General features: G+C 37.4%; 1 protein-coding gene across 1 annotated transcript; it reads left to right on the top strand.

Annotated features, from left to right (window-relative positions):
• The first annotated feature begins 246 nt into the window (after positions 1-246).
• Positions 247-32341, top strand: sirt6 (sirtuin 6). Its single transcript, XM_067363234.1, has 8 exons — positions 247-410; positions 868-995; positions 14691-14873; positions 15590-15649; positions 17279-17374; positions 18316-18396; positions 25536-25659; positions 28370-32341. The coding sequence occupies exons 1-8, from the start codon at positions 345-347 to the stop codon at positions 28727-28729; spliced, it is 1098 nt and encodes a 365-aa protein (XP_067219335.1). The 5' UTR covers positions 247-344; the 3' UTR covers positions 28730-32341.
• The last annotated feature ends 28607 nt before the right edge of the window (positions 32342-60948 follow it).

The raw sequence follows: 60948 nt of genomic DNA, 5'->3' as shown, positions 1-60948 counted from the left end.
AGTTAAAAACTAAATCCAACTGAATCCATTTAATTGTAAAGATTACTTAGAAATGATTAGAAACTTTTTTATTACAAACTAAAGATTATTAGAAACTTCTTGCATTTAAAAACCATGCTTTTGGTAACAATATTCTACCAGTCAAAGACAGATCTCTAATTTCCACCACCTGCGCGCAACCTCACTGACGTAATCCAGGATGTGCACAGCAGAACTCCACGCAGTACACACATTCGTGACGTCACACAGAGGACCAGCAGCACACAGAAGCGATTGCACGGAGCAATAGAAATTCTTGCTTTTACTGACACATTTTACCTTACCTTTTTATAAGGAAGTTAGCCATGTCGGTGAATTACGCCGCGGGACTGTCTCCATATGCGGATAAAGGCATTTGCGGCCTCCCGGAGGTGATGTTTACATTGTTGATGTTAGCCGGCTAGCTAGAATTAGCTTAATTTCGTGCACATTAGCGTCATATTTGCGGTTTGCTTTGTGAAATGTACTACTATTATGTATTGTAAGATGTTGCAGTCTCTGTAGACACACGCAGGTATGACCATTGTATGCAGTTCATAACTTAATGGCTACCAAACAAACATTAAACAGTTACTGAATTAACATAGTAATAATTAAGACATGAGAGATCGTGTGTTACTTAGATTTTACCACAGTGAAGGGGAAACGGTATTAATGTGATAAAAGTTACCGCAAATCTAACGCCATGTAACAGTTCACTAGCCCAAATGTACAGCTGTTTATGGTTGCCAAGCAACGTAGCACGTTGATTATATCATTTATATCACGTTAAACAGGCTCCGACAGTAACACTTTTGTATTTATATGCTTGCGTGTGTACGTTTGCAGGTGTTTGACAGCCCAGAGGAGTTGAAGACTAAAGTGGAGACACTGGCCCAGTGGATCAAGGAGTCGCAGTACATGGTGGTGCATTCAGGAGCTGGAATCAGCACATCCACAGGGATCCCGGACTTCAGGTACTCCTCACAACTTGCAGAAGAGGGTGAAAAACATGCTTGCATTAATGTTATTTTCAAAAGTCTAAAAACAATATATTTTAATGGGATCATAGAGTTGTTTTTTTTTTTGTGGGAAATAGTATAGAATATTATTGCTGTTCATCTGTGTTATGATAGGGGGCGCTCTAACTGCTCTTTTGAATTCATGCATGCTGACTAGCTGTCAAGCACCAAAATTGACAAAAAGCATCACAAAAGTTGTCAGCGTCATCTTGTTTTTCCATTATATTGTCATATTAAGCTATACAATAGTTTTCTTGTATAATTTTCAGCTATTCACTGAAAATTTTGACTTCTTTATTAGCTTTCAAGTCTTGTTTTATGTACATAATTCACATAAGAATTCTTAAAAGATTAGCTTTCTTCTTTCAGCCGAACACAATCTGAGTTATATTAAATAATATCCTGGCTTTTCCCAGCTGTGTATTGGCATTGAATGCTCATCGTGATTTTGCCAAGCAAGACATGTTCCTGGATCAACATATATTGTTGATCTTGGAACAAAATTCCTATCCGAAGATTTAGTCCTAACCTTTTCCCAACCCCTAAACCTAACCTTACCCATAACTTATCCCTAAAATCAGAGGAAAATGGTAGTTGAATAACACTGTTGTGGAAGCACCTAACCCAGGTTGTAAACCTAAACTTGATATAAATGGTAAACTTGTCCCTCAAATCTGATTGGTTGATTGGAATGTTGTTCCAGGATCAACAAAGATGTTGATCCAGGAACACGTACTTGGTGAAATCACGTTTACCGCATTGAATATTGCCCAGGTTTTTGAATCCAAAAAGTGCATCCATCCATCATGCACAACGAGGATGGCTTGGAGGTGAGTAAATTATGGGATAATTTTTGGGTTAACTATTCCTTTAAAGCAGGGGTCTCCAGTTTTGGTCCTGGAAGGACCACTGTCCTGTAGAGTTTAGCTCCAACTGCAATTAAACAGACCTGAACTAGCTAATCAAGGTCTTAATTAGGCATACTAGAAACTTCCATGCAGGTGTGTTGAGGCAAGTTGGAGCTAAACTGCAGAACAGTGGCCCTCCAGGACCGAGTTTGGAGACCCCTGCTTTAAAGGGATAGTTCAACCAAAAATAAAAATTCTGTCATCAGTTACTCGCCCTCACCGTTCCAAACCCATAAGATTTCCATTCATCTTTGAAATACAAATACAGATATTTTTAATAAAATCTGAGAGATTTCTGTCCCTCAGTTGAAAGTCAATTTACTCAAAACTTTGAACAAAATTATTTAGGTTTTTATTCACATTTAAGCATTGATCGGCAGACATAAGCTCAACCATATTTGCTTGGTGTGCTAGAATAAAGCACACTGGTTCTTGCGGAAGCTCAAGCGGGCTTGTGTGACACTTAAAAATAAACCTCATTGGTTCATGCTTGAGCATCTGTTTAACCAAAATCAACATTTATATGTGAATAAAAGCCTAAATAAAATCTGTTAAGTGATCATGTCTCTTCAGAAGACTTGGATTAAACTGCTCATTTCATATGGTTTTATTTTACAATTTCTTTATGAACGTTTTGAACCATCAGACTTTTTCAGTGGAGGGACAGAAATCTCTTAGATTTCATGAAAAAAATGTCTTCATTTGTGTTCTGAAGATGAATGGAAGTCTTACGGATTTGTAATGTTCATTTTTGGGTGAATTAAACCCTTTAAGAGCAGTGCACTTTTCTTCATAGAGGAGTCGTGTAAACCTAAACGTGTTCACTGTCTCTTTAAAATCAGGACTAAAATATTTATAGGTATTCTCATTGTAATGCCATCAACTGAGCTAAAGCCAATGGGCAGTGATGCATTTATGTTTTCCACCCACATTCCTAATCTTCTGGCAGCCCAGTAGAAGGAAATAAAGATAATCCTGTGGATTTAATCCTTCAGAGATGACTAAAACCATGGCTTTCTTAGCCAGGAATAAAGCTTTTGTTTGTTTCCATATTTCTTTGCATGCTGGTTCAGTTTGTGTGTTTGCTCTTTTTCTTTTTTTTTTTTTACTGTACAGATACAACTTGCTTGTGCAATAGTAATGAAAAATATCAATGAACTTCCACATTAATATGTCCTCAAAGATGATTAAATTGGCATGTGTTAAGAAAGAATGACGTTATACTTGTCTGCCATATTCACAGTAATCCACTAGAGGGAGATATGAAGTTTTATTACAAACAACATCTGAAACTCTTATTCATCTTAGGCTGTGTCTAGCATATTTGCATACTGCACAGTATAAACTGCATACAGCTCAGTTTTTAAGAATGTGAAGCAGTAATATCTAGCAATGAATGTTTCAATCGTTTTTATACTCCACATTTAGTCAAATGTAGTGGGTCATCCAGGTATTCAGTATTGCGGGAAATAAAATAAAATTTACATTTTATCAGACAAACATTTTAAAGATTGATTGAACTATCGAATGTGGAAAAGGATGACATTAAATAAGGAATTAAAGTAACCTTTTAGGCCATTAAGGATGGGAAACTTAAAATATTAAACGGCAAGAACTTAATGTGAGGTTTGCTCTGAGGGTCGAACTAGTGCTTACAACATGACAACCCCTGACGTTTTACACTGAGTGGATTTATGCGTTTCTATGGCAACATTATCCATGTTTTTTGATCTTGGAGTTATTTTGGATCTGCGCATCACCAGAAGTTTTGTGTACGAGTATTCGTTTGAACTGTAATCTAGCGCTACCCTTTTCCAGTTTCCCAACACTATCCATGATAAAATGCATCTGCAGCAATCAGGTGGTACAAGTTGGAGCTCTTAAGTTGTTTTTGTTCATAATTATTCTAATGTTTGCGACATAAAATAATTTACCGCCATCTCTCGTGACACTTTGCAGACTCTGGCTGTGCACGTTCATGTGTTTTGGAGGAGGCGTGGCTTTGGAGAAGGGAAGGGTGGGATCTTATGCTTTCAAAGCTAGCTTGCCTTTGCTAGCCTCTCCAAAATTGCCTACCCTTCTTTTAATAGATTGTTTAGCTCTATGTAGTGTTTTTTTATTTTATTTTGTTGTAAAAGTGCAAGTCACATTAAAGTAAGTATGTTCACTTCTGTTAAGTTTCATCCATTTTCAGTGAGTATTTCGGTTTTGGTGTATACACTAAAATCAACAGGTCATAGAACTTAAATTAAATTTTTCAGTCGAGGGCACCTTTAAACTTTTATCTTGGCATAGTTAAATAACAAGAGTTCAGTACATGGAAATGACATACAGTGAGTCTCAAACTCCATTGTTTCTTATGTAAATCTCATTTGTTTAAAAGACCTCCGAAGAGCAGGCGAATCTCAGCATAACACATATGCATATAGCATATGCATAAGCATATGCCAGCCCATGTTCAAGGCATTACACAAGGGCAGCCAGTATTAATGTCTGGATGTGCACAGCTGAATCATCAGACTAGGTAAGCAAGCAAGAACAATAGCGAAATATTGCAGATGGAGCAATAATAACTTACATGATCCATGATATGATATTTTTAGTGATGTTTGTAAATTGTCTTTCTAAATGTTTCGTTAGCATGTTGCTAATGTACTGTTAAATGTGGTTAAAGTTACCATCGTTTCTTACTGTATTCACGGAGACGAGAGCCGTCGCTATTTTCATTTTTAAACACTTGCAGTCTCTATAATTCATAAACACAACTTCATTCTTTATAAATCTCTCCAACAGTGTAGCATTAGCTGTTAGCCACGGAGCACAGCCTCAAATTCATTCAGAATCAAATGTAAACAATATAACAGTATGCAGTACTCACATAATCTGACGCATGCATGACGAACACTTTGTAAAGATCCATTTGAGGGTTATATTAGCTGTGTAAACTTTGTTTAGGCACTGTTTAAGGCAAGCGTGAGCTCCGTGGGCGGAGAGTGTGAGCATTTAAAGGGGCCGCACAGCATAAATCGGCTCATATTTAATGATGCCCCAAAATAGGCAGTTAAAAAAAAAAATCTATGGGGTATTTTGAGCTGAAACTTCACAGACACATTCAGGGGACACCTTAGACTTATTTTACATCTTGTAAAAAAATGTTCGATGGCACCTTTAAGGCAACAAACTTCAGCGGATATTTGAGTTTTCTCATCTTTTTGTTATATAAACTGAATACAACAAGTTGAGAACTCAAAAATCTGCTGAAGTTTGTTGCCTTAAACTTTTGTTTTCTCAACTTTTGATTTTTTTTTTTTTTTTACAGTGTAGATGTAACTTACCTTTTCAGTCTGCTTAACAAACTGATACAAAAGTTAGACAAATTAAGAAATTTCTGTGTCACTATTATGTATAATGTTAATGCTCAGCTTAATACTTATTGAACTTGGATCCGCAAGTTTGAGTTTTTAGAACTTATATCAGTTATGTTTGACGAAAGGATAGACAAACTTTTCAGTTGACGCAACAATATTTTCAAAGAGTTGAATATAGTCAAAAGTCATGAAACTGGTTGCCTCAAGTTATTGAGTTTTTTCAACTTCTGTATAGTATATCCTGACTGTCCAGTCAGCGAGATGCATGCTTTGATTCTGCTCTCATGATGGCTTCAGCATCACAATGCCAAATTAAAAAAAGTAGAAATCATTAATTTTAATGAACGCTGTGATAACCTATTACCTGTCTTGATAAAAATTCATGGGAGAATAACTGAGAAAATTTTTCTGATCTCAGTATTTTAATAGAAAGCTCTTGGGCAGTTTCTAAATGAAGCCTGCCGCTGTACTCTAGTGCTTCTTTCTATCTAATATTAAAACTTCCAATTTCACACCACATAATTGATCAGCTCTGACTGATGCAAAGATGAGCACTTTTTCTTTATTGATCTACTTGTATAGTTGGGAGCATATGAAAGCATTGACTTGCTTAGAACTATTTAAGTACTAAGTACTTCTATAAATCAGTATAAAAGACATGATCCTTATTGAGTTTATTTAATTTGTATGGTCAAGCTGCCATATTATGCATTGTTTCTTTTGCAATATATTCTGTACTCATATTTGGGGGACTTTCAATAAGAACATCTGCCTTATATTATACCCCGGAATCAACAAAGAAATAATAAGAAACTGCTTTATGAACCATGAACCAGATTTTATTGCACTGTGACATTTGGGACCCTAGTTGTCAGTTGCTGTCTCATTTCAAAGGCTGCGTTCTCCGGAGGTCTCATTTATCAGCTGTATGTGTCATTGAAGTCACCTCATTTCAAAAGTAACCATTACATTCATAAATCATAAAGAAATCATAAAGAATCATAAATAAATTACAACAATTTCCGCTTGATTCACAAGGAATAATGGAAAATTTTATATTGGTTCTGAAATGAGACCTCCTTGATGACGTAAATGCGAGCTCCAAATGACTCAGCTTTCAATATTAGATGCAGCTATTGTCATTATGTGTCAGAATTTTTCTTATTTGGTTATTAGTAATTCTAATTATTCTCAATAATAATTCTTATTAGATACTCATGACTTTTTAGATGAATGTAAAATTGTGTCTGTCCAGCCACAGTTGCTTTATCAATTAAAACCCTTTTGTGTTTAAAATAACCGACTTTTTAAAAATTGCTTGTAAGTTGCTTATGCTATATTATATAATGACCAAATATTGGATTCAATTTTTTTGTCGACTTGTTTTCTTTTAATTACGACAGGTTTTGTATTTCTTTTTGGAACTGATTTTTCATGGGCCTCATTGATCTGAGCTCATGCACCTCCTTTTTTTGAGTGAATTTGTGTAAATTTGACCGTATTCAACAAAATATGGAAACAATTTGCACTGTTCATCACACAAGTGTGCTTTAATTTTTAAGCACAAAGTTAGTTTTGAAATGCTTTTATTTTGTACAAAATAGAACAAAGTCATACTTGTGGTGTTCCCGTTTAAAGATGACCGGACTACAAAATTTTGTATTTATATTTGATACTGGCTGATTGTACACCTCATTGATCTAAGCTTATTTTGGCCAAAAATGACCATCCATTGAAAATGATTGTGTGAGATTGAAAATAAGAGAAACATTTAGTTAAAGAAATTACAAAAATTCTCAAACTTTTGGGCAAGTAGTTATACCCTGGGTGAGTAAAGTCAGTAAGTTTGTAATAACATTAACTAGAGGTGTGTCCCATTTCGTGTACTTATGCACTATTCTATGACATTTTTAAGTACAAATAGCACGAGTAGTGCACTATTTGAAAATTCCAAAAACAAAAAGAGCGCTTTAAATACCTGGATGGTTCACTAAATTAATGGAACAAAAGAAGTGTGGAATTTTGGACACTTCATGCACTCAACTGTCGCAGCTTTAATTATGTAGCGTAGGGGTATCGGACTCCGTTGTTAAATGATAAAATAACTTTATACAATTCACGCACTACATGGATGAGTAAATAGTGCATAAGTACATAGTGTATAAGTGCATAGTGTATAGTGCGTCATGTGCAATGCAATTTTCATTTTTCTGTCAAAATGACCTGAACACAACCTGAGGGTTAACATGTCATGTTAATTTAGACGTTGTTTTTGTTTTTTACATTGCGATAATGAGGATGAGGAGTTGTGCTTAAATGTCACAATGCAAAAAAATCTTAATGGTTATAAAGTAGCATTCATTTTGTATGCAAAACATGTATTTATTAGTTTGTATACTTGCGCAAAAAATTTAAATGTGCAATTTGGGGTGAAATATGGCAGGTTTTTTTCGTCCAAACAAAAGGGGAAAAAAACGTATTTAAAGACGGTGGCTTTAGGTGTAATTCAATTCAATTCACATTTATTTGTATAGTGCTTTTCACAATACATATAATTTCAAAGTAGCTTTGAAAAGGGCGTCCTGAGCTAAAACAGAAAAGCAAATAGAGAATAATTAGCGTAGCTGCTGTTCATAACAGTAAGCAAAGATAGTCATGTGCAACTGATCTGATATGAGATGCATTATGTGAATGCTTTGTTAAAGAGATGCGTCTTTAATCTAGATTTAAACTGGGTGTAGTACTGCAGTCTCATCTCATGTTCATTATGAGTGCGTGTGTGCGTGTGTGCGTGTGTGTGTGTGTGTGTGTGTGTTTGCACTGCTTTTTTACGCTGCTGATCCAAGATGACCTCAATTCACTATACTTTTTAGATTTGTGTTTGATGTACAAATTTTTAATGTTCCATGAATTTAAGGGTGATTTAATTGGATTCACCTTCATCTAGTTTGTCATTATAATTTGCTAACACTGTGCAGGGGTTTTAATTTTAGAGGGTGCTGACGTCATGTTGAATGATGCCTCTTACATTTATTCTCCTTTCATCTGGTTGGTTTTCCTTTCTCTCCTCTTTGTTATTCCATCGGCTTGTTATCAGAGGGAACGTATGTGATGCGTTGAGCAACTGCACATTTTTCCTCCTGTGTTCTCATAAGAACACCTGTCTATCAAATCTTGATTGACAGACTATTTTCAGAGGCGATGCTTCTATAGGTGCAAATAGGGCTCTGCCTGACTGTCAAGATCGCATATAACACGCAAAGAAATTCACTTAAAAAAAAAAGACAATTTTGTCACCATTTATTCACCTCATGCCATCTGAACTAAATTAGATTTGTCTGTGGAATGCCAAAGGAGTTTAATTCCCAAGGGGCAGTCCTACTGATGAAATGTGTAGTTTGAATGCAATGCAAGTTATGGACAAACCTATCTGCCAATTGCAGAAATGTTACTTATTTAGAGTTATTTAGCAGAATGTCCCTGCCTTTTTTTCTCATCAACTATATATATATATATATATATATATAATATATATATTACACAGTTGTGGCGACCAGGGCGGGCGAGAGTCGTGAGGGAACGGCGCGAGGCCGGTGACGCAAGTGATAACAAGCATCACCTGGGAGGCGCACCGGCCTTGAGTCTCTCACGGAGGAGCTCCGGGAGCATAAAAGGAGGAGCGACGACCGTGGGGGACGAGAGAGGACCAGGCCTGGATTTTATTTTATGTTTTGTTATGTTTGTGTGGCCGGCAGACGTCCGCGAGGGTCTGCTGGCATTACTTTCGTTTTGTTCTTTGTTTATTTTATATTAAAGTTTTGTGGAATGTTCGCCGGTTCCCGCCTCCTTCTTCCCACATTTACAAACTGTGTTACATTGGTGCTGAAACCCGGGAGGAAGGAGGGACATGCTGTCGAAGAGCCCTCGCTGCTGAGGGGGATCGCGGTGCTGCGGAGTTCGGGCAGCGCGGGAGTGTGTGTAGACCGCAAGAGGCTGCCCGAGGCGGTGGTGCTGGAGCCTTGTGAAAGGTGGGACGGAGACCCGGATGCCGTGCTCCTGGGACGAGGTGGGGTGGCTGCCGTCCTGGACCAGGAGGGAGCGGAGGAGTCGCCGCCGTTCGCCAAGGGCCGGAGCCTGCTGCCGTCCGCCATGAAGGGGAGGAGCAGGGGACGGGGGACTCGCTGCCGGCTGCCCTCAGTCGGAGGAGCCATCGCCGGCCGCCAGGAGGCGGTCGAGGATCGGGCCGTCCACCGAGCGTCCAGTGCCACCGCATGGCACCCATGGCACCGCGAGAAAGAGCCTCTTTGCAGGCTGAGGACCGCGCGGCAGTGTGTCGGGGAACCGGACCAAGAATTTTTTTTTTTTCTCTTTTTCCTCTCTCCCCTCTCTCGTCCTGTCGCTCCCCTTACTTCCGTCTCCTTTCTGTCGTCTCGTCTGTCCTTACCCCAGGTGCTGCGGCCGCCGAGACAGGCTCCGGGGGGGAGTAGAGCGCAGTCTCGGAGGTACCCCCCGGCCTGCGAGGGGCAATGGGGGTATGTGGCGACCAGGGCGGGCGAGAGCCGTGAGGGAACGGTGCGAGGCCGGTGACACAAGTGATAACAAGCATCACCTGGGAGGCGCACCGGCCTTGAGTCTCTCACGGAGGTGCTCCGGGAGCATAAAAGGAGGAGCGACGACCGTGGAGGACGAGAGACCACCAGGCCTGGATTTTATTTTATGTTTTATTATGTTTGTGTGGCCGGCAGACGTCCGCAAGGGTCTGCCGGCATTACTTTCGTTTTGTTCTTTGTTTATTTTATATTAAAGTTTTGTGGAATGTTCGCCGGTTCCCGCCTCCTTCTTCCCACATTTACGAACTGTGTTACCAAAAGTTTGGAACCACTAAGATTTTTAATGTTTTTGGTTTGGTCTGCTCACCAAGGCTACATTTATTTAATTAAAAATACAGTAAAAAACAGTAGTATTGTGAAATATTATTACAGTTTAAAATAACTGTGTACTATTTAAATATATTTGACAAAGTAATTTATTCATATGATGCATCATTACTTCTTCAGTGTCACATGATCCTTCAGAAATCATTCTAATATGATGATTTGCTGCTCAATAAACATTTATGATTATTTTCAATGTTGAAAACATTCAGGATTCATTGATGAATAGAAAGTTCAAAAGAACAGCATTTATCTGAAATACAAAGCTTCTGTAGCATTATATACTACCGTTCAAAAGTTTGGGGTCAGTAAGAATTTTTATTTTTTTTAAAAGAAATTAAAGAAATGAATACTTTTATTCAGCAAGGATGCATTAAATCAATCAAAAGTGGCAGTAAAGACATTTATAATATTACAAAAGATTAGATTATAGATAAACACTGTTCTTTTGAACTTTCTATTCATCAAATAATCCTGAAAACAAAATTGTACACAAATATTTTGTACAATTGTACACATTAAATGTTTATTGAGCAGCAGATCATCATATTAGAATGATTTCTGAAGGATCATGTGACACTGAAGACTGGAGTAATGATGCTGAAAATTCAGCTTTGCATCACAGGAATAAATTACTTTGTGAAATATATTCAAATAGAAAACCGTTATTTTAAATTGTAATAATATTTCACAATATTACTGTTTTTACTGTATTTTTAATTAAAGAAATGTAGCCTTGGTGAGCAGACGAAACTTCTTTTAAAAACATTAAAAATCTTAGTGGTTCCAAACTTTTGGACTGTACTATATATATATATATATATATATATATATATATATGTGTGTGTGTGTTTTTGAAAGAGTCTCTTATGCTTACCGAAGCTGCACATATTTAATCAAAAATAATATTTTGTAGTAATATTTTGAAATATTATCACAATTTAAAATAACAGATTTCTATTTTAATATATTTTAAAATGTAATTTTATTCCTGTGGTCAAAGCTGAATTTTCAGCATCATTATTCCAGTCTTCAGTGTCACATGATCCTTCAGAAATCATTCTAATATGCTGATTTGCTGCTCAAGAAACATTTAATATTGTTATTGGAAACTGTTGTGCTGCATAATATTTACTTCATATTGTGAAAACAGTGATACGTTTTTTTTTTCAGGTTTCTTTGATGAATAGAAAGTTTAAAAGAACAGCATTTATTTGAAATACATTTTTTTTTTTGTAACAGTGTAAAAGTATTCTGTCACTTTTTATCAATTTAATGCATCTTTGCTAAATAAAAGTATTAATTTCTTAAAAAAAAAAAAAAAAATGTACAGACCCCAGACTGTTGAATGGTAGTGTAAATACAAATGTTTGCAACATAAAATGCATCTAGTTTAAAATAATCAAGAGATGTTTTATACAATACTTGTCACTTAGTACAAATGTAATGAAATGATTAAACCTTTTCTTCTGAAGAAAGAAATGAACTTTGGAATGATGTGAGGGTAAGAAAATGAAGACAAAACAAAGTCGCACTGGTATTGCTTCAGGAGAACAGGCTAACATAATTTCTGCAAGCATTTAAACAGCAGTGCACTGCAATCTCATTCCAATTTCCCAAATTGCACAACTGTACTGCCTCCTGTTCTTAACACCGGCCTGTTTGGTCAGCTTTGTTGGTGTGCCATGCAGTATTTCATAAGTGGAGATCTTAGTGGGGACATATAGTCTGAGGCTCAGACGGCAAGCTCACAGACTGTTTACTGACCTTTTGCGTATAGTGCACATTCTGAGCTCAATTCTGATTGCCTGGCTTTATGCAGTTTTAAGAGTCAAGGTGCTCAGGTTTAAATGCACAAACTTGAGTCTGCTTTGGGAAGAACTTAACACTGCATTTGTTAAAGTTTGTGATATTGAATCATTGCAAGACAGTCAAAAGTTTCATTTGAGATACTTAGTTCACAAGAAATCCTTGAACAGACATGTATCTTCCACTTTGTTTTTATCCGATTTCAGATTTACCCACCCCTAAATGTCACATTAAGCAAAAGCTAACTGTGTTTGACGGTTTACATGTCAGTCAGACGCCCTCTTTCTGTCTAAGCGGGTGATTCTTGGCCAGAATATGCTTCAGTGTGCACAAGACTTTGATCAATAGCCTAAAGTCTGACTAGGACTTATTTAGGGGTTTATGCAGTACTTGAAAGAGCTTATCCAAGTTTAAGAACAGAAAACTTTTGATAAGTCAGGCAGGGAAAGCTGCTGTATGCGTCTAACTAGGAAGGCATGAAAAAAGCAAACTGGATTTCAGAAGGATTGGCTGTTGTGTGTGTGTGTGTGTGTGTGTGTGTGTGTGTGTGTGTGTGTGTGTGTGTGTGTGTGTGTGTGTGTGTGTGTGTGTGTGTGTGTGTGTGTGTGTGTGTGTGTGTGTGTGTGTGTGTGTGTGTGTGTGTGTGTGTGTGTTAATGCAAATTCCCAAGTGTACAAGAGCAAGATGTCTGCTCGTTTAAGTGAACTTTTGAGTCTTCCCTCTTAGTAACCGCATCTGCAGTCGTTGGAAAGCACAGTAACCTCCTGCTGTTCTTCATGATAACTAAAACCCCATCTTTGTCATCTGAGATTCCCAGCAGCTCAGCTCAGCAGTGCTTACTGAATCACAGAGGGAGAGGAGGATCAGACCGGAGAACAAGGGTTGTGGAAATCCATGATCATTTAGTTTTTTCCCTCTCAAGTTCACTTATAATGTTAGCCAAGGTTTTTTGCACAGACGGAATGTAGTTTTATATAACGGTTTTCAAACCTTACACCAAAAAAACAAAACATGCATAGCACTGTAATTCTGGAATAATTTACATTTATGCATTTGGAAGATGCTTTTATGCAAATTACATTGCATTTCTCAAATTATGGTATTTTATCGGTTTGTTTAATTGATTCTCTGGGATTCGAACCCATGACTTTGGTGTTGCTATTACTATACGCAGTAGCGTTCAAAAGTTTAGAGTTTTTAGGATTTTTAGCTAGGTTGCATTTTATTTGAACAAAAATACAGTAAAAACTGTGATATTTTGAAATATTATTGTTATTTAAAATAACTGTTCTATTTGAATATATTTTAAAATGTAATTTTTAATTATTCCATTGATCAAAGCTGAATTTTCAGTTTCATTACTCCAGTCTTCAGTGCCACATGATCTTTCAGAAATCATTCTAATTCGCAGATTTGCTGCTCAAGAAACATTTGTTTAAAACAGTTATGCTGCTTAATAAACCAATAAACACTTTTTATCAATTTAATGCATCCTTGCTAAAAAAAAAAAAAGTATAAATTTTTTTAAACAAAACTTACAAATGCCAAACTTTTGAATGGTAGCATAAATGCACTTCATATAGATGCATGTTTGTATGTTAAAGGGTGCCTATTATGCCTCTTTTCATAAGATGTAATATAAGTCTCTGGTGTCCCCAGAATGTGTCTGTGAAGTTCAGCTCAAAATCCCCCACAGATCATTTATTATAGCTTGACAAATTTGCCCCTATTTGGGTGTGAGCAAAAACACAGTTTTTCTGTGTCCCTTTAAATGCAAATGAGCTGCTGCTCCCGGCACCCTTTCCAGAAGAGGCCGGAGCTTTAACAGCTCGACAACAACAAAGCTGGAGAATCTCACGCAGCCAAAATGAGGATTGTCAGTAACGGTGTTCAGCCTTACATTGTTCAAACTGGAGTCGACACTGATGGAGAGACTCAGGAAGAAGTTTTAGAAAGCAAATGGTTGTTTCTTAATGGTTTGTGAAGCAGTCCGGCGTAAAATGACGGCATGACAACAACACTACTACAACAACTCTTCCTCTTCTGTAAAGCAGCTCAACATGGCCTCACCCCCTTTGTGGTGTGTTCCCAGGGGCGGGGTTTATGTAAATTTTGGGGTTTGTGATGTCACGAACCCAGGAAGAAGCTTGTTGTAGTCCCTACCAGCAGTTTGTTGTAGTCCTTAAAAAGCGATTTCTGTAAAAGAAAATATCTCCCTTTGCATTGAACTTTGAGCATCATAACTTTGCAGATGTGGTTTGTCTCAAACAGTAACATTACACACTAACTAAAGTTAAAAAAGTGAAATTATAATCAAGTACACCATTAATATGTTTGTCATTGTGCACAGATTTCAAAACTAAATCTGTTGGCAGTAAATTATTATTTTATTTTTTTTCCACACATACGTTTTAAGTTTGAAAGTAACAGTATGTTTTCAAAGTTCATTAAGGTCTATGTTTCAAAAGATCAAAGAACATTCAGTTTTTTATAATTTCAGTGAGCAGTACAGTCTTTCTGAACATTAAATGCTTAGACAGAATGTACTCCTCACTGACATTGAGGCCAACTGGCTGTATTTCATCAAAGGCATGTTTGTGATCACTGTGCTCTGATGTCTGTGATTATCAGAGGACCTAAAGGAGTGTGGACAATGGAAGAGAGAGGTGAGACGCCTCACTTTAACACCACGTTTGAGGATGCGCGTCCTAGCTTGACTCACATGGCTCTGCTACAGCTGCAGAGGGCGGGACACCTTAAATACCTCATCAGCCAGAATGTAGACGGCCTTCACCTGCGCTCCGGCTTCCCCAGGTAATGCTGGATATTGCACACAAAAATAGCAAAAGCTTTCTCAAACAGTTGCAGTCTGATTGGCTGGCTTCATGCAGATCCCACGTCTCTCATACGGTTTTGATTAAAGGTTTGACCTCTGTCCCGCACGTGATGTCAGATGTGTCATGCTGATTAGCTCTTCTAATTTTCCCCTCCTGTAAGCAAATGCAATCAGCATGTCTTATTCTGGTCAGATGAGTTGAATATGTTAATATTAAATGTAGCATATTGACATGATGAATTGCCTATTATATTCAGGCAGACCTAATTAAAAGCCCTTAGTCTTCATATATTGTCTTTTTTATTAATGTTTTGTATTTAAATCAGGGTATTTTTTTTCTTAAACTAAAACTACCATTAAAAAAAGTATCTCTATTTGGTATAAAATAAACGTTTACTGAAATAAAATTAAATGTTAAAAAATCCAACTTGTTTTATTGCAGTATTTAGATATAGACACATTAGAATAGAACTGAAAAATAGAAATGACAGCAAATTATTAAAACGTTAAATTAATTAAAATGAAATGAAAATAGAAAATAGAAAAATTAAAACTATTACCAAATATTTATAAAAACTAATGGCATATGAATGATTGTCATCTTTTCTTTAATAGCTCTATTCTTTCATTATGAATTTTGATTAATTTCTCATTCTCCTAGTCTTATTGGTTTATTTTTCTCTGTATCTGCTAGGGATCGATTATCGGAGCTTCACGGGAACATGTTTGTTGAAGAGTGTGAGAAGTGTGGCAAGTATGTAATCGATCTCTCTGAACATGTTAATGAAGTCTGTCTGCACACGTCAAGACCAAGAATAATTGCATTTTCTGTTGTAGTTTAATAAATCATTTACAGGCAGAAGACATTCAGAATGGTTTTAAACTTGTTGCTGTGTTACTGGTTGCTAAGGGCAGATAATAATATAAAAAGACAGACTTTAATTTATTTGACCAGCAGCATATATTACGGCTTTCACATGGTTTCTGCAGGTTTTATGAAAGTACATTTAAGATATTTTTTAAGACCAATTAAAGAAAATTTAAAGAATAAATTGAAATTAACACATGTCAGTGTTCTCTAAATGTAAATGTCTAGGGAGAAACACAATGAGTTGTATTAACAAAACAAAATACAACTTCCAACAGATATCCATTAATTTCTCATTCATTTTACAAAATAAAAGTAGCTTGAATGGTAGATATATTAGATATTTGCATTGGAAAACAGGACAAAAATACTGAGCAAGGTGTCCATTTTTTTTTTTGCACAGCATGCAACATTTAATGCCATAACTTTAAAATGTAAGACCTTCTGCTCTGATTCAAGATTTTAAGACCAGCAGAAACCCGGTTTCATATGAACTTCAGCTATTTTTTAACAAATAGTTTTAAATGGCTTTAAAGTGTGTACTATTGTATGTTAAAATACTTTCTCTTATCCCAGTTTAAAGCAATATTCCTGCTTCATTACAAGTTAAGTTCAATCAACAGCATTTGTTGTTCATTACCACAATTTTTTTTTTCCATTTGTCCCTCCTTAAAAAAAAAAAATAAAAAAAATAAAAATCTGACTTGCAATGAAAGTCAATGGGCCAATCTGTAAACATTAAAATACTCTTTCATTAGAACAGCAACCAGATAAACAATGTGTTAACATGATTTTAGTGTGGGAAAAAAAACATACTAACCTTTATATCCCAACTTTGTTGTCATTAACCCCTAAAAAGATTATTTAAACAGCTTTACATAGCTTAGTTCAAAGAATGTACACATTTTAATAGAAGAATTTATGTAAGTGATTTTATTATACATTTTACATTTCTGCTTCTAACTCCTCCAGAATTGGCCCCATTCACTTTCATTGTAAGCATCTCATTGTAGCTGATTTTTTGCTCCTTATTTAGTTATTGTTTTTGTGGTAATCAACTTTATGCCATAATGCTGTTGTTGTTAATTGAAATTAAATTGTGCTGAATCCAGAATATTCCTGTGTAAGTGCTTTCAAAGCATTTTTTGTTTGTGAAATTCTGTCTTAAAATCACTAAATGCTATAGAGTGTATACACAATAAATCCTGCATTGTATCCTAAAATATATAATTCCACCAGTTTTGGACAGAAAAAATAGAACATTTTATAAAAAACATTTTATTTACAGAAAAGTTTTTGGTGCTCAGCCCTAAAGCTGCCAAATTTACAGTCTCCAAACACATTGATTTCAGGTTTATTTTTCTAGTGCACACTGTATGTTTGACAATGAATAGGTGCAGTATTGATGCTGTGCTATTGATCACAGACACAAATCTTTATCAAAGGCGGCAACGGGTCTTGTGCAGGTTCTGTCACTGCCACAGCGATAAGCACTTGTGCCCTGGGCTGTTTCAGGCAGTATGTTCGGGACACGGTAATTGGAGTGATGGGTCTGAAGCCAACCGGACGCTACTGCGATGTCACCCGTTCCAGAGGACTCCGATCTTGCAGGTGATTGCACCATTTTAGAGGAGTAGACCATAATCAGGTCCATCATGATTTCCCATGATGGTGGGAATTTCACAACTATGTACACACAAATCATTTCTACGTGTTTATTGCTGTGAACTACCATAATTGAAACCCTGGGAATATCAGTCATTTTTAAACTGTTGTTTCCAGGCCCAAAAACTTATGATTTTTAATTATGATAAAAATAATTGGCATTTCTTTAGTGAATATACTGTATGTCCAGCATAGGGAAATTGACATCTTCATCCTTTTAGATGTTATTAAAAATGTGTTAAAGATTTTGTAAAAATATTATGTTGCTGTGCTTGGACTTGGAGACAATTGTTTCATTTTCAATAATGCAATGAAACATGCCAGATTGTGCAGACATAATTATGAACACGTGCAAAAACATGAGAATCAATGAAATATTAATAAATGATAATGTTGTAGTCAGTGTATGATTTTTCTTTTGCGTAGTAAAATAAAACCTGTAGCTGTAGGTTTTTTTGTTTGTTTGTTTGTTTGTTTTTTTTGCTAAATAATTTTGTCAGATAAATGCCAAGTTTAGTGTTTTGTTCTTCCATCATATTTAAAATATTTAAAAATGTATAAAATATTTGCCTCATATTTTGATGGTTTAATCTATTTTATTTCAAGTAACAAAAAAAAAAGTTTTTAGTTTAACGATAATAACCTTGGTAATCCCAAAAGACTGCGAGTCACTAGTTAAAAAATGTAAACAAGAGTAAAAGTAAGAGTTTGATATTGACATTGATGCGCTGCTTTCTTAACTTGACATAAAGCACTCAAAGACATCCATCTGACACATATAAACATAAAACAATTGCATCCTGCCTATGCACCCCCTCAGATTTCTGTGCTTGTCATGAGCTATTTGTTCTGTCTCATCACTGTGTGTGTGTGTGTTTTCTCTGCAGAGGGAAGCTCATCAGCACTATATTGGACTGGGAGGACTCGCTGCCTGACAGAGACCTGAACAGAGCTGATGAGGCGTGTAGGTAAGGAAGATGAATATCCCGAGACTGAGACTGAATGAGGAAGGTGTGTTCTAACAATACAGAGAGAAGGACATTACATTTAGGGAATCAACAACGGTGCTCATTGAGAACAAGGCAAGCAGATTGAGCACATTCGTTTGGTTATTGACAGGTGAATTTAGGAAATGCAATTCAAAGGCAGTTACTAGGTTTACTATTATGTATACTTTATAAGTATCTTTTGACCAGTTGGTGGCTGGGTTATTATAGTTAACTGGAACTATACTAACGGAAATAAACTAAAATATTTTATTTTAGCTAGTTGCCAAGGTAGCCTTTCATATCTTCATTTAGTTAAACTTGCTATACTAACATAACTAAAACAAAACTTAAGTAAATGGTATATAAACATAAAAAACCCCTAATAAAACTGACAAAACACAACAAAATAGCTAAAAACGTATATTAAATGAAAATGGAAAATATAAATAAAGTATTTCAAACTATTAATAAAAACAGTAGTAATAGTAATAGTATCTCAATGACACTAAAATAACACTGGTTTGTGGAGCTGTAACCCAATTTATGTGGTATTCTCAGGGAATTGTGACGGTGATAATTGCAATGATTTGTGAAGATTAAAAAGTAAAAAATAAATAAATTGCAGTAATGTATGCAAATTGTTTCACATGACAGACATTAAAATTGACTTTGAAAACAGGACAATTCTTTTTTCTTTTTTTTTTTTCTTTTTTTGTTATGGAACGTTGTTTATTATAAATGATTTATCCAATTTTTGCCAACATGCCAATTTTAAAGAATCCCTATGAATGTGCAGAGAGAGAAATCATGATTTAGGTTAAAGTATTGCAAAAGTAAAATGAATTCTGTTCTTCATTCATACATTTATTTATATAGCCAAATTGCTACAGTGTGTTCTGGCAGTGATGCATTGTAAATTTGACCTCCTTTCCTGTACAACATCCTCAAAATTTCCCTTACAAAAAAAGAACTGCAGTATATTGAAGTACAGCTGCAGTAAAACCTTCAGGGTTGTTGAAGTGTTGCATGCAAATGGTTTATGTTTGTAATTACTTATAGCCATTTTAATTTCAGTTACACTTATTTGATTAAATGTATCTGAAAGTGCTCCCTTACAAGTATTAAAATAACTTGGAATTAGAACTAGAAATCCTTGATTCTCAATGCCATGATACTCAATCTTTATCAACAGCATCAGATCCAACTTAATTATAATGCGGTGAACGTACTGCAGTCTCACAAAACTCGACACACACACACATACAAAACAATCACACAAAACCAGCTGCACAGCTGACCCGTGAGTCGTGACTGTCCTCTGGGCTTACACATGCTATTTAAACACACTGGAGTTTGAAGGAAAATAAATGTGAATTTGGAAGTAGACATTGCTTGAATATGTTTTTTTCCCTTTCTTTTTTGTAATTCACAATAGTTACAATTTGAGTTCCTCCAGTGATTTATTGATTCATTTCTTTAGGCTGTCAAGAGTTTGCTTTAAGGCATAAGCTGCATGTGCCTTCCTGTAATATAACTTATAGGGCTTTCCACACTTTAAATAGTTAACCCTGGGTCATTCTAATCCCCGGGTAAGTGGAATCCTGGGCTATCTTGCTTCACGTTTCACACTGCTCATAATTTACCCAGGGTTAACAATTAATTCTGGGTAATCATGAATCGTTTACACTGTACATTCTTAAACCCTGAGTTAACGTTCTTATTTGCATATTTGTGGTGTCATTGTCATTGCTCCGGAGCAGGGTTTCAAAACCCTGGGTAAAAAGCAGTGCTAACCCTGCTTCTAAATTCTAACATTCCTTTATCTGGTGTTAAAAGCGGTGTTTAGAACGAAGAAAACCCAGGGGTTAAGTGCACTGTGAAAAGCCCTTTTGTTTCCTAGTTTACAAGATCACTCGATATTACATGAATTAAGAATGAGTTTCTTCATATAAAAACATTGGGATGTGTGTTATTAATGGTGCTTCCTACAATAAGTAGTGCATACTATTGGTCATACTTGGGATTAGTGACATTTTGAAGTTTTAGGTAAACATTACTCTGAAGTCTAGTTTTTAGTAAAATTTGATAGTTTTTGTTGCTCGATTGGTTCGTCTTTGTTTTTGTATTTCATAATGTGATGCAGCTTGTAGTTCATTGCTTATAAACCATGGTGTCATTTTTGTATTACATTTTGTTAAAGGGGACCTATTATGCCGCCATGTACAAGATGTAAAATAAGTCTCTGATGTCCCCAGAGTGTGTATGTGAAATTTTAGCTCAAAATACCCCCAGTGCTTCCCACACATTGGGTCTCATTCATGAAACATTCGTAAATATACGAGTAAATATGTGAGTGATTTGCACGTAAAGAGACCTTCCCGAAAACTCTGCTCCTGATTCACAAATACTTTGTAAATGTGTGAGTGTGTTAATGAATTCCAATCAGTCGTAAATGGGACGCGCGTGCACGCTCATTCTCAATTACCATAAATCCGGCCCATTAAATCCGACTGACAACTATATATGGGCATCATATTATGACACCAAATGAAGGATTTTGGCCATTTTTTAGGAAACAATTTCCATAACAATTAAGGGGCCATTAGTTTGCCCAGCCCTATTGAAATCAATTAATTATTTGATTAAAGTGCTCCGTTTGCAGACGCTATTACTGGCTCTCACAATAAAAGTAAAAAGAAAAAATGTATGTAATTACTATATATAATATTTTTTTCAAAATGCTGTGTAAATATGTACCTTATTAAGGTGAATTAAAATGCAGCCTTATTAATGAGCAAAACGTTCGGATGTTAAACGCACTATTTACGCGTGGCTGGGAGCAGGTGTAGATTTCTTTCGTACCAACTAACATTTGGAAAATACGAACATTTTAATGAATCCAAAAATTTATGCCAGAACCACTTTACACACGATTTAAACAAAAATTCGTTCTGCTCGTGTTTCATGAATGAGACCCATAGACTTTACTTGGGCGGGCCGCCCACGTATAATAACAGCCGCCCAAGTATATTTGGAGACACATTTTTGCTTTTATTATTTTTATCCTCTTATACTTTTATATCCACGCAAGATAATGAAACCATCCGCAATCGAATAACTAGTCGTTTCGTACCTGCTCGTTATGTGGTGTGCGTCAGAACTGTTTACTCCTGCTAACATTCCCACGGGCGCTGCATTTTGCAAAGTCACAAGGGGGCGGTGTTGCACGTTCTACAAGCTCGTGCAACAGCGCTTCAGACTCTATGTTCAGATTGCTTCAGTGTGATTCTCAATCAATGAAAAGCAAATATTTATGCCAAGTGATTGCTAATGAACTCAAGTTAATGAATTATTCCGAAGTCTACTTCATGGCCTTTATATAAAATGTTTTAGATGATTGTAATAATCTGAAGGATCCGCCTGCAATTGTACAGACATTTCAAAATAAGAGTACCTGTGTATTTCGGGCTTGTTTATAATTAAAAGTCACACGCTAAGTTTTTTCTTTTTATTTTGGGCATTATTGGTATATTGGTTACACAATAAATTGTATTTAATTTGATTTCCATTTAATTCATAGTAAATTATTGTAGTCTCCCCCACAGGAAGAAAAAAACTAAGAACATTATTTGACACATCAATTATTCATTTTTTAAATTTTACTAGTAAAATCTGTGTCCCATTCACTGAGAGAGACACTATATGACAGCAAGGAGAACATAGGAAAAGGAGAACCATTTAAATGCTGTAATTTTGCATAATTGACAATGCATAATAATGCATAATATTAGTGTGTAATTAAATGTAATATGCTATGTAATTAAAATTAATTTCAATAAATAAAAATACTGTTAAAAATCACACATTATTTGTTTGTCACATGTAGTAGACCATTTTTGTGCCGTGGGTAATAGGAGGATTTTTTGCCCGGCTACCACCGCAAGTATATTTCAAAAGACAATTTTTTTTTATAGCATGTTAAAATTGCCACTTTTTGGGGTTGAGCAAAAATGCGCCATTTCAGTGTGTGCCCTTTAAATGCAAATGAGCTGCCGTGCTGATCTAAGAGGGCGGAGCTTCAGGGGCTTGTTTTTCCCTGTCAAGTTTCAGTCAGGATGCACTATAATGTCAGAAACTGTGAATATATGCTGCATGGAGATAGAACAGGTATATTTTAGTTCAATTACAGTTATAGCTTTTATTGTCTTCTTTTTATCCACTATATTAGTTTATCGATGAGTTTTATGACTGTTATTGTACTTCACACAAAATATGAAGCGTCTGTCTTCACACTAGAAAATCACTGTAAGAGCTTAATAAAACAGTGCAAATGTGCATTAAAATATTATCCATAAACTCCCTCTCTCTCTCTTTCTCCTTTGCATTATCATCAAGATACACAGTGAAGTACACAGAAACACTCATTAGAACTAACAGTAAACAAATATATACATTATGCCTTTTTGGGTGGTGCTTAATAAAATGGTAAACTTTATCCATGAATCAACTCGGATGAACTGTGATAAAGTCCCCTCATCTTTATTACTCTGGAGACTGTATGTTTCGTATTGTCCCTTTGTATTGACATTCTTCACAAAGCAATGATTTGCACAGACGTAAACAAATTTCGGAGCATTTTCTTCAAAAACAAAATGAATGTACCTCGTCTTCAGCGGCTCAGATTTAGGGAGTAAATGGAGAGAGCTATATGGATTAATCCATCCAGCTACAGAACACCTAAAACACCTGGGAGACATTCTCATCAGTGCAGCAATGGTGGACTGTGGACTTGCTGTGAACTCAGGGCAGTTCTATGTTAAAACGGCAGTGTGGCTTTTGTGACTTCATACTGCCAGGCATCTGGAAACGGCTTGTTTTGAGACACTGCTTATGATTTATGGGGATTTAAAAAAAAAAAAAGAAAAAAAGGAGTGGTTGGATTTTTATCAACATAGGTTGGTTGTGTACACACACTGCCAACACACATTTATGTCCAAACACCATGCAAAAGTGAATTTTGCATAATAGGTCCCCTTTAACAGATGATGTTTTCAACTGCAGGTCAGGTAGATACAGATTCGATGGTAATTCAGGCACACAGGAATTTCGCATGAGGGCAAAAGATTACCCCTAGCAGGGTTTAGAGTTGGTAATGTGAATTCACTGTATTGACCAACAGAAAGCTGCTTGGTTTGAAATTGAGTAATGTGTGAGCTGTGCTTCATACATCACTATTGACAATAGACAATGACCTTTTTTGCTTGCAAAATGTATTTGAAATGTGACCACACCTTTATAGATATGTCTTTCAAATGTGTTTTAGGCAAAAGCATGTCTAAGCATGTAGTTTTCACAGTGGAGTATTCTGGGATTGATGGTGTATTCAGGTGAAATCAGGACATGCCGAAATCACATGAGAAGACCAATCAAACTCCTGCAAGCTCCTGTTCAGGCTTAAAGGAGATTCGTAATTCTCACTTTCACTGTTTTTCACTCTTTCAATTTTCTCTCTCATGGTCTGAGGTCACTTGTGGTTTCTTTAGAAGAAAACTTGCATTTTCTTAGCCTTCTGCAATAATTCATTTTGAAAGATGTCTGGATTTTTTTTTTTTTTCAACCAATCTCTCTTTTACACATGCATTCAGAAAGTTCGTCTTCATCTAAGTCATAATAGTTAATGGAAATTTAATGGAGCTTTTAGTGAACCAGCATTCTTTATCTTGTAAGCAGCTCTTTTATTAATATTTAATCAAATATAAGTATTGTGCGGTTTCTTTTGAATCTTGTACTTTATAAAGTTAATGACATTCAGATGAAAAGAGATTTCAGGAGTGATTAAAGGTACAAGGTCATTGCGCTATTACAGCTTTGCTCATTTTACAGTTCAGGTCTGTGAAAATCTTACAGCTTTTTCCCCACTACTGTTGCATTTTGTGTTCATAATTAAATATTTTCTAAAATGTCAGGATAGCAATGACATTTGCTTAGGAGCCAAAATGGTCCATCCAACAACTGACTAGTCAGACATTTTGACCCATTCTGCTTGATTCAGAATTTTCTTTATTATTTTTTTAAATACTGTATTTCAGCTTAAAATCTAAAAAAAAAATTTAAAATGATTTAGTTGATAATTAATTGTTGTTTTGGGTTTTTTTGCATAAAGAAAATGCTGCTTTATACTTATTTTAAGTCAATTTTTTTTTTTTTTTTTTTGCATTGTGACATTGTGTTGATTCGCACGTGCCCTCATCTCATTACCGTAAAGTGTTTCATTTAAAGTAATATGTGTTTTACTGTTTATATACACTGTATTTATATACTGTTTTTTATATTACATTTTTTTTTTTTTTTCATACAAAACAGCTTAAAGGCAGTAGTGATGTTATTTTTAACTAAAACCATTAAAATGTGTTTTCATTAATTGGAATTAAACTGAAAGAAAATTAAATATAAATATTAGATGAAGCTTAACATTATTAACAGTACCATAATTATTAATACTAAACTAAAAAAAATTGAATATTAAAAAAAAAAAAAGAATTATAGAACCACATTTTAAAAATGACTTGCATTTAAATTAATGTATGTTTTTTTGTTTTTGTTTTTTGTTTTTTTTAACCATTACAATAATGAGAATTTGGTTCTTAAGATCTGAATTCTTTCTTTATGTGAAATATAATTTCTTATTTTTTTTCTTTTGTCTTTGAGCCGAAATATGACTGAAACATGTTCTTTAAGGGTTTTGCATATTAATGATGCAAATTTGCATTAATAAATGATGCTGAATGGAATCCGAGAAGAAACTGGGTAGAAACAGCAAAAGGTTTGGTTTAATAGTTTATTTGCAGTATATAATGAGCACAGGTTATAGAGTTGTTAAGCCTTTTATTGGTCTTAATGGAGCAGAAACGGATCATTAAAAGGATAAGCACACTTCCACAATGTGATTGCTGAAGCTGTTCAGACTGAATCGTGACATTTGTGTGTGTTCATTATGATTCAGATGGCCTGTGGGTGTACCGACCGAGGCTGAGACTATTGTGAATAGTACCTATTCACCAATTCTGAGAAGAGAACAACAAACCCTAGCAGGTGATATTGTGTGTGTGTTTCCACAGGCGAGCCGACTTGGCCTTGACGTTGGGTACATCTCTTCAGATAAAACCTAGTGGAGATCTTCCTCTTCTAACCAAACGTACAGGAGGGAAGGTGGTTATAGTCAACCTTCAGCCTACAAAACATGTATGTCTCACCAACACTCAAAATGCACGTTTTGACGTATGCACGTTTTTAGCATATGATGTCTTTTGAAATTCATTGTCAAATCTCACTTGATGAGCACTGTTTGTATAACAGTCTTTAATAGTTACTTGCATTACTGTTCAAAAGTTTGAGATCAGTAAGATTTTTAAAGAAATTACTACATTTATTCAGCAAGGACGCATTAAATTAATCAAAAGTGACCGTAAAGACATTTATAATTTTAGAAAAGATTTTTATTTCAAATAAATGCTGTTCTTTTGAACCTAGTATTCATCAAAGATGAAACATGTATCATTGTTTCCACAAAAATATTAATCAGTACTGCTGTTTTTAACATTGATGATAATCAGAAATGTTTCTTGAGCAGCAAATCATCATATTAGAATGATTTCTGAAGGATCATGTGACACTGAAGACTGGAGTAATGATGCTGAAAATGTTGCTTTAAACACAGGAATAAGTTACATTTTAAAATTGAAAACGATTATTTTAAATTGTAATAATATTTCACAGTATAATTGTTTTTACTGTATTTGTTTGTACTGTATCTTACCAACTCCACACTTTTGAGCAGTAGTGTATTAGAATCAATTTCAGTTAGTATTCTGACTATGCAGACAGCAGAGTCTTTATCTTAGTCCTCACCCACACTAAAATGCATACACTTACACAAACACATTTTAGTTTGAAAGTTTGAAATCTGTCAGCATGTGCGAGCTTGAACACACAGCATCACACGCTCAGATTAGTGTCCTTCAAAAGCACAGCTGCGCTAAACCCTTTCTGACCATTCATTCTCATTATTAAATCAATTTTGATTAAGAAGCTTTGCAGCTTTGTCAGAGTCGAGATGGGTTTTCTCTTAAGCTCATATCATCAGTCTTTCGTTTCCTTTCTGATCTCATCATGTGGCTTGAATGTTTTTATTGGATTAATCCTATTAATTTTAAGACGTGTTATCGGCCCATGTTTGAGTCATGTTTCATCTGAAGGTTATTTTTGCAGACTTGCCTCATTGATTCCACTTCCTGTCAACATCTCATTTCCCAAATTGGATTTGATTTTTATAAATCTTGTTTAAAATTCAAAGCCTGACATGTATACGTTTTATTCCACATGTCAGACTTTGGGTGGGGGTGTTTATGGTATTATAGCTGCTTAACATGTAAAGAAATAGAATTTGACATTTCTTGGGCAGTTTTGTAATGTTGGTAATCTGGCTGTGCTGTGTTTGATTAAAGTGTGCATTTCACACAGACCGGCTAGAGAATGCAAAAAAAGAATGAAAGAAACAGGCGAATAATTTTCAAGGAGCACATATACACTACGGTTCAAAAATTTGGGCATGTTAAGATATTTAAAATATTATATTATATTATATTATATTATATTATATTATATTATATTATATTATATTATATTATATTATATTATATTATATTATATTATATTATATTATATTATATTATATTAAAAACATCTGTAATATTTTGAAATATTATTACAATTTAAAATGGCTGTTTTCTAATTGAATATATTTTAGAAAGTTATTTATTTCTTTGATCAAAGCTGAATTTTCAGCATCATTACTCCAGTCTTCAGTGTCACGTGATCCTTCAGAAATCATTCTAATATGATGATTTGCTGCCCAAGAAACATTTCTTGTTGAAAACAGTTGTGCTGCTTCGTATTTTTGTGTAAACATGATACATGTTTTTTCAGGATTCATTGACGAATACGAAGTTCAAAAGAACAGCATTTTTATTTTAAACAAATCTTTTGATCAATTTGATGAGTCCCTGCTGAATGAAAATATGAATTTCTTTTTTTTTTTAAATCTTAGTGAACCTAAACTTTTGAACAGTAATGTATATGATTTTTCAGAAAAACAATTCTGTTTATTCAGGGAATTTTGCATCTCAGTCGCACTCTTAAAAGTGCAGTAAGAGATTTCCGAGAAACTCTGTTGAAAGTGGATCAGACTGAACAGCACAACACACTTGTAGCCAGTCAGCAGTAGGGGGCGTGTCCACTCGTGATGGGGGAGGAGAGTGAGCTAATCAGCAATAGGAGCATGTCCACACATGATGTGGGAGGAGACAGAGTGAGCCAATCAGCAGTAGGGGGCGTGTCCACACATGAGGTGGGAGGAGACAGAGTGAGCAAGAGGGAGATTTGAAGAAAGACTGTAGAAAGAGAGATGGCTGAGAGACATTACAAAAGAGAAAGGGTCAGAGGAATATCACTGGAAAAAGAAGAGTTATGATCAAGCAAGAGCTTTAGGATTTGCATTAATATTAGAGAAGCTTTCCAGCACTGGAGAGACCTAAGTAGGAAGGCCTGAAAATGGATTTTGTGCATTTTGGGGGCGGAGCAATGAAGGGAGGGGTGTGTTTGTTTGGGTTGTACTTCTAGTAGTCAGACAATAGCTATGTGTGATGGTTTTCTGTGAATAATGGCTTAAATTGTCATTCACAAAAGCTATTGTATGAGATCATAAGTCATAATGACTATTATGTTTATGGAACCTTTTTGTTTATGACATTGTTCATCATCATTTATCTTCATTGTAAGAAAAAGAAAGTCATGGGATTTGAATAAATAATGACACAATTTGAAATTTTAGTGAACAATCCCTTTAAAATCTGTCTGGTTGTTTTTGCTTAACAGTGCTACTTGGTTTTTGTAGGACAAGCACGCCCAACTGCTTATCCACGGCTATGTAGATGAGGTCATGGGCCAGTTGATGAAGCTGCTGGGATTGGAGGTTCCAGAGTGGGCGGGGCCGACGCTGTGTGAAAGCTCAGGTGGAGACCTGGACATCCTCCCCTTTGGAGCCTGGAAAAAGGAAGTAAAGATCGAGCTGAAGATAGAGGAAAATAAAGATGCTGTCCCAAAGAAACGAAAGAGGAAAGAGCAGGGTGGCGAGATAAACTGCAAGAAAGATGTTAAAGTAGAAGAAGAGACAAAAGAAGAGGGAAAGGAAGCTGCGTTTAGTGACTCTCGACCAATCAAAGCACAGACGGACATTGAACAGCCCTCTTCTTAGAGCCGTATCGCAATCAGACAGAAACTGAATGACACATCTCAGGAAGTGTGGTCACCATATGCCCCGTGTTTACATCGTCATGAGGAAAACCTAGACTCAAACCTGTTAGATGCTGAGTTCTTGAAGGCACACTGAGCAGAAGGAAGTGATGTCATAGAGTGTGTGCTATTACAGCTAGTTAGTGGATAATTTAGTTTGGTATGATTTCTATTTGCCGGCCGATCTCTGCAGTTATTCAGTTTTGGTGAATCATGGTTTTGTACTGTAAAATAATGTGATCTTTTTTTAACCTCTAATAAATCAGGTTTGTAAAAGTAAGGTTCACTGCATGAAACACGTCTGATACAGCTGAAGACAAAATTTCAAACATTTCCCAAGTGATGTTTAACAGAGCAAGGGAATTTCTTATTATATTTTCCTCTGGAGAAAGCCCTTTGATTTGCCTGGAATAAAAGAATTATTAAAAAAAAAAGGTCAATATTATTCACCCCTTAAGAAATGATCTGTTTTATTAGCTACGGAACAAACCACTGTTATCTAATGACTTGCCTAATTAACCTAATTAATCCTGTAAGCCTTTAAATTGCACTTTAAGCTGAGGATTAATATCTCGCCAAACAACTAGTAAAATAATATGTACTGTTATCATGGCAAAGACAAAAGAAATTAGTTTAGACTTGAGAAAAAGAATTGTTTATGCTCACAAGGGAAGAAGAGTATATACACGTTTATAAAAGCGTTTTCAAGTTTCCAACTTTTGAACCGTAATGAATGTGATTTTTCAGATTTATTAAAAACATTTGTTTTTTTAGGGAATTTTGCATTTCAGTTGAATCACACTCTTAAAAATGCAGTAAGCGATTTGTGAGAAACACTGCTGAAAGTAGATCGGACCAAGCGACAACAAACTTGTAGCTAATCGGCAGTAGGGGGCGTGTCCACTCTTGATGACAGAGGAGAGAGTTAGCCAATCAGCAGTAGGGCGTGTCCACTCATGATGAGGGAGGAGACAAAGTGAGCCGATCAGCTGAAAGGGGTGTGTCCATGCATGATGGGGGAAGAGTCAGAGTGAGCCAATCAGCAGTAGGGGGTGTGTCCATTGAAGCTGAGGATTAGTATCTTGCAAAACAACTAGTAAATTAATATGTGCTGATGAGATACTATCCTGATATGTACTCGTGGCAAAGACAAAAGAAATTTTTTAGACTTGAGAAAAAGTATTGTTAATGCTCACAAGGGAGGGGAAGGATATACACGTTTATCAAAGCATTTTTAAGTGTCAAGAACTACCGTGAGAAGTTGTATCAAGAAGTTTGAAGAGACCCACACAAGACTGGCAGAGGCAGGAAGCGAAAGATTTCAAAAACTTTGGAAAGAAAACTAGTGAGAGAGGTTTCTAAAGACCCAAGAACAACTGCCAAGACACTAGTGAATGATTTATCCAAGTCTGGGATTGATGTCTCAACGAAGATGGTCACTAAAGCCCTGCACAGGAATGGACTGCGAGATTGCAGACCAAGAAAAACTTCTGAAGAAGAGACACCTCCAAGCTAGACTTAAGTTTGCCAAGGATAACCTGGAGAAAAATGATGCATACTGAAAATGTGTCCTTTGGTCAGATGAGACAAAACTAGAGCTCTTTGGCCATAGAGATGTTGCATAAGTTTGGAGAAAGAAGGGGGAAGACGCTCAACCCAAAGAACACCATTCCCACAGTGAAACATGGCAGTGGGAGTATAATGCTGTGGGGATGTTTCAGTGCGTTTGGGACTGGGAATCCTGAAAAGGAAGATGATGAGAAGATTTTGAAAGACAACCTCAGGCAATCTGCAACAAAACTTGGTTTGGGACGATATTTTGTCTTCCAGCATAATAACGACCCAAAACATACCTCACATCTGGTGAAGAACTACTTCCAAATGAGCACAAAGCCTAGAATTGAGTCCAATAGAAATATCTGTGGGGCACAACGAAGACCAGAGTCCATGCCAGTTGATCAACAAATCTGGATGAGCTTGAGAGATTTGCTAAGGAGGAATGGGCTGTGGCGACTCAGAAGACATGCCTGAAACTTGAACTAAACAACAACAAACAACGATACATTATTGACTATTAAAGGGGTCCTTGATTATGATTTCATAATATAGATTTTTTTTTTTTAACCTTTAGTTAGTGTTTAATGTTGCTGTTTGAGCATAAACAACATCTGCAAAGTTATGACGCTCAAAGTTCAAAGCAAAGGGAGATATTTTCTTTTACTGAAATCGCTTTTTAAGGACTACAACAAAGGACTGGTAGGGACTACAACGAGGTTCTTTCTGGGTTAGTGACATCACAAATCCCAAAATGTACATAAACCCCGCCCCTGAGAACATACAACAAAGTGGGTGAGGCCATGTTGGGCTGCTTTAGAGAAGAGGAAGAGTTGTTGTAGTAGAGTGTTGTTGTCATGCCGTCATTTTACGCCGGACTGCTTCACAAACGAGGGTCAATTCAACGCTGGATTTGAACAAAAGATGAACATGACGGCACATGCTAGTGGATGCATTGAATCAACTCCACAGCAACTACACAAATTTATCCTGGCAATCCTCATTTTGGCTGCGTGAGATTCTCCAACTTTGTTGTTGTTGAGCTGTTAAAGCTCCGCCCTCTTCTGGAAAGGGGGCGGGGAGCAGCAGCTCATTTGCATTTAAAGGGACACACACACAAATGTTGTGTTTTTGCTCACACCCAAATAGGGGCAAATTTGACAAGCTATAATAAATGATCTGTGGGGGATTTTGAGCTGAAACTTCACAGACACATTCTGGGGACACCAGAGACTTACATTACATCTTGTGAAAAAGGGCAAAATAGGTCCCCTTTAACATCAGAGGGCTAATAATTTTGACCTGTAGACTTTTTTAATTCTTGGTTATAATTTAGTTTCTATTTGTATTTATAAACACGTTTCCTAAATAAACTATAAACTGTTTAGAAATGCTGTTTTGAAAAAAGTCTTTGCTCCATTAAACAGCACTTGGGAATTATTTGAAAATTAATTAAATTCATAGGCGGCTAATAATTTTGTCGTCAACTGTATTTCTGCCCAATATCAACAGAAATAAATACGAGATTATAAAATGACAATTAAGCACATTTTCCCACAGTGTAGCCTTATTTTTCTTTTTTCTTTTTTTTATATATAATTCTCTGTATTCTCAATGGTTTTTATTAGGTTCTCAAAATAGAATGTAGTTATGATTGTACAACAAGTACTACTATAATCTGTGAGTATGTATATGTAATTATTTTAAAAATGAGAATGACACATTTGGCACATGGGGAATATGCTTAATTGTCATGCTACACTACAAAAAACAACTTAATAATAGGCTTTGTCTTCATGCAACATTTTTGTTTTGTTTTTATTTTGAGGTGAAAAATAACTCAGACAAGCTTCAAAACTTAAAAGAAAAAAAAAGTCAAATGCTTTAGCATGAGATTTAATAAGTTTGTTAAACACATTTTTGTGTGTGTGTGGAGGCTGGAGAGAATGAGTGTTTTCTTGATCTATTCATATTAGTTGTGTAACGTGTAATGCTTCATAACGTCATCTTCTTTACTAATTTCCCCACGTTGATAAGATGTTTATTGATTATTTTGTTTCTGTCTTCAGTGACATACTGTGTAAGTTCATTGTTTTTGTACTTTTACAATAAAGTTGTATAAAAAAGATGATGAAACTGTCACTGTCACCGCATTTAGGACCCCCTTTTGCCTTCAAAACTGACTTAATTCTTCATGGCATAGATTCAACAAGGTGCTGGAAACATTCCTCAGAGATTTTGGTCCATATTAATATAAAAGCTTCACACAATTGCTGCAGATTTGTCAGCTGCACATCCATGATGAAAATCTCCAGCATCTCAAAGCTGCTCTACTGAATTGAAATCTGGTGACTGTGGAGGCCGTTTGAGTTTAGTGAACTCACTGTCATGTTCAAGAAACCAGTTTGAGATGATTTGAGCTTTGTGACATGGCATGTTATCCTGCTGGAAGAAGCCATCAGAAAATGGGTACACCGTGGTCATAAAGGGGTGGACATTTTCAATGCATGTGGCATTTAAACGATGCTCAAATGGATATAAGGGGCCCAAAGTGTGCCAAGATTGTCCAATTTTGGTGAGTCTGTGAACTGTAGCCTCAGTTTGCTGTTCTCAGCTGACAGGAGTGGCACCGGTGTGTCTTCTGCTGCTGTAGCTCATCTGATTCAAGGTTGGATGTGTTCAGAGATGCTCTTCTGTAGACCTCGTTGTAATGCGTGCTTATTTGAGTTATTGTTGCCTTTCTATCAGTTCAAACCAGTCCGGTCATTCTCCTCTGGCATCAACAAGGCATTTTCTCCCACAGAACTGCAGCTCTCTGGATGTTTTCTCTTTTTCAGACCATTCTCTGTAAACCCTAGAGATGATTGTGTTTGAAAATCCCAGTAGATCAGCAGTTTTTGAAATACGCAGACCAGCCGGACTGGCACCAACAACCATGTCACGTTCAAAGTCATTTAAATCATCTTCTCCCCCATTCTGATGCTCAGTTTGAAGTTATAACAGCAGATGATCTTGAATCATGAATCATGTCTACATGCCTAAATGCATTGCTGCCATCTGATGCAAAAAAACAAAAAAAAAAAACATATATATATATATATATATATATATATATATATATATAATAATTTCATTTAATACCAGAGACTATTGATAACTAATTGTGTAAGCTATTTAATCTAATTAAAAAGGATTACTTTAGTCAAAATGTGCATGCTATGTATTTATCGAGTTGTTAGCTTAAACTCCATTGGAATCAACTTAGAAATTTGTGTAGCATACCTATTCAGGGCATTCCAACATGTAAACATTTGATAGATGCTTTTGCACACAAGGCAGTCACTTGTGGTGTTTCATTCTGATAACGACTCTCCCTTAGAAGGGAGCTATTTGCAAACATGTTATCTCACTGAACAGAGCAATGTAGAAAATACCAGCAGCAAACCACTGAATTCTCCAGACGAACCTTTCAAAGTGCTGTATTAAACTGAGGGTATTCGTGTTCGATGGTGAGCGTCCGGCTGATGAGCGGGGACAGTAGAAGTCAACCATCCATCTAGCTGCCGCAGAGACTATTAACATATCCCCGAGGTGCCATCAAGACTGCTTTGACAGTCCTCTAGTGATCCAGCCACTTCTGAAAGAAAATTGAAAGCCTTTCTAACCCTCTTGTGTCATTCCCTGTTCAAAAGGCCCTCATGCAGAAACCCCAAATGAAACAACAGAGGCATGGGGAAAGTGTGCTTCAGCTCATGTTGTGATCGCTCTAGGGACCAGAGCTGTTCTGGTAAAGTCAGCAGAAGCTTCTCTTATGATCAAAGATCTATAAAAAACAGACAAAAAACTTTGACAATGCAAAGAACAAAGTCTTCGTTTATGCTGCATTGCCCTGGATTCCTTCCAGAAATCCATGTTGTACATTCACCGCATGAACCCTTAAAAGTCTGCAGAGATACTTTCAACAGCACAAAGCCTTTAGTCAACAATAGCTCTGACAAAATCCCTGCAGAGACAGGGATGTCTTAGAAGAAGCGTCCTCTATTTTATCCACTTCAGATTGCCTAAATGAGTTCATTTTCCAGGCATGGCAACAGTTGAGTCATTGAAGTGATTGTTAACAGATCGATCTTTGTGTATAGAACCATTTGGATTCTGCTGTGTTGCAGGAAGCAAATTATAGTTCATACTAGACTGAAGCACAAATGTTTTTGGAGGTGTTTAATGGTGCTCCGGTCCAGTCACCAGAAGGCTGCTGGTTTTATCTGGTTCCTGACTGACATGAAATGCCCAGCGTGACCTAGAAATCCATCTAATTTTCTCCTCCAACTTCAAAATTGTCCAACATCGTTGTTTTACCTTTTTTTGTAAAGGTCGTTTGACTTACTCTTTGCATGTTCTCTTTTTAGACACTGGATCGGTACTTTTGCACACGTCATGCGTGACCTTTCCAACGTGATTAGGTAATGTGTGGTGCATCGCAGAGCAGTGCAAGATGAGCATTTGTGGTTAAAAAGTATATAAATTATAAATTATAATCTTATTCCTCATCTGGGATTATGCATGCAATTGACAGGCGACTCCTCACAAGTCCTGGAGCCTTGGTTAAAACTGCAATTTTCTCACAATTTACAAATAGTTGCAAACATTTGGGATATTGTGAGTACTCAAGTGAACAAAATATATAACACTGTCCTAGTGGTTTTGGGATATTTTACTGCAAAAATTTTATATATTGCACCTTTAAAACAAAAATAAATGGATATATGTCATAACAGAGAAGAAAAGACTATCACAACTTCTTTAAGGGTAAAACACCAGCTTAATCATCTCTTTTGCAGAATTTTGTACAGTCTGCCAGAAAATGACACTACAGAAATTGCTGTAATGGCAGGCAAGTATTCTGTGTTGCCAGACACCTGGATTGCCATGTTGCAAGCTCAGACCACCTGCTGTTGAACGTTTAGACAGCTTGGATCATTTTCCAATCCAATCATTCCTGGTCTTGACATCCAGCCCATCTCAGTATGGACATCTCAGCACCCCCTCCAGGCTGTTCAACAGTCCTGTTGCCTCCGCAGCATACTAACACCTTCCTGCTTTGTTACCCAACCACCTTGTCATGACAATCAGCAGAAAACTTTTCATATAGACTTCTACCTCTCGCTCTCACACACAGAAATTCACATCTCTGGGGAAGATGTTTTGGCAGCACCAAATTACATAATTGTGCTCAGTTTGACACTGCATAAATGACTGTGTTTATGTGAACTTTTATGTGTTTTTGACATAACCTTGTGTGTATTTCACAGTTTAAGTGCAACAAAACGTAAGAGAAATCAGTTTAATACTCAGGCTGTGCTGTCTGACAGCCAGCTTTCTGCTTTGGATAGTGAGCTCAGAAAATCATGTATCAGAAGTTTAACCTGTTATGCTTTAAAACGCCTGCAGATAATTACCTTCATGATAAAGAACTGCAAATTATTGTGTGTGAGTGTGGCCGTGATAGAGATGATCATCAAAACCAAACCGATGTTTTGTTCGTTTTTGGCAGAGTATCCAAGGCACGAACTGTATGGGCTCACCCTCTTCTGGAAACGGGGCGGGGAGCAGCAACTCATTTGCATTTAAAGATACACACACGAAAACAGCGTGTTTTTGCTTTCACTTGAAAATGGGCATTTAAAATATGGTATAATAAATGATCTGTTGGGTATTTTAAGCTGAAACTTCACAGACACATTCTGAGGACACCTGAGACTTATATTACATCTTGTAAAAAGGGGCATTGGGTCTCCTTTAAATAATTGTATAGTTTTATATGACCAGGCATTCCTGAGTAGCCTAGTTGTTAACACAGGGTTGGACTAATCTAATGTAATATAAAAATATATACATATCTATGTGTCATCAGGTGGCATTTTGAAACTGCAGCACCGCCAGCATGTGACACACAATGGACACTGCACTGTTTAAATGGATTTCTTGCAGAAGATAAGCTGCTCTCTGTCTTTTTAAATGTCATTGAGTGTAAAAGTCAACATCTAAAGGACTGAAGTCTGTCAGGTAAAACATGAACTCATTTATCAATGATTTATCACTATTGATCTGCATTAGTTTAAACGTGGGGTTACGTTTTAACTGATTTAGTGCTAACTAATGCTGCTCTCATCACAGAACATTGGAATGTCCAACTTGTTTTGTAAAACACAAAATCACTCATTGTGCATTTCTGCAAATGGATTTTATATATAGTGCTCAAAAATTAAATTAGCCTACCATTTCTGTTAACAAGGTCCATTGTCAATAGCATAGCAATAGTGAAGCAATTATCTTGATCTTGGAGTACAAAACAGGCTAGTTGAAATGACTCCAAACAAATAATTTATTTTCATATTAAAACCAACATATATTTGTCATTAAAAGATTACTTCACTTCAGAATTAAAATTTCATGATAATTTACTCACTGCCATGTCATCCAAGATGTTCATGTCTTTCTTTCTTCAGTCAAAAAGAAATGGTTTTTGAGGAAAACATTCCAGGGTTTTTCTCCATGCTTTCCTGTAGCTCAGTGGTTAGAGCATGGCACTAGCAATGCCAAGGTCATGGGTTCGATCCCAGGGATTGCACATACTCGGATACAAATGTATAGTATAATGCAATGTAAGTCGCTTTGGATAAAAGCGTCTGCCAAATGCATAAATGTAAATATAAATGTAGTGGACTTCAACAGTTACCATCGGGTTGAAGGTCCAAACTGCAGTTTCAGTGCAGCTTCAAAGAGCTCTACATGATCCCAGACGAGGAATAAGGGGCTTATAGCGAAACAGCCATTATCTAAAGTAAAAATGTATATACTTTTTAACCACAAATGCCCGTCTTGCACTGCTCTGCGATCCGCCAGAAATGTCACACATGACGTAGGCAGAAGTACTGCAGTTGGGTGAAAACGTACTCGGTTACTAACGTAACCTCGGTTCCCTGAGATACGGAACGAGTACTGCGTATGGGGAAAGGTCTCCTTTTTCCCCGTTACTGTAGCCTTTTTCAATAATGCAGTGTAACTGCATCGTCATTGGTTCACTCATAGACAAGTTGTTGAACCAATGACGGCACGGCATAGCTGCGCGACCTATGGCGACAGAGCGCGCGAATATTCCCGCCGAAATGGGCGGGGTTTAGGGCTATATAAGCAGGCGTTTCGCCATAGGATTTCAGGTCATTCGACTGAAGCAACGACACTGAAGCCGCAGCCTCGTGGCACGGCATGTAACGCAGTACTCGTTCCGTATCTCAGGGAACCGAGGTTACGTTAGTAAACGAGTACGTTCCCTTTCGATACTTCACTCGTACTGTGTATGGGGAACGAATTCAACCGTGCCGTGCCACGGCAGGGAACAACTGGACTTGTCTTGGGCACCGTGAGGGAACCAGAGGACAAGTGAGAAGGCCAGAGCCGTCGAACCCTCGTTACACTACAAAAAGGGAGTTAACTCCCAGAGTGGCATGAAGCGGAGCTCGATAGAGGCCGCTGGATCATACCGAGAGGACCCGAGCTTGTAAGGTCGGGATATCCAAATGATAAAATCTGACAAAAGTGGACGGCGAGGACTAGCCGGCCGCCTCACAGATGTCTTTAATCGAAACTCCTCTAGACCAGGCCCATGAGGAAGCCATTCCTCTAGTAGAGGGAGCTCTAACTCCTATGGGGCAGTCGAGGCCCATAGAGGAGTAACAAAGAGCAATAGCGTCGACTAACCAACGTGAAAGACGTTGCTTTGAGACTGAAAACCCCTTGGTGCGGCCACAAAAGCAGATAAAGAGCTGATCAGATTGCCGAAAAGGCTGTGATCGATCAACGTAGGTCCTTAATGCCCTGACAGGGCAGAGTAGTTCCAACTCTCGCTCGTCCGACGAGGGAGGAAGCGCTGAGAGGGAAATAACCTGTGCTCTGAATGGAGTCGAGAGCACCTTAGGGACGTAGCCATGCCTAGGTTTCAAAACGACTTTGAATTCGTTGGGCCCGAACTCAAGGCATGCAGGGCTCACAGAGAGGGCCTGCAAGTCACCAACTCGCTTAACCGACGCTAGTGCAAGTAGCAGAGCGGTTTTGAGCATCAGGGGCCTGAGGTCAGCTGAACACAGTGGCTCAAAGGGAGGCCCTTTAAGAGCTCTGAGGACCAAAGAGAGGTCCCAGGTGGGAACAGTGAGAGGACGAGGAGGATTTAATCACCTAGAGCCTCTCAAGAAATGCACCACGAGGTTGTTTCGTCCCACTGACAGGCCAGCAATAGGAGCGTGAAACGCTGCAATGGCTGCTACATAAACTTAGAACGTTGAAGGGGTGCGACCCAGATCCAAACGCTCCTGGAGGAAAGACAGTATCGGAGATACGTCACACTCCACTGGGTCTATGTTGCGTGTAGAACACCAGTCAACAAAGACCGACCATTTCTGGGCGTAGAGGCATCTCGTGGACGGAGCTCTCGCCTGAGAAATGGTATTCAGCACGTCCCCGGGGAGGTTAGCAGGCTCCCGTCGAGGGACCAGAGGTGCAGAGCCCAGAGTTCTGGCTGGGGATGCCAAATCGTCCTGTTCGCCTGAGAGAGGAGGTCCCGTCTCAGGGGGATCGGCCACGGAGCTTTTGTGGAAAGCCTGAACAGCTCTGAGGACCAAACTTGGCTCCTCCAGAGCGGGACCACCAGGAGGACTCTGTGCTTGTCTTCTCTGATTCGTCTGATGACCTGTGGGATCAGAGTGATCGGGGGAAAAGCGTAAAGGAGGGTGCTGGGCCAGACATGGGCCAGCGCATCTTCCTCTTTCGAGAAATAAATTGAGCAGTGAGAGTTGCCTTCTGAAGGGAAGAGGTCTACCTCTGCCTTTCCGAAGAACTCCCAGATCATGAAAACCGTCTGGGGGTGGAGCATCCACTCGTCTGAGGGGACATTGCTCCAAGATAGCATGTCTGCTCCCAAGTTTGTTCTCCCGGGTATGTGAGTCGCCCAGAGCGACTGAAACCTCGGTGATGCCCGAAAGACTGCCCTGGTGATTTATGTAAGGGCTCGAATCACTGCCAACATCTCGAGGCAGTTGATGTGCAGATGGCATTCCTCGTGAGACCATGAGCCGAAGGCCGGTCTGCCCTCGCAAAGAGCGCCCCAACCTGTGTTGGACACATCCGTTGAGAGCACCATCCTTCTGGACACCGCCTGTAGGGGTACCCCTTGGCTGAACCATACAGGGTTCTTCCAGGGTTCCAGAGCTGCCAAACAGGCCTGACTGACCCTGAGACGCAGGCGGCCGTGCCGCCAGGTGTGAGGAGGGACCCGGAACTTCAACCAGTACTGCAGAGGCCGCATCCGAAGAAGGCCGAGCTGCAGAACCGGGGAGGCGGAAGCCATCAGCCCTAGCATCCTCTGGAAAAACTTCAGAGGGAAATAGGCTCTGTTCCTGACTGATGCCGCGAGCTGCTGAATGGCCAGAGCGCGCTCTGGAGAGACTACAGCCGTCATACGGACTGAGTCGAAAACTGCACCCAGGAACGTTATACGCTGGCTGGGGAGCAGTGAGCTCTTGGCAAAGTTTACCCTGAGACCCAGGCACTCCAAGTGGCTGAGTAACACGGATCTGTGATGCTCCAGCTCGGCTCGTGACTGGGCTAGGATGAGCCAGTCGTCGAGGTAATTGAGAACCCGGATTCCCATCTGTCTCAGTGGGGAAAGCGCCGCGTTCATGCACTTGGTAGAAGTGCGAAGAGCTAGGGACAGTCCGAATGGAAGGACCATATATTGGTAAGCCACACCCTCGAACGAGAATCTCAAGAATCGCCTGTGATGGGGGGCTATCTGGATGTGAAAGTATGCATCTTTCAGGTCCAGCGAGCAGAACAAGTCCCCGGGGCAAACCTGCACGAGGATCTGCTTCAGCGTTAGCATCTTGAACTTCTGTCTCATGAGGGACAGGTTCAAGAGCCTGAGATCTAAGATGGGTCTGAGACCGCCATCTTTTTTGGGAACTAGAAAATAATGGCTGTAGAACCCCGAAATGCTCTCTGAGGGGGAGACTATTTCTATAGCTCCTTTCCTCAAAAGAGACGTGACTTCGGCTCGGAGGACATGAACGTCGTCCGTGTTGACTGAAGTCTGAAGCACCCCGCTGAAGCGTGGGGGCCTTCGGGGGAAATGAAGCGAGTAGCCTCGAATTATGGTTCCCAGAGCCCAGCTTGACACTCCGGGGATGGCCCGCCAGGCCTCGGCCCTCGTGACAAGGGGTTGAATGGTATCGGGTGACGGGCCGCCAATCAGGGGCCCGTGCACCGGAGAGAGTGGAAGAGGAACTTCGCTCTTTCTTAGAGAAGGTAGAATATTCATAGTGTTCGCCATAAGAACAAAACTAATCCCATCCGAATAGGGCTTAAATCAGTACACGTGACCTTTGTAACATGATTACGTAATGTGTGGAGCATTGCAGAGCAGTGCAAGATGAGCATTTGCGATTAAAATGTATATACATTTCTATTTAATTTTTTTAGAAAATGGCCAATGGTTTCTCTAGATAAGACTTTTATTCCTCGTCTGGGATCATGTAGAGCTCTTTGAAGCTGCACTGAAACTTACATTTGGACCTTCAACCCGTTGAACCCCAGTGAAGTCCACTATATGGAGAAAAATCCTGGAATGTTTTCCTCAAAAACCTTCATTTCGTTTAGACTGAAGAAAGAAAGACATAAACATCTTTGATGACATGGGGGTGAGTTAATTATCAGGAAATTGTAATTCTAAAGTGAACTAATCCTTTAAATTTCATTTTTTTTAAAGGGTATCATTTAGCCTAAATTATTTTACTAATGAAATATTGTATTTTAAAAATTGATTAAATTGAGTTACCAATATAATTATTATATAATTTACTAAACATATGTATTTATATTTATATAAGTATTTATATTCATGTCATCATACCCAAACCCATAATTTGCATGACTCATCATCATCTGTATTTGATGATGTTTCACCCCTGCTGAGTGTGTAGGGAGCAGCGAACACTTCCAATTTCTCGGAGATGTGGGTGTGCGTGACGTCACAAGAACATTGCAGCGCCCAGGGAGATGTGCATAGAAGTGATAAACATTCATTTCTGAACAAATGAAATGCAGTCTTGATTCAAAGCACAGCATAGCACCACTAATGAGCCGAGAAACACATCAAATGTGCATAAAAGTGGCCTCCAGGAGCAGTATCAAAAAACACCAAATAAATAATCTGAAAAATAACAACAGCAGAAGCTTCTTAAAATCACATCAGACACCTCTCTGGCATATCCCATGATCCTTGGCTCAGATGCAGTCACAGCCATTTACCCTCAGAGATAGAAAGACTCAAAATACAACCACATCTCTTCCGTTGTCACAGAGATGCCGAGAGCCATTAGTGTTGCCTTATCTCACAGTGAAACACCTTACTTTTGTGTCACCAGAAGTTGCTCCATCAGCCCTCAGACCAATTGCAATTTTAATTGAAAAGGTTCACTGCTAGCAAAACAAATCTGGTTAAAAACAAAATGGGCTAATGAATAACCTCTTCAGGGACTCTTGCGTTCTCGTCGGTTGGTGTCTGCGCTAATGCTGATAATGCAATTCTGCTGCAGAAGGTGAGATTGCATTCATCTGTTTCAGCTGTTTATCGGACACTTCAAGATATTACTGACCTATCCACAACAGCAGCATATTTTTCTTATCTCTATTAAAATGATGTTGTTTTTCTATTAAATTTGATGTTATTTAGCTGTTTAACATCCTGTCCTTCAACATTCTACTTCCATTTCCACAAAAATATGAAGGAGCACAACTGATTTCAACATTGATAATAATAATAATAAATGTTTCTTGAGCAGCAAATCAGCATATGAGAATGATTTCTGAAGGATCATGTGACACTGAAAACTGAAGTAATGATGCTGAAAATTCAGATTTGCATCACAGAAATAAATTACATTTTAACATATATTCATATAGAAAACAGTTTCATAAATGCAGCCTTGCATGGTGAACATAAGAGGCTCTTTTCAAAAACAAGATATCGTTCAGACCCAAACTTTCAATTCACTTTAAAAACATGTATCAAGAAATATTCCAGATGTTTTCCTTGCTCTAAATGGAATGCTTCAAACAACTCATATATTCTTGGGGATATTGTTTAATATTTATTTCCCCTGAGTTCTCAGGCCAGTTCCTAATCATCCTTGAGGAAGTGACATCATTTTGAAGGGAAAACAACAGGCTTGTTCGAGATGCAGACTGCATTAATTAATTAAAATTAGCTAAAGCAACATGATTTTTGAACATTTTAGTTCAGTCCACCTAATATCTTAAAACTAAAGTTTACTTAAAGGATTAGTTCACTTTAAAATGAAAAATCCTCAAGCCATCATAGGTGAATATGACTTTCTTCTTTCTGATGAACACAATCAGAGTTATATTAATAAATATCCTGACGTGTAAAATATGTAGCTTCCGCCAGACCGCCTTCCGTATTCAACTTACAAAGAAAGTGTAATGCCTCTCACAGTTCAAAACGCTTACACTACGTCCTACGCCTTTCAACTATTCAACTTACGAAAAAAGCCTAACTGATGCAACGCCAATTACACTTTTTCCATAAGTTAAATATGTAAGGCAGTTTTTCAGAAGCTAGATATTTTACTTTATAACTTGTTCAAATATGGATTTTTTTTTTTTTTTTTACATAAATGCATCGGGAGGCCTTTATTAACCTCCCGGAGCTGTGTGGAGTACACTCTATATAGAACCTTAAAAGGTTCTATCAAGCGCTACGTATTTGGAACCCCTAAAAGGTTCTATACAGAACCCTTTTTAAGGGTTCAATGAAAAGAACCCTTTAGGGTTCTTTATTGCCAGGAAAAAAGGTTCTATATAGAACCTTTTATGGGTTCATTTTATTGATTTAGTTTTTAATTTATTTTAATTAAATCTTATGAATTATATAATTTATATAATTTATTATATATTACTTTATCACTAGAAAAACTTATATACCTATAGGCATAACACAACAAAATAATATGTAATCATTTAAGACATTTTTATTAGCATTTACAATGACACAAGCAATATAAAACAATGCAATTCATAGAGCGATAGTTAGAAGACTTAACATAAATAAATGTTTCTAAAAAAATGAACTAAAAGACTAGCTAGTAGAATTTTTTTTTTTTAATTCATGAGCGTTAAATGATAACTTAACATTCAGATAAGCATTTAAACAATAAAAACAAATGACCCATGGCAGCAAATTCAGTACTGAGAAGGGCTAAATAGTGCTGAATGAAAGAAACTGGCATTTGGATGCTCCATATTGAACAAAAAGTAGACAGCCAACAGATACTTTTGACATCTCTGTGTTTTCAATTAGGGGCACGTCCATTTTGATGCAGACTCTCTTTGCGTTCAGGGGGCTTGACATCCTAAGATGGAGATGCAGGTCAGAAAAACATTTATTAGACTTATGGAGAGTACAGTACAACAGAAAACAGAAAGGAATCTCTCACAATTACATCTTAAAACTTACTTGAATCATACAGGTGTGTTATTTTCATCTTATTGAAGTAATGCTGCACTCCAGAGTCCATTTCTGCAGTGAGAGTGCAAACAGAAATATTTATTTATTATTATTAATTATTGCATTAAACATGGAAAATAGAAAACAAATATAAGCCACTTCAGTTTAGCAGATTTACAGGTTTCCCAAAGTTGGTACTGTGAGTAAAAATAATGTACGTTTTTGTGTCATTGGTTTGCAGTTGAAGGTCTTTTCTTCATCTTCCTAATCTTCAAGAACCAAATACAGTGTTTAGCATAAATTAGGCCTTCAATTAATTCAGAAAAAAAAAGTGTGCTATAACTGCAAACACCAAATACTCACAGCTATATCCACAGAAGAAACATCTTCATCAGCTCCTCTCTTTGTTCTTCGGGGTTTCTCTTGAATTCATGTTTATAACAGTCTGGGTGTACAGTGATTTGACTGCTCCTGATACATCGTTTTCTAATACAATCTACAGTACAAAGAAAAGTGTATTAGGATATAACATGAACTCTCGCCACCTTTATTGAACAGTCCACAACCGTTTTTTAACAGAGATTTTAGGAATTCATGTAAGAAATGACAAACCTCCTGGCGGAGAATAGTCAAGTCAAGTCAAGTCAAATTTATTTATATAGCGCTTTTACAATTGGTAATTGTTTCAAAGCAGCTTTACATATTAGAAGCACAGAAAAAAAGGGAAGTGGTTAAAACTGTACAAACAAGCGTGGTAATATGTAACATATACAAGATGGTGCTACATTAAGCCAATGTCGGCTGACTTCCAGGGGTGGAAAAAAACCCCTAGGAGAAAAACCCAGCGTGCTAGCACTGGGAAAAAAGTCCTAGGAGGGAAAAAACCCCTTGGAAGATATATATATGTAAATGTATATGGAGATCAAAATCTGAATTGTACATTTTTATTATAGAGATTAAAAATCGATTATATATAAATATATGTAAGCGGATACGGGGATTAAAAATCTGAATTATAGATGCAGCCAGAATTGGATCTTTAGGCCCATTGTCTCCTGGGCTACGTTGTAGTCAGGTCCAGACGCAGGTTCTCCATCTGATCTGGATACGGCCTGGATCCAGCACCCAGCAAACCTCAGGATAAGCAGAGAGACAGATATTAGCGTAGATGCCATTCTTATTCTGATGTACAGGTATATCTAGTGTTATAGGAAATGTTCTCGGTTCCGGCCGACCTAATTATTGCAGCGTAACAATCCTTTAACGGATTTGAAAAATGTTAATGTATTGATAATGTATTATGTGTATGCAAGAGCAAAGAGATGTGTTTTTAGTCTAGATTTAAACTGACAGAGTGTGTCTGCTTCCCGAACAATGCTAGGAAGATTGTTCCAGAGTTTAGGTGCTAAATAGGAAAAGGATCTGCCGCCTTCAGTTGATTTTGATATTCTGGGTATTATCAACTGGCTTGAATTCTGAGATCGCAATAAACGTGAAGGACTATAATGCATTAAGAGCTCACTTAGGTACTGGGGAGATAAACCATTTAGAGCTTTATAAGTAAGTAGCAAGATTTTAAAATCTATACGATGTTTAATAGGGAGCCAATGTAATGTTGACAGAACTGGGCTAATATGGTCATACTTTCTGGTTCTAGTAAGAACTCTAGCTGCCGCATTTTGGACCAACTGTAGTTTGTTTAAAAGCCGAGCAGAACAACCAACCAGTAGAGCGTTACAATAATCTAGTCTTGAGGTCAAGAATGCATGAACCAACTGTTCCGCATTTGTCATTGAGAGCATATGTCGTAATTTAGATATATTTTTTAGATGGAAGAAGGCGGTTTTACAGATACTAGAAACATGACTTTCAAATGAAAGATTGGTATCAAAGAGCACACCCAGGTTCCTAACTGAGGACGAAGGTTTAATGGAGCACCCGTCAAGTGTTAGAGAGTATTCAAGGTTTTTTCGTGAGGAAGTTTTTGGTCCAAAGATTAGGAAATCAATCAAGTCTTTTTAAAAGAATGTTATGATCGATAGTGTCAAAAGCAGCACTGAGATCTAATAACACTAATAGAGAAATACAGCCACGATCGGATGATAGGAGTAGATCGTTTGTAACTCTAACGAGAGCAGTCTCAGTACTATGGTATGGTCTAAATCCTGACTGGAAATCCTCACAGATTCCATTTCTTTCTAAAAAGGAACACAGTTGTGTTGAAACTGCCTTTTCTAGTATCTTTGACAGAAAAGGTAGATTCGAGATTGGCCTGTAATTTACTAAATCTCTCGGATCTAGTTGAGGTTTTTTAATAAGAGGTTTGATAATAGCCTGCTTAAAGGTTTTTGGCACGTGTCCTAGTGTTAAAGATGAATTAATTATATCAAGAAGTGGACCTACGACCTCTGGAAGCATTTCTTTCAGTAGTTTAGTCGGCATTGGGTCTAACATACATGTCGTTGATTTTGATGATTTGATAAGTTTAGATAATTCTTCCTCTCCTATAGCGGCGAATGATTCTAGTTTTACCTCAGGGACACTACAGTGCACTGTCTGAAGAGAAACTGTAGACGGTTGCATGTTTATAATTTTCTCTCTAATATTATCAATCTTGCAAGTAAAGAAGTTCATAAAGTCATTACTGCTGTGCTCTATGGAAACGTCAGCAGTTGAATCTCTGTTTCTAGTTAATTTAGCCACTGTGTCAAATAAATACCTAGGATTATGTTTGTTTTCTATTAAGAGATTTGAAAAATAAGTAGATCTAGCATTTCTTATGGCTGTTCTGTACTCAATCATTTTTTCTTTCCACGAAAGGCGAAAAACTTCTAGTTTTGTTTTCTTCCAACTACGTTCAGCTTTTCTAACAGCTCGTTTTAGAGCCCGAGTGTGCTCATCATACCACGGCGTTGGATTAGTTTCCTTAATCTTCTTTAGACGTAAAGGAGCGACTGCATCTAATGTGCTGGAAAAGAGAGAGCCAATAGTTTCTGTTGCAGCATCGAGTTCTTCTAAGTTGTCAGGTATACTAAGGCGATGAAACTGCTCGGGGAGATTATTTATAAAGCAATCTTTAGTGGCAGACGTGATTGTTCTACAATATTTATGGCTGGGTGGTGGTTTTGTAGCCTTGGCTAATTGTATTATACACAAGACTAAATAATGATCTGATATATCATCGCTCTGCTGTAGAATTTCAACAGCATCAATATCTATTCCATGCGACAGTATTAGATCTAGGGTATGATTACGACAATGAGTGGGTCCTGACACGTGTTGTCTAACTCCAATAGAGTTTAAAATATCTGCAAATGCCAATCCAAATGCGTCTTTATTATTATCTACATGGATATTAAAATCACCAACAACAAGGACTTTATCCGCAGCCAGTACTAACTCTGATAGAAACTCAGCAAATTCTTTGATAAAGTCAGTATGGTGTCCTGGTGGCCTGTATACAGTAGCCAGCACAAATGTCAACTTACATAATGTTACATAAAGCACCATCACTTCAAAGGAATTATATTTGAAATTCTTTTGAATGATTCTGAATATATTACTATAAATTACAGCAACACCTCCCCCTTTGCCTTTCTGTCGAGGATTGTGTCGATAATCATAACCTTGAGGACTAGATTCATTTAAAGTAATGTAATCGTCTGGTTTTAGCCAGGTTTCTGTCAAACACAGCAAGTCTAGTTTATTGTCTGTGATAATTTCATTTACAATAAGTGCTTTTGAAGAAATAGATCTAATATTCAGTAACCCAAGCTTTATCATTTGTTTATCTGATTTATCTGTGATTTTCATTTTTTGAACATCAATTAAATTTTTACCCTTAAAAGGTTTTGGAAGTTTTTTGTATTTACTAGTTCGAGGTACAGACACAGTCTCTATGTGATAATATCTAGGTGAAAGTGTTTCTATGTGCTGTGAATTATCTGAGTTCTGTGACGTGAGGCGGCTAGCAGACGGTCGGTTTAGCCAGTTTGTCTGCGTCCTGATCTGGGCCCTGGTTTGTCATGTTTCAGCTCTAAGACTATTTGCCAAATTTCTAGAGAGAAGAGCAGCACCATCCCGGGAGGGATGAATACCATCTCTTTTCAACAGATCAGGTCTGCCCCAAAAGCTTTTCCAATTGTCTATGAAACCTATATTATTCTGCGCACACCACTTAGACAGCCAGCCATTGAGTGATGATAACCTGCTAACTATCTCATCACTCCGACGAACAGGAAGAGGGCCAGAACAAATTACTTTTGCTGACATTGAATTTGCGAGTTCACACACCTCTTTAATGTTAATTTTAGTGATCTCCGACTGGCGAAGTCGAACATCATTTGTGCCGACGTGGATAATGATTTTAGAATATTTACGTTTAGCATTAGCCAGCACTTTTAAATTTACTTTGATGTCAGGTGCTCTGGCCCCCGGCAAACATGTGACTATGGTGGCTGGTGTCTCTATGTTCACGTTCCGTGTAATAGAATCGCCAATAACAAGGGCACTTTCAACAGGATTCTCAGTGGGTGCGTCACTGAGTGGGGAGAACCTGTTTGATGTTCTAATCGGAACGGAAGAGTGGTGTTTGTTCTTGCCATTATGCCGCCTCACAGTCACCCAGTTAGCCTGCTGCGTGGCTTCTACAACCGGAACCGAATGTGTAGTGTTTACTAGGCTAGTCGCATCCAAAGCAGTATCTAAGGCCCTTTCATTCTCACTATCCTCAATTAAAGTTTGGATGCGTGTCTCTAATTCTGAGATTCTCTCTGTCAGCCTGACAATATCCCTGCATTTATCACATGTGTAAGTCTCACTGCTGACAGAAAGAGCTAAGCTGTACATGTTGCATTTACTACACATGATAATCGTCGGACATGACTGACTGTGTGTTTGATGAACGCCGTCCGAAAAACTGCAACGCAGACGGGACTCGCTGGCTGGATGTCTCGGTCGCTTGCCGGTGCCTGGGGCGAGGGTGATGTGCGGGACGCTGTACCTTGCGGTGGATCGATGAATGCCGGGCAGCAACGTCTCCACAGCTTCCCGATCTGGCGAGGACAGATCAGAATAACATACATCGGATAAATCCGCCATTCAATCGACAAGGAATGTTGGTTTAGAGGAAAAAAAAGAAAGTAGACGGTAGCTAGCAGGCTATGGCTAACACTAGGTGATTACGCTGGTGGATTGCTAGTAATAAATCGTTCCGTTTAGTAATACTATGCAATAGGTTAAGTAATCTAGTGAAAAATAAGAAAGTTATATTATGTGAATAGGAATAAAGAGAAGGATTTAGGATAATCTCCACGAAGCTCCGAGCGTAGATCAGACAGCTGGCAGGCAGCAGCGTTGAGCAGCGTTGAACCGGAAGTCAATAGCGCAGGCCCCGACAGCACCGTAAACCACATTTTTTCTTTTTGATTCTTTAAAAAAAACAAAACATGTAAGGTGTGTAAAAATATCAGGAATTTAGGCAAATGTCATTAAAATAACGTAAGAGATATTATTTTCTCACTTACTAATTTAATCGTCGTCCTCTCGAGCGCTGAGCTCAAACGGACGTCCGTAACGGTTGAAGTTTAAAATGCTACGTTCACGCGCATTCTAATTACTCGCGCACGACTCGCGCGGCTGAAATCCGACACTGCGCGTGCAGACAGTTCAGAACTGATCAGCGCATACACATGCAAGTTGCTGTTTATGTCGAAGATCATTTAATGCATTTGTTTGGAGGGTTGAGTTGTAAGAATTGACTTTCAGAATCTAAGTCATTCCTACAGGATTTTCTTTAACCAGCAGATGGCAGAATTCTGCCCCTAGCGCCTAGATCCAGAAACAATTAGATTTTTTTTTTTTTTTCATTACAGGATAATGCGGCAATTGTTATTTTCTAATAAACCTATTAAACTTGAAAATGTATATAAGTTTGTTTTCTTCAGAATGAAAGGTGTGCCTAAGTAAAATTGAAGTAAAAACACAAATATAATGTTCAATAGTGTAATAATTTAAATAAAGCACTAATAATGTATATAAAGCACATTTAGCCCAAGGAACCCTTTGGTTCTTTCTCCTTATATAGAACCTTTTTGGCAGAAAGGGTTCTATAAAGTTGGTTAAAGAACCCTAGGGTTCTATATAGAACCCCAAAGAACCTTTTTTTCTAAGAGTGTATGTTTATGATGGATGGACGCACTTTCTTGAGCTTCAAACTCATTGGTCCCATTCACTGCCATTGTAATGCATCCATATGGATGCATCAGGATATTTATTAATATAACTCTGATTGTGTTTGTCTGAAAGAAAAAAATTATTTACACCTAGGATGGCTTGAGAGTGAGTAAAGCTAGGGGTAATTTTCATTTTAAAGTGTACTAATCCTTTAATCTATTTGTGTGGGACTGCATAAATCATTTTTGTTTACTTGGCATGGATCTGTAGTTCCCAGCATGCTTTGCAAGAAAGTAAATCTAGAGATTAGGTGTTATTTTATGTGTTTTTTTAGTAAAGGGAAAACCAAGGTAGCATTTAATGCTCAGTTCTATGTTTGATATTTAGAATATTTTTGAACTTTGCGGTTACCACTGTGAAGACTGGGGTTTGGCTGTGGGCAGCTGTATAGTTCTGACCTAAGAGATGACAACTATGTCACTTCTGACACCAGTCTCAATGTGAGAGAAAAATTGCAACCCATTTTATTTCTATAGTGAAGGGGCTGGATTCTGGAATCCACTGACGCTTCAATGTATATCTTTTGAGTGATTTATAATCAAGTTATTAATCAATATATATCATTCTAAATATTAAATTAAAGCATTTATTTTACTTTCCATCTTCAAATACTTGAGAATAATGATGAATATTGTCTGAACCAAAAACCAGGGTCCTGGTGTCAGCCGTATAATAGATGGAGCGACTTGTTTTCCCCGACAAAGAGCATATGTGGACATTTTCTAAATTCATCTAATTCTTAGCTAATCAGAAACATTCAACCTGAAGTGATAACATATTTAGTGACTTGTGTGAGAGTATAATTGTTGTGGAAATGTGAATGTACACAGGGCAGCCTACGAGCTCCTTGTGAATGTTGAAGCTGACTTCCGCTGATGAAACTGCAAACTATTGTTCAGTAAAATTTTTAACTCTTTCTCCGGGTCTTCATTCATCATATTTGGTCATTGGGTTCTGAACTGTCAAATCCCCTACAATAGTCTGGATAGAGGATAGTTTACATCATCTGGTTATATCAGTATTTAAAAGGTACATGATTTATAATCCAGCCATGTGATTAATTTTATATGTTGAATATTCCCTTGAGCTACTAAAGTGAAACTTTACGTCTGATTATTTTGTACTTTGGGCACAATTACGAATCATGCCGTAATGCGTATTTAAACTGCTCGTACTGAAGTGCAATTCTTTTCAACATATGACAATTGATCCCCCCAACAATGAACCCAATTTCCTTCTTTTCAAAACTCCACATGCATTATCACATGTAATTATGCAAATGGGTAGAAGAATTATGTCTGAAGGTGAGAAATGTCAGGCTGTGAGAGCTGATGCTGTGAAAGTGTTAAGCATGGCTGAATAATAACATGCTGCCAAAGGTTCATATTTAAAGTGTTATAGTGGGTAGTGGCGGAAATGGGCTTCCATAGATTTGACTTTGATCAACAGATTAAGCTGTCTATTTTAAAATGTATTGCATATAGGCCTACAGACCTTTTTGACTGTCCTCTGGGGGTTTGTTAGAATAGTTCACTAGTTGTTTAAACGTTAATGAAATTAGTCTTGGTGCACATGCCTAGTAGTCAGTTGCCAAAAACAATTTTAAAAAGCCAAGCTTGAAGGGTCACATTTGAATCAGGCTAGTAAAATCTGAAATAACTGAAGCCAGAGGAGACTGTGAGTGCTATCCATGAGATCAGCAAATGTCTCAGCGGCAGAATGAGATTTAGTAGATCTTGTTTGTTAATAAAATTTGCGTCTTCCTTGTGCTGATAATACAGAAGAGGCTCTACAAGTTAGCAATCTCACCAATCTTTCAGATAAATCAGCTGACCACTTTACATTAATTCTAAATGAATGAAAAGCCCCTGTTGAGAGGGTTCTCATACTGCCAAGGTAAAAGACCTTGACTGGTGCCCTGAACTAGGAAAAAGGGGGATGTGGTCATCTGATGTACTCATAACCACACCTTAAGAGACGTGTGATCCTAAAGTCACAACGTCAGCGGTGATGCGAGTACAAATTTACTTTGTGTCCTTGGATGGACAAAGTAAAAATCACTACAGCATAATAGGAACACTTTAAAGGGTACCTATTATGCTCCTTTACACAAGATGTAATGTAAGTCTCTGGTGTCCCCAGAATGTGTCTGTGAAGATTCAGCTCAAAATCCCCCACAGATCATTTATTATAGCTTGTCAATTTTGCCCCTATTTGGGTGAGAGCAAAATCACGCCATTTTTGTGTTTATCATTTTATAATTGATTAACTTTACACTGTTATTGAACCGAACTAAATCAACACTGAACTGACTTGAGTTGAATAATGACACTATTGTCTTTAGAGCTGCTGTATACCAGAATTTGAATTTGTTTTATATTTAATGGAATTTGAAATTTGAAATGATCTGTCTATTGTGTAAAGTGCTAAATAAATAAAGGTGACTTCTCTTTCAACAACGCATCATAGTGAAAAAAAATTGCCATGACAGTATATGACTTGTGCTATATTCCAAGTCATATGACAGCTACATCACCATGTAAGGTACTTTTAATTTACAATCTTCCCCTCCAGTGAGCTGTTAACTGGAGAAGCACATGAGTGGATCACTGAATCAGTGTGTTTCACTAAGTACCAATTCAATTTTGTACCTCTCTGAAAGGCTGTTTTTGAATGCAGTGTGTGGATATGAACACATGCTCCTGTGCACATGAGGTCAAATGCAAGAAAAATCGTCTTTGCAATTAAGGTACAGTATTAATGTAAACACATCTGGTTCATCTTAAGTACATGCAAAATTCGAGATAAAAATTGCACGTGCTTGTGCCACTTAATGGAATCTGAAAGCTACATGACATTGTTTTAATTTGTTTATATTTACAATGTTGAACCTCTGTGCATGTTCATGTTTGCTGTTAATAATGTTCCCAAAGCCTTAGCATGTAAAACGTTATTCATCATTCATGGAACTTTTTTTTCTGAGTGTTACTCCATGTTACAGAATGTTAAGAGAATATTCATTTTGCAAAACAATAAAATGGAATGTTCTCTTTAATGTCTGCATAATCAAGAAAAAAGTTTTTAAAACATTTTAAAAATATAGATATTTTGAACATTGAGAGAATATAATTTTCAGAACCTAATGGGAACATTTTTCTTAGAACATATTTTTATCAGCTAGGAAAACTCCCATGCACGGTACACCAGCTCATGTTCGTTCTGCCGGTGATGCCCATGAAGCTTCATGTACATATTTCCATTAAATGTCATAATGATGCAGAGATTTGTATGGCCTTGTGAGATACAAACTACATTCCTACATTCATCAGCTTAATAGCGAGAAAGCAATAGATACACATTTCATCTCTGCACTGTAATTAGACATGAAAGCTTCTCAGTATGCATTGAAAGTCAGCATGACCTGTTTGCTTGCATAACAAATATTTAAAAGAAGATGATTGTTTCATCCTGAAACTTTGTAGTTTTTTTGTACAAAATCTTTGTAAATGATAAGGAATTTACATTAGCTAAATGCAAATGCTTCCAAATGCAAACAATATTTATTTTTGTCATTTTGTCTTCGACCGCATGTACTCACGTGTTGAATGTAAATACTTTTCCTCTTAATATGGCCATAAATAATAATAATAATTAAAAAAAATGCATCTTTGTGATTGCTTTGCAATCATTAGCTGGATGCCAACACCAACAGCATTTTTCATCAGTTCCAGTCAAGTACTGTGGCTTTGTTCATGATCTGGCAACATGAAATCATGAAAAGAGTGTTACTGTCCAATATTCTGCACAGTTTAAGTAGAATTACAAAGAGCTAAGCAGACAAAAAGACCAAGACACTAACAAAAGACAGAAAGTGAGAGACGGAAAGATAGTGACACTGAAAGGGCAGGATATGGACTGACAGATAATGAGAAACAATGAGAAGAAAAGAAGCAGAGGTGAGAGCAGCCGGCTGTGACATATGGAGCTTTTTGAGAACGAACAGAAGAAATGAAAGACACAAAAAGAGGAAAAGAAATGTTTAAAATCAGATTCTATCTTATAATTTACAAATATTACAATCTGTAAATGGAAAAGCAAAAGTAGAGCCTGTCAGTATCATGCATCATCGTGTTCTCAACATGTCTTCACATATTGAATAAAATATTAAAACAATTTTTAAACCTTGGAAATCAAATTAGGTTATCACAATTAGGTATATATAACACAAGTTAAGATAAGGGTGAATTTGAAACTGATTTGAGCAGATGTTTTTTCATGTCCAATTCATTACGTTCCAAACAAAACATTTTCTTTGGAATATTGTTTGAATTGATACACTATATCACTGACACTTTATTATCCCTGTTATGAATGGGAGACTCAGGCATGGGATCCAAATGCAGCGTTTTATTAAAGGTGAGCGTAGTCGTACAGGCAGGGTAAATCAGGAACAGCAAGAGGTAGACAGAATCGTAATCCAGGTACAGGCAGAGGTCAGGGCTGGCAGATATCACTCACAGGTCGGTATACAAAGCAAGGATCAGGACAGGCAGCAACGGGTCAATAAACAGGGAACAGGCAGGAACAGTAACAGACAGGCAAACAGGATATAACGCTCGGAATTGCTACAACAGTAAACAAGACTTTGCGATTAGATGGTTTGAGTGGGAGTCCTTTTATAGTCCAGGTAACAAGCTGCAGCTGGGTGTGGTGATTAGTAAGGAATGTGAGTATGGCTGTATGTGGCGACAGGTGATTGGTGTGGAGTGAACATGTGACTGGCAGGGAGAATTGTGGGAAGTGTAGTCCAGGGAGTGACAGGATCAGACGTTGATCGTTACAATCCCATAAGCCAGCGAACTAAAGAGCTGTCAGATTCAAAAAGTTGTTTTTTGTCATTAGAACATTCCATTCTGTCTGAATGGAAAGATATTTTTAATCATCAAAAGATGATTAAAAATATGAAAATGTGACATCCTCATGTAAACCACCTGTCAATCCGTTCATTTTTATGAACATCCTGTTCATTTTCTCACCAACTTATAATTAACAAAGTTTCTGAGCTTGAGTATATTTCCAAAAGTCTGACATAGCTTTTTAAAAGAAACATTTCCTTTAAGGGATGATTCACTGTCATATACTGTCATGAAATATACTGTCAACATTTATTCACCCATATGTCCTTTATGAACAGATAATTTTAAAAATGTCGGTAACCAAACAGTTTTGGGGATCATTCACTTCCATTCACTTTTTTTTTACTTTTTACTTCATGGGAATGGAGCGAAACTTGGTAAAGGTGAACACACACAAACAAACAAGCAAACAAACAAAATGGACATGATTTGAAAAGGTTAAATGATCCTACAAAAAAAAAAAAAAAAAAAACACAAAAAAAAACAGTTACATTAGTTACAATCAAATGGAAATGAATGGGAGACAAATTTCATCTAACAGAAACGTTTAGTACTGTGCCAAAACAAATTCTTACTGAAAGCTAAATTTTTTAGATATCAACCTCAAATTTGGAACACAACTTGTTTAGATTTATATCTTTAGAACAAAGCATGTCTTGAAAAAATATATATTTCATATACAAATTAATTGTTTATGCATTTTTTTTTATAATTAAACTTCTATAAACTTTTTTTAGTTTCAGTTTTTAACTTTTCACCTCAGCAATAATCTGTCAAGTGTCTTCTATAAAAAGAGGCCAAAATGGAAATGTCAAGATTCATGACCAATCATATCTATTCCATAAATAAACTTTAGTACCATAAAATCCCCTAAAAATACAAAGTATTACATAAAAAATGTTATCGAACAAAAATAGATTCATTTCATTAAATAAAAAATCTGTAATTTTTGACCACCACAGGACCAGAGAGTTAAAAAAAATAATAAAGTGCGCAGATAAACCATTTATATTAAATACAGCAAAATGTATTATTCCATAAAAAACAAGGATTTTCCAAATGCAAGCATATTCATTTCCTAAAAGTTACTGAGTTATAAAGAGATGAATGGAGAAGAGTGGAGAAGAAAATATGGTGAAATGACTCTAAAGATGAGGAGGATTATTGTTACTCAGTGATGACTGAATGAAAAAGAGATCAGTGCTGAGATGTCAGACACTTACCAGACATAATCTGGTTAAGCATCAGTCATCCATTATTCTGATGTATTTCAGATGTTTTTTAACGTCACAAGGAAAATTCATCTTTTTTCATCTTTTATTATCTCAGATGTTTCTCCTACAATTCTGGGTCAAAAAAACAACAACAACAAACAAACAAACAAAAATGGCATTTTAGAATTTTCCATAATTCATTCTGAAGGTGACCAGTGCATAATTGCTCAGAAACTTCTTAAAGCTAATTAGCTAAAGCTAATATGGAGCTCAGTGAACGTGGAACGGCAGGGAGGAATAGTACAGATCTGAAAAGAAGAAAACCAGGAGCAGCGGAAAGATATACATCAGTTGTGTATTAAGGTCTTAAGACATTTTGTTTTAAATGATTAGTTCACTTTCATATGAAAATTATCCCAAGCTTTACTCACCCTCAAGCCATCCTAGGTGTAATATGACTTTCTTCTTTCTGATGAACACAATCGGAGATATATTAATAGGGTCAACGAAAGTGCCTCCATCCACATCCATCATCATAAACATATTCCACACGGCTCCGGGGTGTTAATAAATGCCTTCTGGAGAGAAGCAATGCATTTGTGTAAAAAAAATATCTATATTTAAAAAGTTATGAAGTAAAATATCTAGCTTCCGCCAGATCCACTTCCATATTCTAATAATGAAAAAAAAAAAAAAAATGGAAATGGCGTTATGTTCGTTAAGCTTTTTCCGTAAGTAGAATAGGGAAGGAATAGGATGTAGCGTAAGCTTTTTGAAATTTCTTTGCAAGTTGAATATGGAAGGTGGTCTGGCTAGATATTTTACTCAATTTTTTTTACACAAACACATCGCTTCAGTCAGAAGGCCTTTATTCACCCCCTGGTGCCGTGTGGAATAAATTTTGCTTTGGATGGATGCACTTTCTCCGATTGTGTTCATCTGAAAGAAGAATGTCATATACACCTGATGGCTTGAGGGTGAGTAAAGCTTGGGTAAATTTTCATTTGAAAGTGAATTAATCCTTTAAGTCACAGCTCATGGTAGCTTCAAAGGGTTTGACAATGTAACCGAATTCAGAACAACATTAGCATAATATTTTTGTCAGAAATAATAAGATAATAGTATGCTCAGCCCGTGTGCTTTCCTGCTGCTCCTGAGACATTAGTCACATGGCATTTACGCAAGGGCGTAGATTTGGTTTCAACATTGGGGGGGTTGAACGTATGCTGCCTGTTTGTTTTTTTGTTTTGTTTTTTATATTAAAAAATAATAATCTGTTTTATGTGTAGTGTTATTGGATAATCTATCTATCTATCTATCTATCTATCTATCTATCTATCTATCTATCTATCTATCTATCTATCTATCTATCTATCTATCTATCTATCTATCTATCTATCAGAACTTTATGAAATGTATGTATAATCATTCATCAAATTCTAACATAACGGTGATTCTAAAAAGAAAGAAATTATGTTAAATATTGAAACCGCCAGTAGGCGGCAGCGATTCGCTTTTTTATTGAGTGAGTGAGTCACTTAAATCGTTCATTCAGCCAATTCGTTCAAAAGTCAGATTAATTTAGGAAGAAAACAAACACCGATGTGAATATTTTTGTCATTGATCATTACAGACACTATTGAAAAATGAACAAACAAAACAGACGGCTGTTTTGGTAACTGGTTACAGTTACACTGATAGTTATGGCTACATTGTAATGGATTAGCTAGCTAAAATATGAGTGTATTACACAACATTCTCATACCTCCTTCTCAGTACATGCTTTATTCTTTTTAACGGACCAGCGGTTTAATATAGTTTTCTGGGCAGCGGTTCTCTTCATTTTTGGTGCTACCCGCGCTGTCTCATTCAAACAGTAGCTCCACTCGCGTTGTTTTGGTGAAAGAGCGACGCGCGTTGGTTGGGCGTTACCAATCGGTTCAATGGAGGGGGAGAATATTTTTGTCTAATTTATTATGACAAACTCATATTTGAATACAAACAAAATTATTGTTACAAAATAAATGAATTCTACATATTTTTCATTTGATCTGCTGTGATTTTCATGTTGAAATATTGGGGGGGTTGTAACTGAAGCATTTGAATATTGGGGGGGTGACCTCCCCCCATCCCCCCCACAAACTACGCCCCTGCATTTACGGCTCAGCTGATTGGTTCAAATAAGCAAAGATGGCTGATTTCAAATTCTGTACTTATGCCAGGCTTCCTGCACCAGTTGACTGCCATTGAGATGAATGGTAATGCTAACGTACAGCTTTCTCCAGGTATTACAGACCTGCTTGGATGCATAAAAGGTTTTGTGCATAAAAACTGAATGAGAACTGAGACATAAAAAAGGAAGCTAAAGGGCAATCATCAATAAAGATGCAGAGAAGCTTCCATGATCCTTCAGACAAAAGCAAACCCCTGCTGCGTCTGTGGAAGATTCCACATCCGAAAGAGCAAAGCATGGATTTCAACAAGGCAGGAGGTGCGAGAGCAGGAGAATGTGAGTTTATAGATCAAAGCAGCTCTCCAGCGGAGAGCAACTCATTCAAAGAGCTCAAGTATCGACATGATTTACAATACCTGCTAAATGAACAAATATGCTCCAATGAACAGCAGATTACACCTGAAACACTGTCAGAAAATCCATAATCCCATAGATTTCTGATGTGTTTTCAACTCCATGTGAAATTTCATAATATGTCACTGCTTTAAATTCACTTATAGTGCCATATGTGAAAATATGATATATTTAATGAGTCGATTTTCATGGATGTGTATAAACTACCTAGACAGCCTCATTTTGTACTGAGTGTGCTCTATACACTGATTAGGCATGACATTATGAGCACTGACAGGTGAAGTGAATAACACTGATTATCTCTTCATCACGGCACTTGTTAGTGGTTGGGATATATTAGGCAGCAAGTGAACATTTTGACCTCAAAGTTGATGTGTTAGAAGCAGGAAAAATGGGCAAGAGTAAGTATTTGAGCGAGTTTGACAAGGGCCAAATTGTGATGACAAGACGACTGGGTCAGAGCATCTCTAAACCTGCAGCTCTTGTGGGGTGTTCCCGGTCTGCAGTGGTCAGTATCTATCAAAAGTGCTCCAAGGAAGGAACCGTGGTGAACCGGCGACAGGTTCATGGGCGGCCGAGGCTCATTGATGCACGTGGGGAACAAAGGCTGGCCCGTGTGGTCCGATCCGACAGATGAGCTACTGTAGCTCAAATTGCTCAAGAAGTTAATGCTGGTTCTGATAGAAAGGTGTCAGAATACACAGTGCATCAGTTTGTTGTGTATGGAGCTGCATGGGTGCAGATCAGTCAGGGTGCCCATGCTGACCCCTGTCCACCGCCGAAAGCGCCAACAGTGGACACGTGAGCATGAGAACATGGACCACGGAGCAATGGAGGAAGATGGCCTGGTCTGATGAATCACGTTTTCTTTTACATCACTAGATGGCCGAGTGCGTGTGCGTCGCTTACCTGGGGAACACATGGCACCAGGATGCACTATGGGAAGAAGGCAAGCTCGCGGATGAAGTGTGATGCTTTGGGCAATGTTCTGCTGGGAAACCTTGGGTCCTGCCATCCATGTGGATGTTACTTTGACACATACCAACTACCTAAGCATTGTTGCAGATTGCTCCTGCCTCAAAGCAAAAATTGTTCAGGAATGTTTTGAGGAGCACAACAATGAGTTTGAGGTTTTGACTTGGTCTCCAAATTCCCCAGATCTCATTCCAATGGAGCATCTGTGGGATGTGCTGAACAAACAAGTCTGATCCACGGAAGCTCCACCTCACAACTTACAGGACTTAAAGGATCTGCTGTTAACATCTTGGTGCAGATACCACAGCACACCTTCAGGGGTCTAGTTCAGTCCATGTCTCAATGGGTCAGGGCTGTTTTGGCAGCAAAAGGATGACCAACACAATATTAGGAAGGTGGTCATAATGTTATTCCTGATCGGTGTATATAGATACTTGATTTATTCAATACATTTTGTATTTTTAAAATAAATTATATCATTAACATCAAATGTTCAACAAAGGGATCCTTCTTAAAATGTAAATAACGGTTTACTCATAAAAGTACGAAACCCTTGTGTAAATCATTCTTTAAATGAAAAGAAAATCTGCTGAAAATGCTTGCATGAATCTCACTAATTAAACACCTAACACCTATACTTAAGCCTGAGTGAAAGAGGCAAATGAACCACACTGTGGCATAAAGGGACGTAATTGGCGAGAGTGAAGTTCACCTGAGGATTACAGCATGAATTTATGAGCTTTCTTCTGGTGAAAATCCACACATTCTGAATTATTGAAAAAGAAATTTATATTAAAAATGACAAAATTATTGATAACACGGTATCAGTGGAAAATGCAGCTGGGTAATAGTTATATATAATGCATGATATTCATATACTGCAGAAAATAATCTAAGATTTCTGTTCTTTATGTTCTGAAATCTTCTGTTTGGATTCTTGTCCAACTGGCCTCCATTTGTCCATCTGCTCTGAAGGGTAATTTATTGAATTTGGTCCTGGTCCACTTTAAGAATATGACTATTTTGACCAATTTAATTTTGGTTTTAGACCATAGCAAATATAATGCTAATGCTTTTAGGTAATTGCATTTTAAAAAGTTCAAGGTGTTAAATTGTGCTTCCATT

This window comes from Chanodichthys erythropterus, chromosome 16 (genome assembly GCF_024489055.1).
Source record: "Chanodichthys erythropterus isolate Z2021 chromosome 16, ASM2448905v1, whole genome shotgun sequence".
Taxonomy (NCBI): Eukaryota; Metazoa; Chordata; class Actinopteri; order Cypriniformes; family Xenocyprididae; genus Chanodichthys; species Chanodichthys erythropterus.
Note: the sequence above shows the minus strand (reverse complement) of the source record. Positions and strands in the feature narration are given on the sequence as shown.

Coding starts and splice junctions, on each gene's coding strand:
- sirt6 (XM_067363234.1), top strand. CDS start 345: ATGTCGGTGAATTACGCCGCGGGACTGTCTCCATATGCGGATAAAGGC. Junction 411..867: donor GCATTTGCGGCCTCCCGGAG/GTGATGTTTACA, acceptor GTACGTTTGCAG/GTGTTTGACAGCCCAGAGGA. Junction 14,874..15,589: donor CTGCGCTCCGGCTTCCCCAG/GTAATGCTGGAT, acceptor TGTATCTGCTAG/GGATCGATTATCGGAGCTTC.